We start from the raw sequence: 72,089 nt of genomic DNA on the forward strand, positions 1-72,089 counted from the left end.
CTGGAGGGGTTTCACAGAGTACCCTCTCCAGATTTTTCAATGCATTTATCAACGCCATGCTAAGCAAACTCCAACAGTACATCAGATGGCTCAGTTACTCATCACACCTTCTGTCCCTTCCAGGAGACAGTGCCTACGCAGTGCGCACCTACATGATGACACCCTACCTCAATCCCACAACACCAGCAGAACGGAGATACAATGCAGCACACAGGGCAACCCGCAACGTGGTGGAGCGCACATTTGGACTGCTGAAGAGTCGCTTCCGTTGCCTCCACAAAAGTGGAGGGACACTACAGTACAGTCCAGAGAACACATGTAGAATAGTAGCTACTTGTGCAATCTTGCACAATATAGCTACAACCAGGGGCATACCTATAGAAATCAGTGACACTGAATCAGATGAGAATGACGATCCCAGACCACCTCTACAGCCAGCAGACAGGACCAGTGCAGCAGAGGGAAGGCAAAGGCATGCCGACATCACACACAACCATTTCAGACGTGAGAATGAATGACAAAAATCCACTGACAACTGTACCTGTAGTGATATAAATGTATTACCTTACGTCAGGTAATGAATGATAGAGAAATAAATGAAACAGGTGATGTTACAAACGCAAATTAACTAATGAACAGAGTCACGCACTATTCCCTCATAGTGGCAACAGCAGTGTAATGGCAGCAAGAGTCACTTTCTTCTCCCACGCACACCACTCAGGTGCCCAGTTAAGTCACTGGCACCTTGGTTGGCACCTTCAGTGGCAGTGCTGTGCCTGGCACTGCGCCGTCGGGTGTCTGCTGCTGGTACGGCAACACTACTGAGGCTTGAACTGTCCTCAGTGTCCCCCAAGGCTACCTCACTGGGAGTGGCAGATCTCTGTCCCATTATGTGTTCAATCACATTTGTGATGTGAACTAGTCCCTGGACAACGTCCCTGCTGCTATGTGCGACGGGCGATTAGTGCAGTGGAATTAGCCATCCTGTTAGAGGACCTGCAGTAGCCGCCAAACATTGTCTGGAATCTGTGTTCCTGTCTGCGCCGGCTAACTCTTTCCTGGCGCAGCTCCTGGCAGAGGTCACGGACAGCACTAGTTAGGTCCCTGGTGTCCTCTGAAGCCTGCACCTGTCCCTCACGCAGCTGGAAAATGTTTCCATTTAGTGTGTCCAGTTGGCAATGAAGACCCATCATGTGTCGGTTGTGCACTTGCAGGTTCTGGTCTAAACTAAGGATCCGCTTGTTTTGCAGGCGCTGCTACTGTAACATAGCAGCCTCAAGGCCCCCGATTAAGGACGGACCCTCACCTGCCTCATGATGTTGCTGCTGGGACTCTGTTGCAATGCTGCGTGGTGCTGGCTGACCCCTGCCCTCCAGAGTCTGGCTGCAGGCGGTGTGCTTGGCCCTTCCAAGTGCTCATCCGAGTCGCCGCTGAACTCTGCCAGTGGTAGTGCCCTGGGCCTGCGGCGGACAGTGGACATGTGGAGGGACCCACTGGTGTTGGTGTCCGAGGGCTGATGGGTGTCCGTCTCTCCTACACATGTACTGTGTGTGGCTGCTGGGCATGGCCCACCTGCAACAACAATATGCAGCATGTCAATTCTGTATGTTACATTATCTGTCAGAAAATGGCAATAAAGGTACAGGTACTGCTCTACACGGTGTTGTGTGTGTTGTGTTACCTTGGGTGTCACTATACTTCATTACATTGTTATGCTACTCTCTATACTAGTTTGTGGACTTCCAGTCCCATAATGCATTGTTGTGCTGCTTCTAAGATGTGGACTGGACTACTTCACACACTGCTTCACATTACATGCTAATTCCTAAGGTGCTTTTGTGCATACACATATCGGGTTCCCAAACATCATTGCACTTACCTTGGCTGGTACTCGGTGTGCCGAAGGTGTCGAAGTCTGTGACCCCAGTCACAGCTTCAGGGAGGAGTGTGGATTCCACCAGGTCCTCCAATGGTGAGGATGGTGCTTCTGTTGATGGTCCGCCACCTGTACCCCTGGCCTCCGCAAGTCTCCTTGCCACCCTCTCCTTTGCACAGGAGTGCAGGTCGTACCACCTTTTTTTAATTTCCTCTATGGAGCGCTGTGCCACTCCAATGGCGCAGATTTTTGACTGAATGTCCAGCCATAATCTTCTCTTTTCACTCTCAGGAACCTGGAGTGAAGATTTCCCGAACAGGCGGTCATGGCTCCTCACCACCTCCTCAGTCAGGACCTCAAGCTCCTGTTCACTAAATTTAAGCTTGAGCTTCCTTTCTGCCTTCTCCTGTGCTGGTCCTGGGGTCTCCATCCTGGCTCAGGTGTTTCTGCTCCTGCTGAGTGCTGCTCTGTGTGCCTGGGCTGCTCTCTCTCAGGATGCTGGTTTGGGTGTGGCACCTGAAACTGCCTGGGATGACTCATTTCCTGCTGGTGATGTCATCAGGCACCTCCAGGTGTGCATTCTCAAACTTTCTCACAATTTGCGATTTTTTACTGAATCGCAAAAAAATCGCAAATTGCGAGAATGCGAATTACGATTTGGTAAATGGGCCTCGCAAACCCCAAATAGCGATTTTTAAGAAATCAATAATTCCGAATCGCAATTTTGTTACATGGCCAATTGCGAGTCGGAAATAGCGATTTCTTAAAAATCGCTATTTGCGATTCGCAAGCTCATGTTTTCATACATATGGCCCATAGTTCTTCAATATGTTAACCTATCCCCAAGGTGTGTGTGCTCTAATTAAGCCTCAGTGGTACTTGACTCTCCCTCAGAGTCATGATTCAAGGGTCCATGCATCATATAAGATTTATTTTGTATACCCGAGGAGTGCTACAACAAGCTTACATACACCACTGAGATGCTGTGTAGACTTAATGAAGTGTGCATCCAGTTGCGGGATTGGGATGTTGTGTGTGCCAAAGCTTGTTTAAGTATAACACCTAATAATTTTCCCAACAAGTCTGAAGCTGGAGATACTTGTTATTTTTCTGTATAATTGCCTGATCCTCAATGTTAGAAATGTTACACAATAATGGACTACATGAGCTGCATGCAAGCTCCATTCCATGTATTAACTTTCAGACACTGAGTAAGGGTAGGCAGCAATGTGTGCATGCTTATGATACTCCATATGGGGTCTGCAAGGCCAAGCCAGAGTGCCTGGAATGTCTCTCCTTATCCACTTTCACTTATGTGGCTGATTAATGATAAGCACATTTGCATGATGCAACTCTAAATCCCATATGTTGTGATGCAGGCCCATGTGAACACATGTAAATATGGACTCCTACACGACTGTGAGCCATTGTCCTGTATGATGTGGTATTTATGTAATTGTGACTAATATTATATTTCATGCACCCACACAAATGGTGTCTGACTAAGTTTTACTGGTTCATGTAGTGTACGTCTACGTAGGGACAATAAATTGGCCATAAATCCATATCTATTGCTGCAATTGGTTTGCTCAGGGATGTCTGATTGTGTCACAATGTAAGACTGTTTCTCACACACATCACGTACATGCGCAGAATGTGCTAACTATTGTTTTCACCCTAGACAGCATGACAACTGATGAAGCAAGTATTTTCAAGATGGGGCATGGATATTTTCACCATGTGTGCCTTTTAGAAAGATGGGTGCATCAGTTTTATGAATCTTTTAAGGCTGCAGGGTCCTGGGATGTTGTGAGACCAATACCTACATCAATGCTCAAATCTGCCAGTGGCCAGTCAAGACCATGGCCAAGTCAACTATCCACACCATTGGCACCAATTCCACTAGCTACCCCTGCTTCCACACAGCAGGGACAAACATGGGCCAGGGTGCCTCACAAGAGGGACTCAGTGTTCCATTACACTATGATACGCAAACTCGTAAGACTGAACCTCAAAGTGGACGGTATGTGGGAGGAGACGGTCAGCCAGCAAACGAGAACGGTTAACCTTGAGGATGGAATGGAGCAGATCACCCAATTTAGTTGAACTTTTTAATATATCACGTTTTATATGGTTTGTGCACTATTTTAGTTGTTAAGATGTTAGTTAGTTGATACTGTAGGTTTAGTTAAGGTAGTATTTAGAATTTCAAAATATTTTATAGGTTTTAATATTTAGATAGATGGATGTTTGTAAGGTTTCAATGGGTGGTGGGATAATGTTTAGGCTTTGATTAAATAAAAAAAGAAAAAAGAAAAATATACCAAGAAAATATATATTTGTTTAGATTTGATTGTATAGCTAGTTTATGATTAGGTGTAGTTTCTGTTTACATAGTGTTTAGGGTATAGGAGGTTGATGTTTTACATGTCATTTGTGTTTATTGTTTAAGTTGGTGTAAGATATATTAAGATAGATTTTGGTAGTGTTTAGGATAGTAAGTGTAAGAAATGGGGTCTCTAGTTGGCAGAGGTATATGCCCTTGTCCAAATACGGACCACAAATCTAGTCAAGGTAAGTCACAAAACAATCCAAATTATCCTGTGCCCACCCTCCGGTAGCTTGGCACTGAACAGTCAGGCTTAAATTAGAAAGCAATCTGTAAAGTATTTGTGCAATAACACAGTGAGAACACCACAAATATACACCACACAGGTTTAGAAAAATAGAGAATATTTAACTGAATAAAATCCTGTTGAAACAATGAAATTCCAATGTGCACAAGCAAAGCTATGAATTTTTTAAAGATTAAGGCCCTCATTACAACCCTGGCGGTCAAAGACCGCCAGGGCTGTTTTGGAGTTTGTACCGCCAAGAGGCTGGCGGTACAAACTAGGGGATTACGACCGCGGTGGAAGCACCACGGTCGCACCGCCAGTACCGCCGATTTCCCACCACATTGGTTCCGGCGGTCGTAATCCTCCAGGGCAGCGCTGCTTGCAGTGCTGCCCAGTGGATTACGAGTCCCCCTCCCGCCAGCCGAACCGCCATGAAAAGGCTGGCGGAAAGGGGAGTTGCGGGGTCCCTGTGGGCCCCATGGAGCTATTTACTGTCTGCATAGCTTGCCGCCCGCCAAAGTTGAAATGAGGGCCTAAATTCCACTAATGCGCTTAGAAGCACAATAGCTCCAACTGGGGCCATTAGGCGTCATTCAACGAGTCGTTCCCAATATTCTGACGCCACAGGTGCCAGTCACGGAGTCGCACAGACCTCCAGGTACAGTACCTTTTGAAAACAAAAAACCAAGAAGTTGCTCAGAGTTTGGAAGATAAGGCATTGCTGTGGCCAGTCCCTTAGGCATCCGGGTAGATGAGGCGTTGGTTCCGTATTGCAGGGCAGGTGGAGACGAGGCAATGGTTCTGTCAGGTAACAGGGGGAGCTGGTGCATCATCAGTGGTGATGCGTCGATTTCTTGTGACCTGGTGGGGTCGATGGATCCAGTCAGTCAAGACGTGATGTGTCAACTTCGCAGTATCGCGATGACCCTGGGTGACATCAGCACTGTCCTTAAATGCCAGATTAGCGTTGCAGGCAACAATCGTTGCATGCAGCAATGTCCTTGGAGCAGGCAGTGGCATCAGTGCTGGCATCTCTGAAGTCGTTCCTGGCATTGCTGAAGCTGGAAAATTAGCTGAAAAGCCAGTAGATGAAGTCTTTACTGTCCCTGAGACTTCAGAATAGGAGGCAAGCTCAATCCAAGCCCTTGGAGATAACTTTTGGGGAAGGCAGAGTCCTTGTAGCACAGTCAGAGACCAGCAGGGTAACAAGCAGTGCAGCATTCCTTCTCAGCAAAGCAGTCCTGATGAGTCCTTTTCGGCAGCCAGGCAGTTCCTGTGACAGAGTTCAGGTGCAGACCCAGAAGTGTCTGATGTGGTGGAGTCAGAGACCCAGTTTATATACCCAAAAATGTATTTGAAGTGGGGGAAACTTCAAAGAGTGGTTTTGAAGTGCACAAGTTCCCCTTTCACCCCAGTCCTGTCTGCCAGGATCCCTGTAGAGGGGTTATCAGTTATTTGTGTGAGGGCAGGCCACTAGCCTTTGAAATGTAAGAAAGTCCCCCTCCACCCTTCCTGCCCAGGGAGATCCATTCAGTATGCAGATGTATGCAGGTGTGACTGACTGTTCTGTGTTTATTGCTGTCTGGGTGGAATGCACAAGGGGAGCTGTCATCCAGCACAGACCAGACATAGATTGGAGACAGGCTGTAAGGCACAGATAGCAATAAGTGCAGAGAACTGCCCACGTTCTAAAGGAAGCATTTCTAAAATAGTGATATTATATCCAATTTCACCAATATGCAGGATTTTTTATTACCATTCTGGCCATACTAAACATGACATGCCTATTCCTTCCAGATCCGAGTCTACCACTTAAAAGTATATGAGGGCAGTTCTAATGCCATTCTAGGAGAGGAGCAGGCCTCACAGTAGTAGAAAATGACTTTGTGTGTTTTTCACTACCAGGACATGTAAAACACATAGGTACATGCCCTGCCTCTTACTTACGTAGCACTCTGCCCTACAGGTTACATAGGGCCTACATTAGGAGTGACTAAAGTTAAATGTAGAAAAAGGGGAGTTTAAATCTTGGCAAGTAGCATTAAATGCCAAGTTGAAGCAGAAGTGAAACTGCACACACAGGCCTTGCAATGGCAGGCCTTAGACATGGTTAAGGAGCTACTTATATGGGTGGCACAACCAGTGCTGCAGGCCCACTAGTAGCATTTAATTTACAGGCCCTGGGCACTTGTAATGCACTTTACTAGGGACTTACAAGTAAATTAAATATGCCAGTTGGGTAGTAACAAATGTTACCATGTTTAGGGGAGAGAGCACATACACTTTAGCACTGGTTAGCAGTGGTAAATAGCGCAGAGTCCTAAAACCAGCAAAAACTGTGTCAGATAGTGGAGTGAGGCAGGCAAAACGTTGGGGGATGACCACCCTAAGGCTGCCAAGTCTAACAGTTAATTTAGGATACATAGGTGTAGTTAGATTAGGATATGTGTAGTTTTATTTAAGTAGTGTTTAGCTTAGGTAATGTTGTTTAGGTAAGTTTAGCACCTTGTGTGAAAGAGATACACAAAGTATGTCATGACGCTTTTTGACAATATATTACAGGATACATGTTATGTTGGGACATTCACTGGTGCATGCCACTGACACACACACACTCATGCACAAATTAGCACATAGGTACTGGTAGTTAGTTGATTACAACTCATGTCAGAGGCCCCCATCTACCTGGAGAACATCAATAATCCTTGGCACTGTGTACTTGGTAAGTGTGGCACTACATGGAAGTGACTTGGTGCACCCAGATGTGGGTCCCGTGCTCACTGCGCCACTGGATTCAAGCTGGCCTAACTGATGAAGTATGATACCCTTGAATTGCACAACATCAGCAGGTTACACCGTCCCCTCTAGACACTACTCAGCCCACATCTCCTGGGAAAGTGTTGTAGGTTTGTTCTTGTATTTGATTTGAACCTGTAGTCTGCCTTACACACTGTACATGTGATGTTGTCTTTCATCCAAATTGTTCATTTATGTGGCCAAGGGCTCATATTTGACAAAAATCCACACAACACCATCCAGCTAGCAACCAAGCTACAGTGCAGTAACGTGTAAGGACACATACTTATAATGGATTTACTTATTTTTGTAAACTCATGTAAATTCTTTACACACTCTGTTGTCTCCAAAGTTCAGAAGAGTAGGCACTGTGTCACAACTCTGAGGGGACATGCCTAGTCAATCAAGGGACGCGCTGGACTGCTGCCTGGGGCGGATGAGCCCTTTAAATCTTTCATTGCGGGCGGAGGAGCCCTTTAAATCTTTTCATCACGTTCCCACCTCACGGGACGCGCTGCACGGCTGCCTGGGGCGGAGGAGCCCTTTAAATCACTCATCACGCTCCCGCCTCATGGGATGTGCTGGACTGCTGCCTGGGGCAGAGGAGCCCTTTAAATCTTTCATCATGGGTGGAGGAGCCCTTTAAATCTTTTCATCGCGTTCCTGCCTCGCGGGACGCGCTGGACTGCTGTCTGGGGCGGAGGAGCCCTTTAAATCTCTCATTGTGCTCCTGCCTCACGGGACGTGCTGGACTGCTGCCTGGGGCGGAGGAGCATTTTAAATCTCTCATCGCGCTCCCGCCTCGCGGGATGCGCTGGACTGCTGCCTGGCGCGAAGGAGCCCTTTAAATCTTTCATCGCGGGCGGAGGAACCCTTTAAATCTTTTCATTGCGTTCTCGCCTTGCGGGACGCGCTGGACTGCTGCCTGGGGCGGAGGAGCCCTTTAAATCTCTCATCGCGCTCCCGCCTCGTGGGACGCGCTGGACTGCTGCCTGGGACGGAGGAGCCCTTTAAATCTCTCATTGCGCTGCCACCTCACGGGAGGCACGCAGGCGGCACCCGGGCAAAGCCCAGGCCAAGGGCGGGCCCGTCCTTCAGCCGTCATCAACAGGAAGAGGCTGGGCTGGGCCCACCCCTTTAATTTTGTTTCTGGGGCCCGGCGAATGAGATAGAATTGCAAAAAAGCGCCGACTGAAGGAGCAGAAGGAGAAGGAGGAGTCTCTGTCATTCTGGGTATTTGAGAGGCTTTTTAGACACTTTGGTCCTCATTGTTGCCGCCTGCCAAGGTTGAACCGCCGGGCGGCCGCCAATGCAGCCCCACTCCCGCGGGGTCTATTATGAGATCCCCGCTGGGCCAGCGGGCGGAAACCTGGTTTCTACCAGGCGGCCCAGCGGGGATCTGGGCCGCAACACGGGAGCCGGCTCCAAATGGAGCCGGAGGTGTTGCGGCTGTGCGACGGGTGCAGTTGCACCCGGCCCTCTTTTCACTGTCTGCATCGAAGACAGTGAAAAGCTCCATGGGGCCCCCAGGGGCCCTACGACTCCACTTTCTGCCAGCCTTTTCATGGCAGTTCTTACCACCATGAAAAGGCTGGCGGGAGGGGGACTCGTAATCCCCTGGGCAGCGCTAAACCACCGGGACCAATGTGGCGGGAAACCGCTGGTCCCAGCAGTGCAACCGCAGCGTTCCATCGCGGTCGTAATTCCCCTGGAAGCACCGCCAGCCTGTTGGCGGTGCTTCTTCCAAAACAGCAGGGTTGTAATGACCCCCTTTGTGTCTTGTTGATCTGTACGCGCACCAGGTGACGGTGTGGACTATAGGATTATAGGATCACAACTCTCGGGCTTCTGTGGCAGGAAGCTGTGACTAGCCCTCTCCCCCTCATGTTAGGAGTTGTATAAAACTCAGCCCTACCCCAGGTTAGCATTGGGCACTGAACTCTGCAAGGAATGGAAAAACATAAGGCGTTCAGTTTTTTCTTTTCTCTTTCTAATCAAGGACTAGCTAGCCCTGATGGGGAAACGAAAAGGAGATTTTTAAACACTCTCATTATGGGAATGCTCTTAACAGTGTGATAGCAGCTAACTTTCTGCTTTTTCCTATATCTGTCTTAGAAGGGGTACCGACATTTATAAGAGGAGATGCTCATACCATTATTGGCTTCATTATTTATTCCAGAGAACTTACCCCCTTTGTCGGACAGTTTAGGGTGACGCCAACTTGTATTAGTGATCACAACCCTCTAACTATTGAAATAAGCTTGGGTTTGAAGAGTGACCTGAGAATAGAGAAACGACACCCAGACATGAAGTTCTCAGGCCGGAAAGGCCTCACAATTAAATGGGGAAAAATAGATAGTAATAGTTTTTTTGAAGGTCTAATGCAGAACAAATGCACAGATGTTATGACAACTTTGAGTGAAGATATGCACTCCCATGAAATTGTTTATGCATTCTCCTCTTTAACAAAGTACATGGCTGAAAAACTACAGTGCCTGGGCACTAACAAAGAACGTGGCCCTCAATGGTTCAATCATGCATGTACTCTATCCCTAACAAACTTCAAGAAAATAACCAATGCATCTCCTCAAGATCGACAAGCAATTAAAATTGAAAGAAAGGGGTATGAGGAAGCACTTGCTAAGAGGAAGGCGGCTAAAAGTAAGTGAGTCTGTCTGGGAGGAACTGATCGAAGCAAATAAAGATAAAGATACAACTGCATTCTGGCGAGTGGTTAATTCTCTATTGTTGAATGATAAGCACAAGATGATTATGGATACTGTCATTCCAGCTCAAACCTGGGTGAATTATTTTTTAAAAACTTTCGCAATGGAGAACAATGTCCAACAAGATGATACGAATTGCCTTATGATAATAGGAAATGCTTCGATCAGTGCGGCTTTCAGTAATACTATAAGTGTAGCCGATGTAAAACAGGCTATTCAAGATTGTCCTTCTGAGAAAGCCCCTGGCCCAGACAAAATTCCTGCTGATTTATATAAAGCGTTTCCATATTTTTGGGGGCCATTGCTCACTAATGTTCTGAGATCTGTCATGACAGGTCCATTAGTAGACACGTGGAGAGAGGCGATTATCGTCCCGATTTTTAAGAAGGGGAATAGGGCAGATTCTTTATGCTATCGACCAATTTCTCTATTGGACAGCTCAGTTAAAATCTTAGGTCGAGTGATTTTAAATAAGTTGGAAAACTGGGCAACTGAATCTCACTGTCTTTCAGAAGCCCAATTTGGCTGTCGGCCTGGGCTGGGCACAGTAAATCAATCAATCAATAGTTTATTCGGTCCAAATTTGGACCATTTGAAAAGTAAAAAGTAATATATATAAAAAGGACATTGACAATTAATACAGGAAAAAAGTTCATAAAATTACATAAAAGGTTTCAAAAATAGTTAAGACAAGACTCACAAAATAGTCTCTGGATCCTACCCTATGCAAGACGCTAAATGCTAAAATGATACTGATCAGTTGTTAAAAGCATAAAAAGCATTTTAAAACGGGTTTATACAATAAAAATAAGACCTAACAACTACATACAATAGCTCCTGTTAGCAAAAGTTAAAAAATCAACCAGTGGAAAATGATGCCCTAAGTTAATCAGTTCTATTGAATGAGTTGATCAAGTAGATTGCATCTTACCATTTGTAAACAGGGTGCTAGTTCGCTAACTTCTAGACTGTACTTCAACCAGTGGATTAAGATCTGTAGTGATCCTACTGCGGATTTTCCATGCTGCTGCCAAATATTTAGAAACAGAACTCACTATCAGCATGGAAGTATCATATTTACATATTCTATATGCACTGTTACGATTTTGTATTGACAGTGTTTTACACAGAGGGGTAATCCACTTCCCTCGGGGGCATTTGTACAAAGGACAGAAAAATAGGACATGCTCAGAAGTTTCCTTGCATAGATGGCAGTTTGTGCATTTGTCAGATAAGGAACTATTGGTTGACCAGCAGGCCGTGAAGCTGTTGACTGCCAATGTTCCATATCTGAACTGAAGTAATAGAGAACGAGCACGGGCTGGTATAGGGAGATCCAGGAAGCTTTCAGGCAGAGGTTCGTGCTTAACCAGCAGGAGCTCTGCTGTCAGCCGACCCAACCCATTTGAGCCGAGAGATTCCTCATGGATCTTTTCCCAATAACGGTCTTTGATCAAGCGTTTAGCGTTACCAGGAATCATCCGGGATTCTCCCAATAATGGGATAGATTCAGTTTAACCCAAGCTGCTTTCATCTCCCTTAGCCATCGTACTTTTTCCCATTCATAGCAAGGTGGCAATAATTCTTTAACTGCTAACCTGAAAGGTTCGAGTTCATCCGTTTTCCATAGTCTGACCCAGTACAGAAGTTGTCTTAAGTATGCTGTGTCTTTAATACTATTTAGACCCAGGTCCAGTCTTAGGGGGAGCATCGGCGTACCCTTCCCTAGTCTAGATATGTGTATAAGGAATTTTTTTTCTTTAACTTAAAGAGTATCCATTTGTCTGTGAGATCCCCAAAAATCCGCTCCATATAGGGCCGCGGCGTGGATTTGGACTTTGTATATTTCAGAGATGAGGGTCAGAGGGGGACTTGTTGCAGTGCTAGCTTTGCGTCCTATCACTCCACATCTTTGGCTGATTGTTAGTGCCCCTTTCCTTATAGCTGCATCCCAGCTGCCCTTATCGGATAGTCTGATGCCCAAATAATCGTATTCAATTACCCTCTCCAGAGGAATTGAATTTATCTTTATATTTGCTCTGAGCTTCTTGTTCGGGGGAGTATATATCATGAGTTTAGTTTTCTTGAGATTTATGTCTAACCCGTAATCTCTGCAGAATACACCGAACTGATTAACCAGATTCTGGATTCCCATGGATGATTTGGACAGGAGGATAGTGTCATCTGCATAAAGTAAGCATGGGACTTTGGTCCCGGCCAGCTTTGGGGAATCATTAGTGCAATTTGCTAAATACTTAATACAATTATTAATATATAGAAGGAAGAGAGTTGGGGCCAAAACGCACCCCTGTCTGACTCCCCTCTCAATAGCGACTGGTTCTGTTAGGTCACCATTCTTGCCGCTCCTAATTTGAGCATAAGTATTCTCATGTAGTCGGGTGATGAGTTTCAAAAGGCCATGTGGGACACCCATATTGGCTAGTGTCAGCCATAGCTGGTTTCTTGGGACCAAGTCAAACGCAGCTCTAAGATCAATAAAAACTACAAAAAGATTGCCACCTCCTACTTCCACAGTCTTCCATTTTATTGTTAGGAATCTTAGCACCTGATCTATGGTACTAACTGCTGGCCTAAACCCTGCTTGCAAATCAGAAATAGCATTGGTTTCCAGAATCCATTCTTCTAGACGGGACAAAATTTGCTTTGCAAAAAGTTTTTGGAAGTTGTCGATTAAGGAGATTGGGCGGTAGTTAACAGGGTTAGAGGGGTTACCTTTCTTAAAGATGGGAACTATCTCTGCTCCCATCTAGGAGCTCGGGACAGGTGCTCCTGCATTTACCGCATTGGAAATAAGGTTCAGATATAGGGCCCATATATCTGGGTTTGTCTTGTATAAGTCACCAGGTATTTTATCAAGGCCGGGGGCCTTCCCCATTTCAATGAAGCAATCGCAGCTTTAGTTTCTGCCAACGTAAATTCTATTTTGGGGGTCTCAGTAATCATGATATGGGTCAATTCCCTAGGAGTAACACCAGTGATCCCAGAATATAATCGGGAAAAATGATCTGTCCACTCTGCAGGGAGTATTGAGGTACCAGGCGAACGATTAGGTTCTTTGTTGGCATCAGCCACCAATTTCCAAAATTTCGAGGTGTCATTTGTTTTAGCAGACTCCAGGAGGGAAACCCATCTAGATTCATCCCATGTCCTGCGGGCTCTGCCTTGTTCCTGTTTATAATCTTTCCTGGCTTCCCTTATATGATCTGACTGGCCTCCTCTTAAAGCTCTCAGCAGTTTGTGCTGTGCTTCCCTGCATGCGGCGTTAAACCACCTTGCATTGCACTTCTCTTTAACTTCTTTTACAGACTCTTTGGTAAAAAGGTTTTTTAGAGAATTAAAGAAACGTGTGTGGGCTGCTATAAGCCCACCACTATCTTCTAGAGGCTGAGATATACAATCCATGTGATCAGCCAGCTGCCTGTACGCAGATGCCAAGGTGGCTGTATCGGTGTTCAGGGATTCCCATCTAACATTTCGTCTATTATTGGTCAGTGCGAGCTGCTGTTCGTGGGTCTTGGAACAGGAAACTTCAAGTAGGGGTAATAGGTTCCTAAGAGATAAAATCAATGGTTCATGGTCACTTTCCTCATGTTCTACAATATTCATGTCAGCCATACAGCCCCACAGGCGGACATCAAGCAAAATATAGTCTATCTGGCTCTTCTGTGCCCCGCGTCTAAATGTGTGGTGAAGATTAGGGTCCGAGCGGGAGCGACCATTGCAAGCCCGCAGTCCATGTGCCAATGTAATGTCCACAACCTGGTGTGTTAATCTATTTATTTTTGGTCTTTTGCTTGATACCAATTGAGGTATACCCCAGTAAGCATCTTCATCTTTGTATAATTCCTGGGCCAGCAAGTAGGGTTCAAAAGTGGTATTGAAATCTCCAGCAATAAGAATAAAGTGGGAAGGTGATTTACAAGAAAGAAAGCTGTCCAAAATAGTCAGTGTGTCGGACTCATATTTGCTACCCAGGCTCCTATTATAAATATTGATTATTAAGAGTGGTTTCTCGCTAAGGGATGGTATTGATAAGCCCATTAAATCAGGGCAGCCCAAGTCAATTGTTTCAATCCGACATTTAAAAGAGCAGCTGAGCCATATAAGCAGGCCACCTGAGGGTCTCCCTGAATTCACCTTAGTTGCTGGGACCTAATAACTTGTGTTCGTCTATGAATTTGCCCCATTCAGGGTTGTTCATTTTATTCTCCAACCCTGCAATATTCCAACTAAGGATGGTATCTAGGCCATCTATTTTGTCATGGGGAGCTTCGGCCACAGGGTTCTCTCTTGCCAATGGGGTACCTTGGAGAAGTTTTATACCCTATTCAATCGTAACTATGCCAGTCAGGTTTGGGTTTCCCACTACTGTATTGCCCAATGTATTTCTTGCCCCGTCTAGATCGGGGGGTGGCGTGAGCAGTTCGAGTGTCTGAAATGTTGGTGGATATCCAAGTTTGCTGAGATCTGATAAATCTGTGGCTAAATTGGTCTCAATCACCTTGCACTTCTTATTTGCACCCCCAATACAGTTTTCAAAACACTTAGAAAGAGCTGGCTGAGCAGGTACGAAAATTGGCGTAGGGTGTCTGCCGTCTACAGTAGGGGTTTCTTGGATCTCAGGGTTGCCTTGCCCTATTTCGTGAGTTTCATTATTTCCGACTATAGGGTGCTTTTTATCCCAAGTGTTTGAACCTTGAGGCTGAAGTGAGCTGTACTCAGTAGAACAATCTGACTCTTATAGTCCAAAAATACCCGAAAGTCAAAAAGGGGTGTATACATTTAGCATTTATGGATTTGTCCTGTGCTTTTGACACAGTCAATAGAGAGAAACTGTGGACGGTCATGTTAAATATGGGAGTGGACAAAGACATAATTGTTCTACTTAGCAGACTTCATGCTTGTACATCGGCTCGAGTTTGCTACTCAGGAGGGTGGTTTAACAGAGAAGTTCCCTTCACTAAAGGGGGTTAGACAGGGTTGTGTGCTGGCCCCTATTCTTTTTCTTCTTTATATAAATGGGATAGATAAATTTCTCTGTGAATTGGGGAAGGACCTGCCTATTATTAATAACTCCCCAATTCCAGTATTATTGTATGCGGATGATGCCGTACTCATCTCAATGACAACAAATGGTCTTAAGATTTTATTGAATTCTTTTAATACATTCATGGGAAATCTTGGTCTCGATATCAATAGATCTAAGTCATTTGTGATGAAGACTGGGCCAAAGTTAGCAAAAACTAAAAAATTTGTCTTGGACGGGGCAGAAATACTTAAGGTCCCATATTTTAAGAACCTGGGGGTTCCCATTGATGTAGATTTTGATTGGAAATTTTTAGTAAACATACGTTCAATACAATTCCAGAAAGCCATAGAAGCAGTTTTTAGATTTGCGAAAAGGTTGCAACACAAACCTGTAAAAGAGATGATGACTGTTTTTTTCAGTAAATGTCTCTCTATTGTGACATTTGGAGCTGGGGTTTGGGGAAATGCAGAATGCTCGAGCCTCCAGATTGTAGAAAATAAGTTTTTAAGAAGGCTATTAGCAGTCCCACAATCAACGTCAGTAATGTTTTGTCATGAAGAAGTAGGCCTGAGATGCATATCCAGCTATATAAAGCTCCAACCCATATTACTATGGATAAAAATTTGGTCCAAACCAGAAGCTTTTTTATGCAGAAGGGTGATACAGGATTGTCTTTTATTATCACGATCATTGGATATACCTTGGCTCAGATATGTCACCTCCTCTCTTGTCTTATTAGGACTAGTGGAGTTATTTTCTAAGCCGAACCTTCTGACAGAACGGGATATCAAAAAGGTAAAGGAAATATACTGGCAGAAAATGTATGACCTGGAGCTGCTTTTGGCCACAAATAGAGTCTAGGCGAGGAACCAGATACAGCAACTGCACCCGATGTTATATTTGACTACTATTAGCCTAGAGCGACATAGGTTCTTACTTACTAGGTTACCTGGTATCATTTCCTACATGTGGAACTTGGTTTAAGAATCTTCCCTCATGTTGTTGCGATAGACTTTTCACTTTATACTCTTCTGTACTTTTTATGATGCCCCAAGAAAAAGGTTTTTACGTCTGTTATTTTTATCTAAAAGTATTAGAACTACCCAGCCTGCTTATTTTTATTTACACAGTTTGGGAAATGTAGATATAATACAGGCTGTGTTAAATTCTATATATGCTGCTTTCGGAATTCGAAATACATATCAATAATGTTTTTAATAATTTAATTATCATGAAATTTTTATGCTTGTATTTATTGGATGTCTTTTATGGTCTATTTTTGTACCGAATAAAGTTAATTGATCATGATGATGAAGGAAAATTTCAAACATTGACACTCACTGCATTTTGTCATTGCAAGAATTGGTTATCTGCACAATATCACACTTCTCTTAACTCAGCCCTGCTCACTTGAACCTGTACTCATGTACAGGTTCAAGTGAGCGTCTGTCAATCCTCATTTAGACGCAGGGACTCAACTTACTGTCACACACTGATACCATCCTGATCATACATTAACTCTCATGTGACCATAACACTAACAATAAATGTTACCACATGCAACAAACCAACATGGCTGCCTGTATTTGAGGACTATGGGTCACTCTGTACCCAACATGTTAGTAGTAATGACATTCTCTGACATGTACATACCCGGGTTGGCCACACAACTAGGCCCATAAAGTTCACCCTCCAAACATCCCTAAAATCGACCATTGTCATGGGGACCTCTCTCTCCTCTTGTCCCTTCATTATTCCCTGTTTTACTGTCTCCTGCTTTGATATATGTATCATAGTCAGACAGTTCAGTGTCCAGCTCCAGATGTGATACATCTTCATCCAGGACCACATTCCATGTAGGAGGTAGGCCACCAATGCCTCTTCTATGACATCCCTTCCCTGCTGCAACACAAGTGTGACACTATCAGACACAGCAGTACGTATCGCTCAGGCTACCTTGCAGTACACACATCACAACTCACCTCCCTGCTGAGCAATGTCTCCCCATTCAGGCACAGTGCGAGCTCAATGTGCTCAGCCACACCTACATTGCACTAGACTACCAGGGGTGCACCAGGCTCACACACCATCTATTCTTCCATCAAACACTCATGGTCCTCTGGTATGCCTCACTTGCATTTACCACCACCCCAAGTATAAATTTGTAGATCACAGGAGGTAGTATGGCATCTACCATAGCAGATAGCACATCTGTGCTCTCACCCAATACATCATGACAGCTGCATGCAATGTAGTTTACTGCTAGTGACTGTACACATAGCTATTCACATGTTCCTACATGGTGAAACTTCTCATACACCACACCTGAAGCCATTCTCTGGTGAGGAGTTAATCCTCAAGCAACCCATTCCAATCCATTGCTATACAGTCTAGATTTAACAGCATGGTGCCAAAAAAGATACACTAGCCTCATGGTGTAAAGGGTTCCAGATTGCCACAGTCAGGTTGGGCAGGGTTCAGTGTCCCTGAATGATGTGCTGCTCCAGGCCAGGTATTTTTCCGTTGCACTGTGGGACTTATAGTCCTGGTCACTCCTGTTATAAGGTCCACTACAACTCCCAGTATACATAGGTGTAACTGGACTGGTATCGCACATCACACAAGGAATGGACAACGTTGACGGAGCCGGACTGCGCTGTACAACATGTAGCTAAGCAGTATGACTAACACTTATGTGATGTATGACTGAACATGTAAGTGATTCCTGCCCTTTCCCTTGCAAACAGAGCAGGACAGCGCATGAACATAGCTTGCTGTACTGCACAGCATGACATTTTTATGCTTCTTGTCCCTTGTTGCTACATACCCGGTAGGTCTTGTTGGTCCTCAAAGCCAGCACACTGGCTTGTCCTTCTACTCCTGCCAGTTTTTATGTAGCACAAATTCGATCCGAAGGTACTGGAGTGCATTACATGAGCACCAGTTATGTTACACAAGGACACAATAATTTTTTTGTAGGCACGGTGAGATTAAGGCCCTCATTATGACATTGGCTGTCCAAATACCACTGCGGGGACTGTTGCCAGCATACCGCCATGGAGGCCAACATCCGTCCTGCCAGATTATGACACATACACACAAAACAGAAAAAAGCCACAACCATAAATCCGCCAGACAAAATGAACGTGATAAACTGTCGGAACTACCACCTATACTGTTATGCCACCAATACTATGCCCTCCAAATAATGACCCACGAATCACCACAGTGGACATTCAACGACGGTAAACCATTGGCGGTGCACACCCCCAAGGCGGATTGAGCCACCCGAATACAAAACAAGACAACATTGGCCGGAACAAAAAACCCACACCTGACACAAATAAACACACCCACCAACAGGACTATAAAACACGCACCCACATCACCCACAATCCTTTGATAACATGACAAGATGGCTACACTTTGCAACAACAATCCAAAAGAGAACTGCACATACATATCGCAACTACCAAATCATCTGACACGCACCACACACCACATACCGCACCACATCACACATCACCCTCTGGCAATGTACACACACCACACAACACCCATGTCCCCGCAAAGGCACTCCTGTTTCACCGATGAGGAGTTGTGAGTCATGGTTGAGGAAATAGCCAGGGTAGAGCCACAGCTGTTTGGAGCAAAGGTACAGCAGATATCCATTGCCAGGAAGATGGAGCTATGGCAGAGGATCGTGGACAGGTTGAATGCAGTGGGACTACATCCATGCACAAGGGATGACATAAGGAAGAGGGGGAATGACTGACAGGGGAAGGTGCGTTCCACTGCAGCAAGGCACCAGCTCGCCATCAGGAGGACTGGTGGTGGACCCCTGTCTCCTCCCCCACAGCTGACAGCTTGGGAGGAGCAAGTCTTGGCAATCCTACATCCTGAGGTACTCACTGGAGTAGCCGGAGGACTGGACACTGGTGAGTCAACACTTACTACCTATCACCCCCATTCCTGCGTACCATCTCAACACCTCACCCTGACTCCCATCACCCTACTCCATCCCACACAGTGCACCACCCCAATTAACAAACCTAAATGCCAAGCCCTGCATGCCATACCCACTGCATGCACTGCATGCCCTGCATATACACCCACCACCAATGCATGCACAGCATAGAGAACTATCAGTCCCACAATCCATCACCATGCACAAACAAAGCTGGCAGAGCAACAGCAATAATATAGGGGAAGCTAGTGATGCAGAATACGTCACAGACATGTAGCATAATACACCTTTTACATCCCTACAGGTGCCCCAGCCAATCTCAGCAGTGAGGAGGTGCCACGGCTACCCAGTCCCTCACCAGAGGATGCCCTCAGTGATGACAGCAACTCTGGAGCTCTGGATGAACTCCCTGGCCCATCAGGGACCAGTGGTCAGTTGGCTACCCCAGCCCACACCCATTCCACTACAGAACCTCCCCCCTCAGAATCCAACACCACAGCAGCCACACAACATCCCCAGACCTCTGTCACCAGGACACATCAATCAGCAGTGTGCCCACCTATACAGGGACCCCAGTACACACCTCACAATGGGCACACCATTCAGGTGACACAGGCAGAGGGGGCCAGGGACAGTTGGAGGACAGCTGTGCGCCAGGGGGAGGACAGGCCAGGGAACCGACTGGCCAGGAGGCACTCACTAAAGTCATGGGGGCTTACAACAATCCCAGGACAAGATGGATCAGGTATTAAACATCATGCAGGAGAACCAGAGGCTGCAGGGGGAACACCACCAGGAGATCAAGCAAGAATTGCAGGCCCTGAACACCACCATGATCTCCTTAGCAGAGGTGCTGGGTGACATGGCCCACATCATGAGGGACTACACAGCACACCAGCAGGCCCCTTCCACCAGCCAGTGTACTGACCAGCCCTCCACATCTGCTGCAGCTAGTGGACAGAAGGCCCTGCCACAGGACCCACAGGCTACCAGCACCCCCCCCCCACTGCCTGCAGAAGGTGAACTACCCCGCAAACGGTCCCCGTGACCCAGACAGACACCAGAGACAGTTGCCAAGACCAAGACCACTGCCAGGAAATGAGCCCCTCCTAATTGTCCCCCTTGTGTTACACTGTTGCCAGGAAATGAGCCCCTCCTAATTGTCCCCCCTTGTGTTACACTGTGTCACCTTGTCCACTTTGAAAAGCCATTGCTCCCCTTCCTATGGCCGCTTGGACACTGGCCCTGTGCTCCAAACAGTCTGGACCACTACACCAGACCATTCCTAACCATCACCCGACTCTATTTCACTTTGCATTGTGTACAAATTTATAATAAACACCCTTGGACACAACTTGAGAAGTAGTGCTTTATCTGAAGTTAATGTGCATTGTATTGAACTGTAATGAACTGCATGCTCCTGTGTAAAGGTCCAGTAATGTGTTGATCCATCTTACAAATGTTTCTCAGCAGTCTAAACACATCACAGCAGTACACTGTTGTAAACCTAGCAACATCTGCAATAAGGGAAGGCACAGGTGACAGTCATGTGGGATGCAAAGGTAATGACTAGCATTATGATACAGCCACACAGCACAACACTGAAATTGAGAAATATTTAGTTCAACAGTCTTACCTGAGTGTCATTGGAAGTACTGCTGGATCATATGTGTCCTGTTGTACACATAGGGGCTCATTCCGAGTCCGGCGGGCGGCGGGCACCGCCCGCCGGGCGGAAACCGCCCAAAGACAGCACCGCGGTCAAATGACCGCGGGGGTCATTTTGACTTTCCCGCTGGGCCGGCGGGTGATCTCCAGAAGATCGCCCGCCGGCCCAGCGGGAAAGCCTCTGCAACGAGGAAGCCGGCTCCGAATGGAGCCGGCGGAGTTGCAGGGGTGCGACGGGTGCAGTAGCACCCGTCGCGATTTTCACTCTCTGCATAGCAGACAGTGAAAATCATGGTGGGGCCCTGTTAGGGGGCCCCTGCACTGCCCATGCCAGTGGCATGGGCAGTGCAGGGGCCCCCAGGGGCCCCACGACACCCGTTCCCGCCATCCTGTTCCTGGCGGGTTTTACCGCCAGGAACAGGCTGGCGGGAAGGGGGTCGGAATCCCCATGGCGGCGCTGCAAGCAGCGCCGCCATGGAGGATTCCCTGGGCCAGGGGAAAACCAGCGGGAAACCGATGGTTCCCCTTTTCTGACCGCGGCTTTACCGCTGTGGTCAGAATAGCCCTGGAAGCACCGCCAGCCTGTTGGCGGTGCTTCCGTTGCCCTCCACCCTGGCGGTTTCAAACCGCCAGGGTCGGAATGAGGGCCATAGTCTTCCTCTTCCTCCTCACTGTCCTCAGTGTCCACTGCTGCCACAACTGCATTGTCATCCCCTCCTCCTGCAGATAGGGCACATGCTGTGTGAGGGCCAAATTGTGCAACATGCAACATGCAGCACACAACAACAATCCTGCATACCTTCTCAGGGGAGTAGCATAGGGATCCACCTGTCAGATGGAGGCGCCTGAACCTAGCCTTCAGGAGACCGAAAGTCCTTTCAACAATCCTCATGGTATGCATATGTGCATCATTGTACCTATTCACAGCCCCTGTTCTCGGATTCCTAGCAGGGGTCAGGAGCCAGGACAGGTTTGGGTAGCCAAAATCACTGCAAGAAGTAAGGCACAAACATTAGCCCTCCACAATGGCATGGGGCATGACTCCTGAAGGGATACACTGACATACATTGGGTGGGGACTCAGGCTCATCTATAGGGTCTCTGTGCCTCTGCAGCCATCAGCTGTGGGCCACTGCTATTCCTCAGGACAAAGGCATCATGCACCAACCCAGGATACTTGGCAGTGACATGTGAGATGTACTGGTCAGCAAGGCACACCATCTGGACATTGAGTGAGTGGAAACTCTTCCCATTCCTGTACACTTGTTCATTGGCACTGGGGGGTAATGCAATATGGGTCCTGCCAATGGCCCCAATAACATGTGGTATATGTCTCACTGCATAGAATCCAGCCTTGACAGTAGGTAAATCATCTACCTGGGGGAATGCAATGTAGCTGCACATGTGTTTGAGCAAAGCTGCCAAAACCCTTGCAAGCACAATAGAGAACATTGGCTCTGACATTCCTGCAGCCAAGCCCACTGTCACCTGGAAAGAGCCAGTTGCCAGGAAATAGAGCACTGAGAGTACCTGCATAAGAGGGGGTATTACTGTGTTGCAACGGATAGCAGGTATCAGGTCAGGGTCCACTTGTGCACACAGCTCTGTGATTGTGGCCCTGTCCAGATAATAGGTGAGTATGATGTGCCTGTCCTCCAATGTAGCCAAGTCCACAAGGGGTCTGTATACATGTGCTTGCCTCCTCCTCCTATTCCTCCGCAGTGGTTGGTACCTAAGGGACCCAAAAGTAAGAAGGAAGTGACAACAGGAACCATGAACACACTACAACAGTGTACACAGAGCATGCTTGTATGTTGGACACTAGAATTGTCTAGGTGAGTGCATTCGACTACAATGACACACTTATCAATCTGTACATGTGTACCAGCATTAGAAAATGGCAACTGCCTGTCGTGTACACAGGGACAGGTGGAAGTGATCTCACTCGCATTCGCGTCATGGCGGGAGGTTGTCTGCACCGCTGTGCAATTCCTCATTGGCTTACATGGGCTTCTATGGAGCATTGGAACCAATGATGATCAACGCCGGCGGTGATGGTGTTCACCGCCACGGATGTGACCGCCATCTTATTTCTACCACTTCACTTGATTCCTGACTTTCCACAGTACGACATCTCCACTGCGTGTGCTGCTGTGACCTGGGTCTGGAACTTGCCATGCATGTGCAACAGAGGAAAGGGCCCCAGCCTTCACATCGGAGGAGTTGGAGAGGCTTGTGGATGGGGTCCTACCCCTGTATGGGCAATTGTATGGGCCTCCAGACCAACAGGTGAGTATACCATGGGTATGTTGAATGTGACATGGATGCATGGAGATGTCTGTGCGTGCTGGCAGTGTGTCATTTGGGAGGAGTATGGCTGGTGGCAGTGTGAATGCAGGGGTATGGGTCATGTGTGTACCTACTGAGGGGCTAATGCAGTTTGTAGACCATATGTGTGACAGGCTGGATTGTCTGGTTCATGATGTCCCACTGTTTGTGTTTCCTCTGCATGTCAGCGCCCATCAGAAGAAGGGGTTGTGGCATGCCATCGCCAAGGACGTGTGGACCCTGGGGGTCTATAGCAGACAGAGAACTCACTGCAGGAAACAGTGGGAGGACCAGACACGCTGGGCCCGGAAGACCGCGGAGGCCCAGCTGGGGAAGGCCTCCCAACGATGGAGGGGTGCCCATCAGAACCTGACCCCCCTGATGGCCCGCATACTGGCGGTGGCCTACCCAGAGCTGGATGGGTGCTTGAGGGCATCACAGCAGCCACAAGAGGGTGAGTACATAGTGTTTGGCAACCATCTCTGTTGCCTGGCATGGGATTTGGGTGCATGGTACTAATCAGTGGATGCCCCAGTATGCCAGTTTAGACATTGTTGCATGGTCCAGCTTAGGTTTCTATGGTGAAATGCATGTTTATGATGGCTAGGTAGCTGGCTTTTCATGTCAGACAGGGCTCAGTTGGTCCCAGTTGGTGTGGATCTGGCAGTGTTTGGTACTTAGCCAATGGAATGCCAGTGTGGTACATACTGCCCATTCTCATTCTCAATCTCAGTGTGTGACAGTGATGTGTATGCCATCTGTGTTGTTAGTGCTGTGATTGATCCTGTTATCCCTTTCTTTCTCCCCCCTCTCCTTTTGACATCCTATCCATGTGTGCGTTAACATAATCTGGCGAGGGTAGGAGCTGCAGCCTACAGGACCCAGGAGGCAGAGTCCACCGACGCTGAGGGGACAAGTCGGATTGAGGGTGATGGGAGCACCACGGCAGGGACAGGACCTGATACCGCTGACTCAGATTCCTCCTCCGATGGGAAATCTCTGGTGGTGGCGGACCCCTCTGGGACCACCCCAACTACAGGTCCTACTGCCACCCTGTACCAGCACTGCCCTCCAAATAGCCAACCACCGAGTTGCCCATGCCCGCTCACCCAGGAGGATGGGCATCTCCTTCACTCCAGGCACCCCAGGCCCTGCCCCAGTCGGCCCTGCTGCCCTCATTGAGGAGGCTATTGACCTCCTGAGAGCCATCTCTGTAGGGCAGTCAACCATAGTGGATGCCACTCAGGTGCAGGCATCCCAGATGCAGCAATGCAATGCCTTCCTGGAGGGCATTCACAGTGGATTTGCAGCCCGACAAAGACCGTTTCAGTATCTGACCTCCTCTCTGACGGCAGACAGTGTCCCTGTTTCTTCTGTCCCCGCCAACTACCACTTCACAGTACCAGTGTTCTCACCCCCAACCCATCCCCAGCACACATTCAGACAAGCATGCATGCAAAACATTACACAATACTCGCACAGACAAACACAGGCAGCACACTTTAGTCCACAAGCACTCACACAGTCAACACCCAGATGCACATACAACATCATCCACTGCCTCCACTGTCTCCTCCTCCTCCCTCACAGTCACATCCACACTCACACCTGCATGCACTGCAGTCCCTGAACCTGCAACCTGCACAGACTTGCCCACAGTCACCACAACAGCAGACATACAGACATGCACCCCACACACCACATGCGCAGTCACCACCATCACCATCACCACATCATGCAGCACTCCCACCTCACTTGCAGACACTACCACAACATCCATCCACACGTCATGTTTATCTCCCCCCAACGACACACAAACGCTCACACTCAGACCCCCAACAGCCATCCACCTCATGCATGCACATTGTCCATGCACCTTCATCCAAGTCCAGCACACCTTCTCTTCCTACAACCACTCCCTCTCCATCCACTCCCATCCCTCCTCTCACATCCCGCCCCATTGGCCCTAAGAAACTTTTCGTTGCCCACCTTGACCTCTTCCCTCTTCCTCCTTCCCCCGTCCTACCAATAAGAGGAAGGTCCCACCCCCCAGCCCAGTACCTCAAGCACCCAGTCTGACACTGTACCACCCCCAAAGTCTCTAGCTGCCACTAAGGGGCACATGGGTGCGATGCCAGCCCCCTTGCCCAAGGACACTCCTCCGCCCCCAAAACAGATGGCTAAAGTGATGCCCCCTCCCAAACAGATAACCAAGATCACTGAGCCACCTCCAAAACCTAGGGCCAAGGAGACCCCTCCCAAGACAAAGACCAAGGATGCCCCTCACAAAACCAAGGCCAAGTAGTTCCCTCCCAAAGCCAAGGCCAAGGAGGTCCTTCACAAAACTGAGCCCAAGGAGCCCCATCCTGAAACAGAGGCCAAGGAGGCCCCTCACATGACTGAGCCCAAGGAACCCCTCCAGAACCAGTGGGCAAGGAGCCCCCTCGGGAACCAGTGGGCAAGTACCCCCCTCAATAACCACTGGGCAAGGAGCCCCCTCAGTAACTAGTGGGCAAGGGGCCCACCTCAGTAACCAGTGGACAAGGAGCCCCCTCCAGAACCAGTGAGCAAGGGGCCCCTTCCAGAACCAGTAGACAAGGAGCTCCCTCCAAATGAGATGCCCCCTCAACGCACCCCTGAGGTTCCTGCCCTTTTCCAACATGATGCCCCTGAAGAGTGGAGTCCCATTGTTGTCTGGAGTCAAGTTGGGGCTTGGACTTTGCCCTGTGGGCATTAGAGACTTTGGACTGGCCTTTGGGCCTGCATGTATAAATGCAGTTGTGTATGTTTTGGGATTTTGAATATTCATCCAACATGATTACAGTGGTTGGAACAGAGGTAAGTGCCCTGGCTTTCTTTGCTCCTAGATATTGTTACCATTGATGTACTCTACAGATGGTTCTGGGTGTGTAGTGTGTGTATGGTGTGTGTTGTACGTGTGTGCATCACTCACCCCTCCCTTCAACCCTCCTTTGTGTGCGAGGCGGATGTACTTACCGTTGTCGTCTTTGTCTGTGTTGGTGCTCCAGGATGGCCATGGCGTGGTGCAGCATCTGGAAGACTTGCAGTTCATGTTCCATGGCGGACGCGGACTCCTCTGTGACCCTGGAGGTGAGTGTCTCCTTTTGTATGATTCATTTCCACCAGGTTTTTGGTGTCATTGCTACTGTCCGGAAATCCTGCTGGTGTGCTATGTCATGATATGGTGGGCAGATCCTTGCCTTGCGCCTGCCTGTAGGTGGCTACCGCCGTGTTCAGTGGTCGTACCGTGCTGGTGGTTGGTATGGTACATTGCTGCCTATGGGAGGGTTCACAGCCATGGTCATTATTTGGCATCATTTCTGCCGGCCTGGTGATGGCACCACCGCCATCGCCGGTGTGGTGGTAACCTGACCGCCAAGGTCATAATGACCACCCAAGTGATTTGCCCAGAAACACAGGATGTTGAGCCGACAATGAAACTCGAACATGGTTCCCCTGCTCCAAACTCGGCAGCTCAGGCCATTATGCCATATCCTCTTCCGGATGATACAACTGATGCAACCTGCTTCTCCAATGGGTCCAGCTCCTCCAAGTCCTCAGGTCCTCCTCTGGTCCACATGGCTGACCTGTTTCTCCTTGGTCCTAGACTAATAATCATGCCAGCACTTCCTGCACTCTGGCACTGTCCTTTTAGTTTGCCCTACACTGTTGATCTATGGCCTGCCAACTGGCTTGTTTGTTCCATAATGGCAATTTGAGGGTGATAAAGAGCTGATGTTCATGCTTTGTCATCTCTATTTTTAGTATTTAATTTTCTTCCTCACTGAAATGATTCTTCCTCTTTCCCTGTGGTTCGGTCTGGACATCTTGGCTGGAGTTGGGACTGTTGGGATTGTTGCCCTGACTCCTGCTGTCCCCTACTGCCTCCTCCAGCTCTGCGTTTTGAAGTGTAGGAAATATTTTTTATAGAATGCATCACTTTTTATGGATACTTGACGTATGACATAAAAGTGATTTGCAACACGTAAGCATTGGATTACGACCCGCAAAACAACTTAGCATCAATTTGGCTACACATGCGTCACTTTTCACTGCAACAGGCTACTTAAAAATATTAGGATTCAGACTATTATTGGGTTCGGCTTCCAAAAATATATGGTGTTTTTTCAATGTGGCAGCTCTGTACATGTTACAATGGGATACTGTGGCATACAAAACTGCTGCTGAAGCCCCGCTCCTTGTGCAATGTGCTGTGACTCTCCGTTTCAGAGGCAGAAAAAGGAATTGGAAAAAACATGGCAATTGGTTTGTTGAGATCAAAGTCTGATGGGACCTTCGGCATGAATTTTGGACTTGTGCAAATATTGCTTGCCCTTATGAAAACCCTTGAAGAGTCCACTGACTATGAATATCTGCATCTCTCCTGCCCATTTGAAAGACTCCAGAGCTAAACTATGACATCAGCTCTGTAACAGAGGCTTCATCGTATGCAACAGCACAGTGTTCAGTTCCCATGGACTTTTAGGCTATCTTGCATAAGGGAACATTGCAAGTAGCCCTGTCACTATGAACTGTGAAAATATTGATGATGAACCCGATGTATGATCAAACCTCACTGAGGGGTAGACCCCTTTGAAAATGTACTTGAGTCCAGATGCATAAAGTAGCTACTAAGGCTGAATGGATGGTGAGTTAACACCTTGCCGTGTATAACCAATGTAGAAACAATTCTATTCAACTTGATATATTTTTAATGAAGCAAGCACTTTGTTTACATTTAGAAGGTATGTCTCAGTGGGCCAGACTGTCAAACTAATAAATGTCAAAATGTGATATAAGTCTCTCGCCTTTGATTGATGAGCAGGCCTGTATAGTTGGGTAGGAGATAGGAGAGGTGCCACAGAATCACATCACAATGTCACATTTTGGGACATGCACATCTCCTTCTTAACCTTGCTGATCACTTTTGGGATTAGGTGAAATCATGGAAAGGGAAAGGCCAATATTCTGCACTGATGTGTATAAAGTACTGATTGACTCATGATTGTCAGTGCTTGCTGGCAAATAACCTGCATCCTTGACTGTTACTTGTGGCAAAGGTGAGGTCTGCAAGACCCTAAAGCCAGAAAATAAATTATTTGAAGCTCTAAAGAGCCTAGCTCCCATTTGTGATCTTTCCTTGAACTGATTGGGTAATATTATTTGTTACCTACCATTGGCAGGAGATTAGCTGATAGTGTGATTGTGTAAATGATTGCCCAGTTCGACAGTGTCAAGACTAGGTTTAAACCTAATGACTAAAGCTTTTGCTGAAGACTAAAGCCCCATCGAGTTAGGCTTCCAGTTAGCAAGGGACCCAATTAAATGGATTAAAGGGACTAGGAGGGAGAGAGAAAAAGATACTGGACCACTATATCATCTCATGATTCTCAGAGTCCATCTGAGTTCTTTTATGTAGTGAAAAGCAATGCAGTATGATTTGTCCCTGTGAGAAAGCTATCCTTTTGGTCCTGTTCACCCCCATTTTTTTGACTGATACTGGTGGTAACTGACTCTGACTGTGTCCTGGGCTCTGCTAACCAGGCCCTCGGCCAGTGCTCTGATTAAAAAGGTATATGGCAATTAGGTATAATTACACTTGGCAATGACATACCCCTGTAAGTCCCTCGTATATAATAATGCAAGGGGGATTCAAACTACCTATAAGTCCCTAGTATATAAGAGGGCAGAGGGATTTCGAGGCCAAGTAGATTTCCTGCGCTGGAATGTGTACTGCTGTGCTGTCTGCTGTCATTCTTTGCAGACTGTCTTGGAAAGTAAAATACATGCATATTAGACTTTGAAATCAAAGGTACTGCCAAAGTGTAATCTATCTTATTTTTACACATACGTCACCTCTAAGGTTTCCCCTGGGTTCTCCAGGGGTGTGCTGTCATGTAACTATAAGTAGGTACATTATGAAAGATGTCTTATATGCCCTGGTGAGGGGACAACTGCACCTTTCATGTTTTTCTCATTGTAGGTGCTTAGGGCCAGATGTACGAAGCCTTTTGCTAGGTGCAAACTGCGCAAATCGCAGTTTGCGCCATGCAAACGGCCGAACGCGATGCACATTCACAAATTGCGAGTCGGTACCGACTCGCAATTTGTGAATGCGACTCGCAAATAGGAAGGGGTGTTCCCTTCCTATTTGCGACTCGCAACGCAATTCAGACTTGCTTTGTGACTGCGAATGCGGTCGCAAAGCAACTCGCAGTTACCACCAGTGTCACACTGGTGGTAACTCATTCGCAAAAGGGAAGGGGTCCCCATGGGACCCCTTTCCCCTTTGTGAATGTCGACAAAAATATTTTTTCTGAAAAAACGAAACCAAATGGTTTCGGAAGTTTTTTCATTTTGCAACTCGTTTTCCTTTAAGGAAAACGGGCTGCAAAATGAAAAAAACAAAAAACTGCTTTATTTATAAAGCAGTCACAGACATGGAGGTCTGCTGACTTCAGCAGGCCACCATCCCTGTGAGAGCAGGGACTGGCTATGCGGTCGCAAAATGCGACCCACCTCATTAATATTAATGAGGTGGGTCTTTGCGACCCCATAGCGATCTAGACACCGTCTGAGACACCGTACTGCATCCGGATTTGCGATTCAGAAATTGCGAGTCGCACCGACTCGCAATTTCCGGATCGCAAATCCAGACCTTCCTACATCTGGCCCTTAGCTCCTTAGACTAACATGGGAATATTTTCCATAAGCATAAGTATTGCTGAGAAGGAGCTCAATGTGTCATGAAAGAATTCCAAAGATTAGAAATGATAAATCCAATAACTTGCTATTGATGAATTTATCATAACTAATACAGAAAATAAGTTATAAGACTTTCTTTTCTGTAAGCCACATTCCAGCCTGCTAGAGAATTAGCCAGCCTGCTTTGTTGAGTTGATAAGTGGCGTGCACTGAGCAGAGGTTATCTGATGGAGGGAGGTCTGCACATGCTGAGGCCAGGCCAAGAAGGGGAGTCGATAAATCAAACTTGGCTTCAAAGGAAGTAGGACAGAAAAGAATGCCAGCCAGGCCTGCTCTCTCACCCTGTACCCCACAGATAGATAGCAGGCCCAGGATAGGAATTTGCAGAGGTCCAGAGGGTGAGTGTTAATGGAAATGAGCCACACCAATAGGTTGGTTTAGCCAGGTCTTACTCTCCTTGAATTTTAAAGTGCAGTGCTTTGTGGGACAAATATGTGCCACACTTTAGTGAAAGCTGCCTTAGTACCTCATTGGACAGGGGTGCCCCCCTACTTGTCACCCCAGATCATTGAATAAATATGTGAGAGCTACATAGCAACTCAGATTTGCTCCCATAAACTACAAGAAGAAGAAGAACTGACCTGCTGGAATCCTGGTCTGCACCTCAGAGAATTGCACTCTGAAGGACTGCTCCTGCTGCTCCCTGGGAACTACAGCACTGAGGGCTTTGCCTTGCAACCAAAAGTATTAAGGAGTGGACTCCCTGAAAGCAACAGGTTAACAGACCTTCCTTGAACCATATCCCTCCAGAGCCTGGAGTGTGTCCAGTGATCTTTCAAGGATTTAGCCAGGTGTATTGAGGGAGTTGTAGTTCCAAGCTTCCAATGACCATCTCAGATTGTCCAAGGGACTATCTCCCTTGGATTTGTGTTTTGGAAACTTTGAACCATCAAGGGGAACTTCAGGAAGAAGTTTCAGAAGTTTGGAGCTAATTTTTTAAAAAGCTCCATAAGTGGACCGACCCGACGTCAAGAATCAAATCGACTACCTTAAACTGCGACCCGGCCTGGATTTTGGGTTCATCCCGCTGAAAGCTCTGGAGCTCCAGACTTTCAGGATTTGAACTGGTCCTCGCAGAGAAGCAATCCAATGACGTTGCATTGAAATTAGCCTGCTGGAGGGGGCTGCACTACACTAAGAGAAAATACTTCAGAAAAGTTTCTAAATCTGAAGGTGAACATTTTGACTTGGGCCTCCAGCTTAGTGTATTCAACCAGGGCCCCATCGTGAAAACTCATAAAAGTGTTTCATCTTTAAAAATCCATATCTCCGGTTCCCTATATTGCATTTTTGTCATTTGTATGCCATTTTAAAGATAAAAATATTTCCTATTCTGTTAGTAAGGGATTTTTATTTTTGTTGTAACTTACTTATTTATTGTATTGTTGTTTGTAAATGCTTTACATACGTGGTCTCCTGAGTTAAACCTGCCTGTTTGCAGCCAGCTAACAAGGGTTGAGCCAGGGGCTAATGTATTGAGATCTTGACTGGACCTTATATTGCATTGGTGACCTTTAAATAGAGTGATATCACTAGATGAAAACCTAGGAGAAGATGGCACAAGAATAACTCAGGGAGTAGAAGATATTTGCACAGCTGCCAGATATACAGTGTAATACCTGGCACACCCCCGGAGCTGATATGTTACTTTTTTTCACCTTTCTCCACCTCTCTCAAAGAGTAGAAGATATTTGCACAACTGCCAAACATACAGTGTAATGCCTGCCACATCTCCTGAGCTGATATGTTATTTCATTTCACCTGTCTTCACCTTGAGGTGAACTCTGTGGATTTCATCCCCTGCAAATATCAAACAAATATAGGCTTCAGATATAATCCCACCTTGTAACACAGTTATTCATAACACCAGAGCCTTAAATAAAATGCAAACTTGTATTTCCCTCTGTCTCTTTTTTAGTCTAGGTGCACAGTTGTACTTATTCTCCTACATACAGATACAGCATTCTGTAATTATGCTGGTTTGGTTGTGTTTCATCAGAAGTGAGCATGCACTAGATTAGTGCTAATCTGTATTTTATTCTGTTCTGCCTCTTTTATTGTTTTGGGGCAGGGAAATACATCAGATAAATGAATGGCTGATGTGAGGTGCAGGTGTGAATGCAACATATGTGTATCTGAATGTAGTCTGTAGCTGCAGCTCATGGATAAAGAGAAGACACAGCTACAGGCTTTTCTCTGGACAAAGATCTGAAAGACAAGCAATTTAGAGCCACCTAGCTGCAGCTTATTAAGGAAGCTGCACAGAAGATTGGCACAGCACTAACATGATCCTGATATCTTATGAGTTTTATAGACTTCTGCAAAGGTTCCTAATTCCTCTTTGAGTCCAAAATATTCACACACTCTGCAAATGCTGTTACCTTGAACTTTGCCTTCATTAGTCTAATAAGAGAATACATTTATAATGGGCAAAAGGCACCTTAGCATATATCATGATACAAGCCCCTAAGTCTCTTAAGATAGTTTCTCCATGCTAACAAGTGTAGAAGGAGGGGATTATGTTGTCCATTTCCACTAGCATGTCATCCCCTTGAATTCAAGGGGGAACAGATGGAACCACAATTATATTCTTCTCAGCCCTAGAATTTTGATAATGTAACAATTATTCTCTATCCACGGTCCTCATGAAGAGAAGACCTGTGAGGATGTTCCACCTTTGGCAGTACTTGACATGCAAATGAAGTATGGATCAGTGCCCAACACAAGTATAGAGGTAAAGGAAATCCTTGGCCATGGAGAGCTCTTTTTTATTTACTCAATCCTCAAAAGGCATGCTGGCAGCCTGCTTCTTTTCCAGGAGTGTTTTAAGGAATTGAAAATTAATGCTAAGTTTCAAAGTAGATGCGTTGTGACTGAGCATCAATTCTAACTGTGGAACAATGATCAGCAAACAGGAGTGGTGCTTTCCCAATTTCCCTTTTATCAGCAAAACTTGAGGTAGGACATCACCAATTAGTTGTGGTTGCTGAGATGTAATACACCAGCCTGAGACATCTCAAGTAAAGCTATTTGGGATGTGTGGAATGGATTGGATTATGAAGATATGCATTCTAGAAATTGAGGGCGTCTGACTATTTCCTGCTTCAGGGATTGAATGGCATCCTAAATGTCACAATTCTGGAGTTCTGGTTCCTTAAAAATTGTTCAGCAAAGAGGGTGGACCCTCACCTTTCTTTCTTCTTTTTTATTAGGAAGCACACTTATTTCTCTGAGTCTGCACTAGCTTCTGTTGCTTCCTTCATTGATAGCGAGTCTTTCTGCCTTGGATCTTTATTTCTCTGCACTGGACCACTTGATAACGCCAGTCTTTGAAACCCAAGCAATGTCTAAATATGATTAGGTTTAACATTGAATGTCTGGGGCCATTTTCCCACATGATACATGCTTGACAGATCCCACACTTGATAAATTAGAATCATATATTGGCTGGGTCTTTTGTGTTGAATAACCTTGAAGATTTTGTGGAGGCAGGAGTATGACTGTTGTATTAAAGGCTTCTTTATTAAGGCAACTGCTTTGTTACTCATATCTCAGACAAAGGAATGAGTAATGAGTAACCTTTAGCTTTGGATCCCCAAGAGCTGTACGCACAGTGTCCCTGCAAGGCTGCCCAGGAATGAGGAGTTTTTGTGTGCAATTCGATGCTCTGAAGGGTGTCATCCAGTTGCTTGCCAAACTACACCTCACTGACCAAAAGCGTGCCTGAGACTGAGCTTGGAACTTCTGGTTGTAAGAGGTGTGCACTGAGCCACCCTTGGAGTCAAACGAGGTCAATCTAGGCCCCCACCTCCACAATTACCTGGGACTGGTCCTCTGGCCACTATAAGGCCCTATTTGGTTCGGCCACGCTGCTGTCCGTGTCTCAGTGTATTATTCTCTCTTCTTTCACACCCTTTCATTCCTTTTTATTTCTTTCACTCTTTGTCTTTACTCGTTTCCATTACTTTGCCTCCTTCTCTCACTCATTTCCATTGTGTGTCATCTTTTCCATTACTTTGTCTCATTCTCTCAGCCTCTGCCTCTTAACGCTGCATTTTTATCTCACTCATTTCCATTAATTTGCCTCTTTCTCTCGCATTTCAGCGTTTGCTTCGTGACACTTTTCTTTCTGTCTCTTTTTCTCAATGCCTCTCTTCTTTGTGCCTCTTTCTTTGTGTTGTTTTACATTTTGCCTCTTCACCTTCTGTCTCCATCTTTCCCCCAGCCTCCAATCCCATCCTGTGAATTTCCCCCTCCTGGTTCCACCCCTTCATTTCCTGCTGTCTTGCGTCTTCCTCCTGTGTCTTCTTCCTGCCTCCCCTAAGCCACTCCCGCTGCTCTCTCTGCTCCCTCTGTTTCTCCTCAATCCCAGAACCTACTTAATGGTGGCCAAAGCCAGGCCTGTCTGCACCTATCCATGCCCGCCTCAAAGGCATGTCTGCCTACACTGGAACCATGTCCAGTGCCACGACCCCTGTTCAGATCAACCACCATCACTACCCTGCCATGACCCTCCATGCACTTCTCCTGGATGCCCCTCCACCGACTGCTGCCCCACTGCACCTAGCAGCACGGAGGGATCTTTCTCTTTCTCTCACTGTCACTTCACCCGCAGCAAGTCAGCACCACACCCCCACTCACTCAGACATCCACATCACCAGTTCACTAACCTCAACTCGCCAATCACCACACCTGACCTGCAGCACACCCTCACATGCATGCTCCAAAAAATCTGCTTTCTCATAAAACACACCATTGAAATTAGGGATCTAATCAAGAAAAGCACACTGGACCTCCTCTTCCTAATAGAAACCTGGATGAACCCAGCCTTAGCACCTGACACAGCTATGGCCATTCCAGCACAATACAAAATTACACCCCAGGACCACCTCTATAAACCTAGCTAAGGTCTTGTCATAATCTACAAAGACATCCTCAAGTTCACAACGATCGCTGAACCGGACACAACTTTCATCGAGCAAATGCACTTTAACCCCTTCGCTGCCAGGCCTTTTCCCCCTCCTGTGCCGAGCCTTTTTTTGGCTATTTGGGACAGTTCACACTTAGGCCCTCATAACTTTTTGTTCACACAAGCTACCCACGCCAAATTTGTGTCATTTTTTTCCAACATCCTAGGGATTCTAGAGGCATGCAGACCTTGTGGGTTCCCCAGAAGGAGGCCAAGAAATTAGACAAAATACAGTGAAATTTCTTTTTTTCAAAAAAATGGGAAAAAGGAGCTGCAGAAGAAGGCTTGTGTTTTTTCCCCTGAAAATGGCATCAACAAAGGGTTTGCGGTGCTAAAATCACCAGCTTCCGGAACAGGCAGACTTGATTCAGAAAACCCAATTTTTCAACACAATTTTGGCATTTTACTGGGACATACCCCATTTTTACGGTTTTTTGTGCTTTCAGCCTCCTTCCAGTTAGTGACCAAAATGGGTGAGAAACCAATGCTGGATCCCCAAAAGCTAAACATTTCTGAAAAGTAGACAACATTCTGAATTCAGCAAGGGGTCATTTGTGTACATTCTACAAGTGTTTCCTACAGAAAATAACAGCTGAAATAAAAAAATATTGAAATTGAGGGGAACAAAACAGACATTTTTCTCCACGTTTTACTCTGTAACTTTTTCCTGCGATGTCAGATGTTTGAAAGCAATATACCCTTACGTCAGCTGGACTCTTCTGGTTGCAGGGATATGTAGGGCTTGTAGGTTCATCAAGAACTCTAGGTACCCAGACCCAATAAATGAGCTGCACCTTGCAATGGGTTTTTATTCAATACCGGGTATACAGCAATTCATTTGCTGAAATAAAAAAAGTGAATAATAGGTATCAAGAAAACATTTGTATTTCCAAAATGGCCACAAGATAAGGTGTTGATAAGCAGTTGTTATTTGCACATCTCTGAATTCCGGGGTGCCCATACTAGCATGTGAATTACAGGGCATTTCTCAAATAGATGGCTTTTTTACACACTGCCTTACATTTGCAAGGAAAAAATGTAGATAAAGACAAGGGTCAATAACACTTGTTTTGCTATCCTGTGTTCCCCCAAGTCTCCCGATAAAAATGGTACCTCACTTGTGTGGGTAGGCCTAGCGCCCACGAAAGGAAATGGCCCAAAACACAACGTGGACACATCACATTTTTTCAAAGAAAACAGAGGTGTTTTTTACAAAGTGCCTACCTCTAGATTTTGGCCTCTAGGTCAGCCTGCCCCAGGGCGGGGGCAGAAATGGCCTAAAATAAATATGCCCCCCAACCCACCCGGGGAGCAACCCTTGCCTACGGGGTCGCTTCCCCTGGTGCAAAAAAAAAGATCTCTGGTGCCTAGTGGTTTCTGCCCCCCTTGAATTTATTCAGAGCCCATAGTAGGTCAGGTCATTGACATCAAGAGTAAAAGACCACGACCCTCACGGTTCGGCCCAGTAACTCCTGCTTGCCCCATGACCCTGTGTGAGTACATCTGACAGTTAGTTAAAATGGAGCTTTCTAATGATCATACCCACTAGATAAAGTGAATAAAGTTGGATTATTTAATTTTATTGAGTTTGTTCACACGACAAATAACTTTTTCCTTTTGTCACTATCTAGTTAGAGTGATCTAATAAGATATGTATTTGTGATTGTCAACATGGCAATTTATTAGCTTTATGGGATGTAATCCTTTCAAAATTTACCTCATTGTTTTTGGAGTTCATGTACCATCTATTTTGAGCAACTCCCTTGAAAGCCATAGTTTCCGTTCAAGTAGTTGCAGTATTTGAGCAAATACTTAAATGCATTTGGTATGTTTTTCTTCTTATTTGCTATAACTTTTTACCTTTGAAACCAGTGATTTTAGAGGATTCACTACATTTTCTGAAGCTGTTCTGTGAAGTATTCTTTGTGCTGTTAAGCCTTGCCAGCAGGTACATTCTTATACTCAGTGTTGTTTTCAGAATATGTCAGTATCGATCCTCTAACAAATTAGAGCTAGGATTACATATTATTTTCATTTTAAGATTACCATTAACAGTGCTGAATTAGAAAAGATGTGCATACTACAGTACACCTGAAGCGGTGATTTGAGTTTGCACATTACATAATAATAAGTCTAATTAAGAATTTGCAATAAAAATATTAAATACAAGGGTTATCCAGTAGATACATAGCTTGTGTTTCAAAACCACCAGTAGTCAAATATGTAGTTAGTTGGGATTAATAGGTGGTGGGATGTTAAGCGGGCAAGCAGGAATTCTTATATGTTCTCTTTTCTTTTTGCTCTTGGATTTCATCTTCCATTGTTGTGTTTGCCAATGGGGCAATAGAGTAATTATCCATATTGACTGCAAATCTGGGAGTCTAATTCCATTCTCAGTAATCTGAAGATTAGTTATCTTTTTTAGGAGGCCCAACAATTCTGGAGTTACCATTATCTTGTAACCTATTAGCACAATGAATCTTGCACATGCATTTTACCAATATGTATCAGTGAGTAAATATGTATCCTCTTCATATTAGGAAAATGTATACAACAAGCAATGCAGATGTAAGGAATTGGTGTATTAGTTGAGAGGGGTTGAAGCCTCACTTAAAATAATATACATGATCCTTCTCAGGATGAACCACAACAAGTTACTAAATTAACCTGTGCTTAACACTCTGGTAGCTTGACTCAAAGCAGTTATGCTTAACTTAAAGGCAATGTGTAAAATATTTATGCACACAAACAGTAATAATGTGAAAACACAAGAAAAACCCCAAACTAATTTATAATAATAAAGTAAATTTTAATAAATAAAATGACACCAACACAACTGAAATCCAATCAGTAGAACCGCATATATGAGTTTTAAAAAGTTTTAATGAAAATAGCACCAAAAAACACTAAGGGGGTCATTCTGACCCTGGCGGTCCAAGACCGCCAGGGCCACGAATGACGGAAGCACCGCCAACAGGCTGGCGGTGCTTCCAAGCCCATTCTGACCGCGGCGGTAAAGCCGCGGTCAGAAAACCGGGCCAGCGTTTTCCCGCCGTGTTTGCCCCGGCTGGGCGAATCCGCCAGGCCAGCGCTGCAAGCAGCGCTGCCCTGGGGATTCTGACCCCCTTACCGCCAGCCTGTTTCTGGCGGTTTTCACCGCCAGGAAGAGGCTGGCAGTAAGGGGTGTCCTGGGGCCCCTGGGGGCCCCTGCACTGCCCATGCCACTGGCATGGGCAGTGCAGGGGCCCCCTAACAGGGCCCCATGAAGCTTTTCACTGTCTGCCTAGCAGACAGTGAAAAGCGCGACGGGTGCAACTGCACCCGTCGCACCGCCGGGTGCAACTGCACCCGTCGCACCGCCGGCTCCATTCGGAGCCTGCTCCTGTGTTGCGGCCCCCATTCCCGCTGGGCCGGCCGGCGCTAACTTGGCTAGCGCCCGCCGGCCTAGCGGGAATGTCGGAATGCGGGAAGCGGTATTTTGGCCGCATGGCGGGCAAATGCCGGTTCCCGCCTGCCGGGCGGCTAACGCCGCCCGCCAGAGTCGAAATGAGGGCCTAAGTGCCACTTGCAGTTATCTGGTCGTGCTTGACCGGAGGAAAGTAACAAGTAATGGCTGCATTGGAGCGTGGGTCAGATACTTGGACTAGGGTAGTCCAGCTGAAGAGTTACCTTCTCAAGTCTGTGTGAAGAGTGCTGTTTGCTTTGGTGGAGGACATGGGGAGGAGGTTATTAGAGAGACCCCAAAGGCCTTCTCAGCTTCCACATCAGTACGCTGTGTGTCCTACATTACATTACAATTTCATGTTTTGCAGTGCTCATGTTTTTGCTGCTGAAAGACAGACCCCAGCAATCAATCAATCAATCAGTCGCATTTATAAAGCGCGCTACTCACCCGTAAGGGTCTCAAGGCGCTGTGGGGGGGGGGGTCAATGCTCGAAGAGCCAGGTCTTGAGCTGCCGTCTGAAGTGAAGGTGGTCTTGTATGGCGCGAAGGTGGCTGGGAAGGGAGTTCCAGGTCTTCGCTGCTAGGTAAGAGAAGGACCTGCCTCCGGCAGTGGCTTTGCGAATGCGTGGTACGGCTGCCAGGGCTTGTCCGGTCGAGCGTAGGGTGCGAGGAGGAGTGTAGAAGGAGATGCGGTGGTTGATGAGTTCTGGTCCGCGGTTGTGCAGGGCTTTGTGTGCATGGGTGAGGAGTCTGAAGGTTATCCTCTTGTTGACTGGGAGCCAGTGGAGTTTCCTCAGGTGTCCGGAGATGTGGTTGTGGCGGGGTATGTTCAGGATAAGTCGTGCAGCAGCGTTCTGGATTCGTTGTAGTTTCCTCTGTAGCTTGATGGTGATGCCGGCGTACAGAGCGTTCCCATAGTCCAAGCGACTGGTGACGAGGGCGTGGGTGACGGTCTTCCTGGTGTCGGTGGGGATCCAGCGGAAGATCTTGCGGAGCATGCGGAGGGTGTTGAAGCATGCTGAGGTCACCGAGTTGACCTGTCTGGTCATGGAGAGGGAAGAGTCCAGGATGAAACCGAGGTTGCGTGCGTGGTCGGTGGGTTGGGGAGTGCTGCCTAGGGCAGGAGGCCACCAGGAGTCGTCCCAGGCGGTAGGTGTAGGGCCGAGGATGAGGACCTCCGTTTTCTCTGTATTCAGTTTAAGCCGGCTGTCTGTCATCCAGTTCGCTACTTCCTTCATGCCTTCGTGTAGTCTGGTTCTTGCTGAGGTGGGGTCGTTGGTGAGGGATAGGATGAGCTGGGTGTCTTCTGCGTAGGATATGAGGTTGAGTCCGTGTTTGCGTGCGATGTTCGCCAGGGGGGTCATGTAGATGTTGAAGAGGGTGGGGCTGAGGGAGGATCCCTGGGGGACGCCGCAGATGATCTCCGTAGCCGTGGATCTGAAGGGGGGGAGGCGGACTCTCTGAGTTCTTCCGGAGAGGAAGGAGGTGATCCATTCCAGGGCCTTGCCTCTGATGCCGGCGTTGCTTAGGCGACGTATCAGGGTGCGGTGGCAGACCGTGTCGAATGCTGCAGAGAGGTCCAGGAGTATGAGGGCCACGGTTTCTCCTTTGTCGGTCAGGGATCTGATGTCATCCGTGGCTGCGATGAGGGCGGTCTCGGTGCTGTGGTTAGCTCTGAAGCCGAACTGTGAGGGGTCGAGTGAGTCGTTGGTTTCCAGGGCGGTGGTGAGTTGAGCGTTGACGATTTTCTCGATCACTTTGGCGGGGAACGGTAGGAGCGAGATGGGCCGGAAGTTTTTGAGTTTGGTGGGGTCTGCTGTTGGTTTCTTTAGGAGGGCGTTCAGTTCAGCGTGCTTCCAGTTCTCCGGGAAGGTGGCGGTGGAAAAAGATGTGTTGATGACGTCTCGGAGGTGGGGTGCGATGATGTTGTCGGCTTTGTTGAAGATGTGGTGCGGACAGGGGTCGGATGGTGATCCTGAGTGGATGGAGTTCATGACGCGGGTGGTTTCCTCAGTGGAGGTTGAGTTCCAGGTGTGGATGGTGATGTTGTCGGTGGCGGGTTCCGGTGGAGGGTTCGAGTTGGTTGTGGTGAAGCTGTTGTAGATGTCGGTGATCTTGTGGTGGAAGAAAGCTGCGAGGGAGTCGCAGAGGTCCTGTGAGGGAGGGATGGAGTTGTTTTCGGCGTCGGGGTTGGAGAGCTCTTTGACGATGCCAAATAGTTCCTTGCTGTTGTGGGCGTTGCTGTCTAGTCTGTTCTGGAAGGCTGATTTTCGTGCTGCGCGGAGGAGTTGGTGGTGTTTGCGGGTGGCGTTTTTGAGAGCAGACATGTTTTCGTCGGTCTGGTTGAGGCGCCAAGTCTTCTCGAGGGTGCGGCATTCTTTTTTGGAGTCCTTGAGGTCGGGGGTAAACCAGGAATTTTTCTTGTGGCTGTTTCTGTTTGCTTGGGTCTTCAGGGGGGCCAGGAGGTTGGCGCAGTCTGAGATCCAGCTCGTGAGGTTGTTGGCGGCTTCGTTGGGGTCTGTAGTGCTGGTGGGTGGGTTCTGAGAGAGGGTCGATATGAGTTGTTCCGAGGAGATTCGGTTCCACTGTCTTCTTGGTGGTTGTTGGGCGTGGTGGTGTACGTTGGTTTTCTTGAAGCTGAAGTGGACACAGCTGTGGTCTGTCCAGGAGAGTACAGTGGTGTGGCTGAAAGAGATGTTTTTGCTGGAGGAGAAGATGGGGTCCAGCGTGTGTCCGGCGTAGTGGGTGGGGGTGTTGACTAGTTGTTTCAGTCCCAGGTTGGCGAGGTTGTCCAATAAGGCGGTGGTGTTGTTGTCGGTGCGATTCTCCAGGTGGAAGTTGAGGTCCCCTAGGAGGATGTAGTTGGTGGACGGGAGTGTGTGTGGGCTGATGAAGTCTGCGATGTCTTCGCTGAACTTTGTGCGTGGTCCTGGTGGTCTGTATATCAGGGTGCCTCTGAGGGTGGTCTTGGGGTCGCTGTTGATTGAGAAGTGGAGGTGCTCGGCGTCGGGCAGTGAGTTGTCGGTGTAGGTTGAGATGCGGATGGAGCTCTTGTGGGCGATGGCGATGCCTCCTCCGGTGCGGTTGGTGCGGTCTTTCCTGATGATTTTGTAGCCGTCGGGGATGGCTATGGCGATGTCGGGTGCCGAGGAGGGGTTCATCCAGGTCTCGGTGAGGAAGGCGATGTCCGGGTTTGTAGAGTCGATGAGGTTCCACAGTTCGATGGCGTGCCTGTGGACTGATCTGGTGTTGACCAGGATGCAGTTGAGGTTGTTTCTGGGCGAGTCGTTCCTGTTGGGTGTGGTGTGAGTTTGTGGGCAGGTGAAATGGCAGTTGCGGCAGGTGAAGGGTCCGTGGGTCCGCTTCGGGGTGGCGCGGCAGCAGGCCGGCGTGCGGCCGGGGTTGAGAGCAGTGAGGAAGGCGGAGTTGTGGGTCAGGCGGGGGAGGTGGGGGTCGCGGGGGCCAGGGGTTGTGGCGCTAGGCGCGGTCCAGGCGCGGACGGGCGCAGACGGGCTTGCCTTAGGCGCGCCTTCGGCGCGCCAGCGGCACGCCCGCTGCGCGCGTCCGCTGCGCGGCCTCGCAGCGGCCGCCATTTAAGGGTAGCCGGGGAGGAGGGGTCAGCTGGGAGGCGGGAGGCGGGCGGGCGGGGGAATCTGGAGGCGGGAAAAAGAAAAAGCAGCGAAAAAGGCGGCAAAAAGAACGGCGGCAAAAAACGGCGAGAGGCCAGGTAAAACTCTAAAGGGAGGGGCTGAAAATGAGGGAGAACGGCAGGAGGGGGCACACGGCACTCAGGGGGACACGCACGGGATACACGGGAAGAAAGGAGGATTCCGGTCAGTCAGTCAGCACAAGCACTCGGGGTACACGGGTAAAGAGGGGGCACACTCGCACACACTCACAGGATGAGAACGGTGAGGAGGGCAGTCAGGGACTGGTGGCGCTGCGTGAGCAGGGGAGCGACCTACCCGAGGGTCAGTGGTCGCTACCTCTGCCTCGCAGCGGCCGCCATTTAAGGGTAGCCGGGGAGGAGGGGTCAGCTGGGAGGCGGGAGGCGGGCGGGCGGGGGAATCTGGAGGCGGGAAAAAGAAAAAGCAGCGAAAAAGGCGGCAAAAAGAACGGCGGCAAAAAACGGCGAGAGGCCAGGTAAAACTCTAAAGGGAGGGGCTGAAAATGAGGGAGAACGGCAGGAGGGGGCACACGGCACTCAGGGGGACACGCACGGGATACACGGGAAGAAAGGAGGATTCCGGTCAGTCAGTCAGCACAAGCACTCGGGGTACACGGGTAAAGAGGGGGCACACTCGCACACACTCACAGGATGAGAACGGTGAGGAGGGCAGTCAGGGACTGGTGGCGCTGCGTGAGCAGGGGAGCGACCTACCCGAGGGTCAGTGGTCGCTACCTCTGCCTCGCAGCGGCCGCCATTTAAGGGTAGCCGGGGAGGAGGGGTCAGCTGGGAGGCGGTAGGCGGGCGGGCGGGGGAATCTGGAGGCGGGAAAAAGAAAAAGCAGCGAAAAAGGCGGCAAAAAGAACGGCGGCAAAAAACGGCGAGAGGCCAGGTAAAACTCTAAAGGGAGGGGCTGAAAATGAAGGAGAACGGCAGGAGGGGGCACACGGCACTCAGGGGGACACGCACGGGATACACGGGAAGAAAGGAGGATTCCGGTCAGTCAGTCAGCACAAGCACTCGGGGTACACGGGTAAAGAGGGGGCACACTCGCACACACTCACAGGATGAGAACGGTGAGGAGGGCAGTCAGGGACTGGTGGCGCTGCGTGAGCAGGGGAGCGACCTACCCGAGGGTCAGTGGTCGCTAGAAGAAATCATAATGGTACGTTGTAGAGCAAAAGCAATAGGGAATGAGTGGAGCACTTTCAATGATTATTTATAAGTGTATTCTGCAGCATAAGGGCACATTGTAAACATTATAGACAATAGGGTCCAATTATAAGGATTGCCAATGGAGCAAACTAAAAGTTGTCATCAGCGTATCATCTTCACACTATCATTTAAAATATTATTTACAAGGGTCATCCAGTAGCTACATAGTTTGTTTTTCAAAAGCACCAGTTGTCAAATATGTAAGCCTATATTTATGGATGGTTAGCATCACTTTAGTGCCATTTATTCTGCCACTAAAATGGGGCTAACCTAACTTCATATTTATATTTTGATGCTAGACCCATAAAGCGTCAAAATATTGAAGTAAGCGCCATATTTAGGATGCGCGAACCCACCTTGCGGCAATGAGAAGCAAGGTAGTCGTTCATGTCCTAAACACGACGCTAACACCCTAGTCTGTCAACCACTGAAGGTGTGGGGTGGTAAAGGTTGAGGGTGGAACTTGATCAGTATGCCCAATTGTTGATACCGGCTAGGTAGGGGTTCGTGCTGTGGGTAATGTGTGATGAGTGTCTCTATCAGGGTGGTTGTATTCAGCAAAGGGGAGTTCCTTTTACGGACTAGGTGGTCTCACACATAATATTGTCATGCTTCATCATTTGACCACCTAGCCCCACCCAGGTAAGATTGTACTACCTGGGTGGACTCAACCTCTTTGTTAAAAGAACAAGAGGGAGTGCTGAAATGAATCTTACTGGATAAATCTCAGGGATCCAGATAGGGTTAGAATAAAATTGCCATGCGTGTCACCTATTTCAATCGATTAAATTTAATAAAGGTGCATGCAGATAAGGACAAAAAAGGGGGAGAGACTCAATAGAGTATTATGGGGGTCATTACAACATTGGCGGTAAAAGCCGCTTACCGCCGCGCAGAAGACCGGCAATACACCGCGGCGGTGGCGGGAGACCGCCACAGCTATTATGACACACATCACGGAATCCGCCGAAATTCAGACACCCACACAAGTCCGCCACACCAAAGGTCAGCGATAAATATGTGGAAACAAATCCTCCACCTCCACGCCAATAGAAACACGCCCATGCTATTACGACACACGAATCCACGTGGCGGTCTTTCAACCGCGGTATTCCATTGGCGGTACACACCGCCACGCTCAAAATACACACACAGCTCCAAAACACCGCCACATTGGACAATTCAAAATACACACACCTGCTACACATACACATACCACTCCCACACACCCAACACAATATAAAACACACACCCACATCACCCACAAACCCTACGACCACAAATTAGAGACGAAGGCCAGAGAGAGACAGCACAGAATAGATAACACCATCACACAGAGGCACACTACACCATCACCCACACAACATCCACGCACAAAACACCACATACCACTACACTCACCACACTCATCAACACATAAACCACCCCACACACCACCCCATGTCACGCCAAAGACACCCCCGCTTCTCCGAGGAGGAGCTCAGGGTCATGGTCGAGGAAATCATCAGGGTAGAGCCACAGCTATTTGGCTCACAGGTACAGTACACATCCATAGCCAGGAAGATGGAGCTATGGCAAAGAATAGTCGACAGGGTCAACGCTGTGGGACAGCACCCAAGAAATAGGGAGGACATCAGGAAGAGGTGGAACGACCTATGGGGGAAGGTGCGTTCCACGGTCTCCAGGCACCACATCGCGGTACAGCGGACTGGCGGCGGACCCCCCACCTCCTCCCCCACAACTAACAACATGGGAGGAGCAAGTCTTGTCCATCTTGCATCCTGAGGGCCTCGGAGGAGTCGCTGGAGGAACGGACACTGGTAAGTCTAATCTTCACTATCATATCCCCCACCCTACCTGCATGCTATCACACACCCCCACCCTCACACCCTCCCCTATCACCCTAACTCCTCACTAATCTACCCATAACACCAACCACCCATCCCAACCCCAAGACCTGCATGACACAACTAAGCATGGACACCCATCACTAAAGCATGCCCACTGCACAGACCCACAACACCCCCCAACCATCACCACACAAGCCCCCACACAGGAATGCCTGCACTGGGGTTCACGCACACCTAACCATTGCACATCATGAAACACACACATGCAATAATCATGTACTTATACCCCCGCAGGAACCCAAAGGAACGTCACCACACCAGAGGGTCCACACAACACCACTCCACCCCCAGAAGAGGCCCACAGTGATGACAGCAGCTCTGCCCTACTGGATCTTGATGACCAGCCCGGACCATCGTGGGCCTCAGGACAGTCGGTTCCCCTTTCCCAGCCACAGCCCAACACCGAGCTTCCACCCTCTGGTAACACCAGCACAGCACCCACCCAGCGGGCCCATACCTCCCTACCCAGGACAGGTCAATCAGCGGTGTGTCCACCACTACAGGGCACCCAGGCTAACCCACCACCCCAACAACAACAGGGTCCTGGGGGCAGTGGTAGTGGGCACACGGTCCAGGGGACGGAGGCACAGGAACACAGGGGAACTGGGAGGGCTGCTGTGCGACAGAGGGAGGACAGGCCAAGGGAACCAACTCTCCACAAGGCCCTATCCTCCATCATGGGAGCATACCACCACTCCCAGGAGACGATGGCAACGGTCCTGGACAAGTTGCAGGAGACCCTGCGTCTGCAGGAGGAGCAGTATTTGGGGTTCAGGGAGGAGCTCAGGACCATCGTCTCCGCCCTGGGCACCATCGTAGGGGTGCTGACGGACATTCAAAAGACCTTGAGGGACACCGTGGCAATCCAAGGGGCCCCTGACACTAGCCAGGACGATGAAATGCCTACCACCTCTGCCGGCGCTAGTGGACAGGACGCCCCGCCACAGGGCCACCACACCAGCACACCACCCCCTGCAGACGGACAACCACCACGAAAGCGGGCCCTGAGATCCAGGAACAGGACAGAGCAAGATGGCAAGACCCCCGCCAGGAAATAAGACTACCCTGATTGTCCCCCCACTGTCCCACTTTGTTACCCTGTCCAGATTGGAACTGCCCCAGCTCCACTTCCAATGGCCAGATGTGCAATGTACCTGTGAGACTAATAGACTGGACTCTGCCATGGACATTCTTCCACCATGACCTCTCCCCATTTCACAACCCCCCTACATTTTTATGCACTTCAATAAACACCCTTGAAACCTTAATAATATTGGAGTCAGTCAATGATTGTGAACTTTGTATTGTCAATTACAGTGTTAAAAAATGTTACCCATTGGAAGGTCAACATACCAATGTCACACATCACAAGCCTTTCAAGGGTGCAAGCTGTTGACACGTAGGTTACCACATTAGTGAAACTGTAATGGAAGGGGACAACTCAGTTACCAAATAGGGAGTGAAATGTAGGTACAGGATAGAGGTAGACGTGTGAAATGTAATATAATGTGAAACATGAAATTGTACTCACCTGTGTATCATTGAAAATATTGCTGTATGACAGACTCCCTGTTGTCGTTTTCATCTTCCTCAGCTTCCTCCTCATCACTGTCCACAGGCTCCACAGGCTCACCCGCTGCAACAACACCGTCATCTGGATCATCCTCCTGCAGAAAAGGCACCGGCGTCGCAATGCCAAGTTATGGAGCAAAGAGCAGGCGATGATGATGTCGCACACCTTCTTCGGTGAGTAGAATAGGGATCCACCTGTCATATGGAGCCACCTGAACCTGGCCTTCAGGAGGCCGAAGGTCCGCTCGATCACCCTCCTAGTCCGCCCATGGGCCTCATTGTAGCGTTCCTCTGCCCTGGTCCTGGGATTCCTCACTGGGGTCAGTAGCCAGGACAGGTTGGGGTAACCAGAGTCCCCCAATAGCCATACACAGTGCCTCTGGAGTTCACCCATCATATCAGGGGTGCTACTATTCCGCAGGATATAGGCGTCATGCACTGAGCCAGGGAACATTGCATTTACCTGCGAGATGTACTGGTCTGCCAAACAGACCATCTGGACATTCATGGAATGATAACTCTTCCTGTTCCTGTACACCTGTTCATTCCTGCGGGGGGGACCAGAGCTACATGGGTCCCATCAATGGCACCTATGACGTTGGGGATATGTCCAAGGGCATAGAAGTCACCTTTCACTGTAGGCAAATCCTCCACCTCAGGGAAAATGATGTATCTCCTTACGTGTTTCAACAGGGCAGACAACACTCTGAACAAGACGTTGGAAAACATAGGCTGGGACATCCCTGATGCCATGGCCACTGTTGTCTGAAAAGACCCACTTGCAAAGAAATGGAGCACTGACAGCACCTGCACGTCAGGGGGTATTCCAGTCGGATGGTGGATTGGTGACATCAGGTCTGGCTCCAACTGGGTACATAGTTCCCAGATTGTGGCACGGTCAAACCGGTAGGTCACGATGACATGTCGCTCTTCCATTGTCAACAGGTCCACCAGCGGTCGGTACACCGGCGGATTCCGCCATCTTCCAATATGTCCCAACTGACGGTGCCTAAGAAGGACAACAGCGAAAAAATTGTCAGCATTCCTCCAGGTATGCACCCACAGTCACACACAAGACTACACCAGACAACCCATTCAGGAAAGGTTTTGAGTGTAGGCCTCGGTATGTGTGACGCAGTAGTAATTGAAGCCATGTGGGCCCCTGAAATGGCGGCTGCCTGACCTCTGAACTGGGACAATGGAATTGTGGGGTAACTGCGCTGGCGTTGGACACCGTCGCGGTAGGCTGTCGTAGAGCGCGGCGCAATGCTGCATTGGTTAACATTGGACCCTATGGGTCCTAGGAGCCAATGAACAGGTGCGCTGGTGGTGATGATGCGCACCGCCGCGGACGTCACCACCATTTTCTATCTCTTCAATCACTAGATACCTGACCTTCGACAGGAGAGGACCTACACTGCTAGTGCTGCTGTGACCTTGGTCTGGAAGCGACGATGGCTGCTGCGTCTGGGGAAAGAAACTTGTGGATGGGGTCCTCCCCCAGTATACGCTACTCTACGGTCCTCCAGACCAACAGGTTAGTACACAGGGAGCACGTTGGATGGGCTAGGCCTGAGTGGAGAGGGCTGGGTGGATGAGGGAAGGGGGCAGAGTACATAGAACAGTCATGCATGGGGATGAATGGGCCACAGGGATAGAGTTGGGAGGGGGCCAATTACAACGACGGTCCAGTAGGTAATGACTGTTCCTCTTTCCTTGTGCATGTCATGTAGGTCAGCGCCTACCAGAAGAGGGACATTTGGCGTGCCATCGCCAAGGAAGTCCGGACCCTGGCGGCCCACCATAGACGGGCACCCACTGCTGGAAGAGATGGGAGGACATTCGCCGCTGCAGCAAGAAGACGGCGGAGGCTCAGCTGGGGATGGCCTCCCAACGTGGGAGGGGTGCCCGTCGCACCATGACCCCCCTGATGTTCCGGATCCTGGCGGTGGCCTACCCGGAGTTGGATGGGCGCTTAAGGACATCACAGCAGACACAAGGGGGTGAGTACAACCTCATCCTATGGACTTTGCGTGCTGTGGAACTGTCTGGGTGGGGGTGGTGGGCTGTGGGTGTCCCTAGGCCAGGGCGAGTTAGGCAGGCAAGGCCTCTCCGTTATGTAGGCCATGTGGCACTCTACCCAAGCAAAAAAAAAAGGCAAATTGATGTATAGTTGCCCCTTTGCCATCCATATGGGCAGATTTCTACCATTGCCATGTAGGCCATATCCCAGAAATTGCATGTGCAGAGGGCAGGAGCACGGAGTAATGCAGGGGGCTGCTGCGTTTGTCTTGTCCGCCAACGGTAGCGGTATGCCATGCACTAAAACTCTCTTTCTTCTGTCTCCACCCTTTTTCTGCTCTCCCTGTCCTTCTGTACATCAGCATCAACAGGCGGAGGTACAGTGGCACCGGAGCACGAGGGAGCTGCATCCCACATGGCCATGGAGGGCCACACCACAGACTCGGAATTCACCAGTGGGACGGAGGGCGAGGGGAGCTTCACGTCGGCCACAGGATCACCAAACAGCGACACAGACTCGTCCGCCGATGGGAGCTCCCCTGTGGTGGCGGCACCATCTGTGCACCCCACTTCTACAGGTACAGCTGCCACGTCCCCTACCAGCACCGCCCTCCCAGCAGCCCCTCAGCGTTCGCCCCGTGCCCGCTCACCCAGGAGGGTGGGCATCACCTTCACCCCAGGCACCTCAGGCCCTGCCCCAGTCACCCCTGCTGCCCTCAGTGAGGAGGCCATTGATCTCCTCAGGTCACTCACTGTTGGGCAGTCTACCATTGTGAATGCCATCCAGGGTGTAGAACGAGAGTTGAAACACGGTAATGCATTCCTGGAAGGCATTCATTCTGGTCAGGCTGTCCTTCAGCGAACCCTGCAATCTCTGGCCTCAGCACTGATGGCAGCCATTGTCCCTGTGTCCAGCCTCCCCCCTCCAACTTCCTCCACCCAGACCCAATCCCCTGTACCCCAGCCCATCCCAAGCACACCTACAGACCAGCATGCACACAAGTCAACACACACAAGTAGCTCAAGCAAACATAGGCACCACACACACCACAGGCACTCACACAAGCATCAGACCCATACAGACACAGCAACATCCACTGTCTCCACTGTGTCCCCCTCCTCCTCTTCTCCCTCCTCCCTCCCAGTCTCGTCTACACACACACCTGCATGCACCACATCTACAGGCACTAGGACTCGCACCAGGACACCCAGCACCACAAGCCGCTCACCTGCACTCACCACTTCCACTGCCATATACACATCCCCTGTGTCCTCTCCCAGTGTGTCTGTGACGCCCCCTCCCAAAGTACACAAACGCCGGCAATCACTCACCCAACATCCATCCACCTCACAACAGCCTCCAGTACCTGCACCTGCACCCAAAACAGCTAAAGAGACACCTCCTACAACCACCTCCTCTTCCTCCACTCCCAGAGCCCCTCCAGCTACCCATCCCAGTGTACGTCAGAAACTGTCCCTATGTCAAATTGTTATTTTTGCCCCCACCCCCCCTCCAATTCATCAGTCCCGTCGTAGCGCCTCAGCCAAAAAGCCTCCAGTACCAGTGGTGCGAGTACCAGGTTTTTGGAGTGCCCCGTCCACCAGGGCAGGCAGTAGGATCCGGAGCCAAGGCACTGTCAGCCCACCCCCTGTAAAGGCTCCGAAATTGGAGAGTGGACTACGGGACCGTGTCAAGACTCCTGGTGGGACAAACAGTGAAATGGGATCCAAGGCGATTGGTGAGTCATCTGTAACTCAAAAGAAGGTGGGGAAGGTCCCGAACAAGTCTCCCCAACCTGTTGTGTGTGTCACGGCGGAGAAGTGCGCCATCATTTCCGGCGGTCCAGACACAACCGCCAGCACCGTCGTTACTGGTCAGGAGACCACCGCCAGAGTCACAGCCCAGGAGGGGCCAAGTATCGTCACTGGTCCAGAGACCACCACCAGAGTCATAGCCCAGGAGGGCCCAAGTATCGTCACTGGTCCAGAGACCACCGCCACCGCCAGAGTCATAGCCCAGGAGGGCTCAAGTATCGTCAATGGTCCAGAGACCACCGCCACCGCCAGAGTCATAGCCCAGGAGGGCCCAAGTATCGTCACTGGTCCAGAGACCACCGCCACGCCAGAGTCATAGCCCAGGAGGGCTCAAGTATCGTCACTGGTCCAGAGACCACCGCCACCGCCAGAGTCATAGCCCAGGAGGGCTCAAGTATCGTCACTGGTCCAGAGACCACCGCCAGAATCATAGCCCAGGAGGGCCAAAGTATCGTCACTGGTCCAGAGACCACCGCCAGAGTCATAACCCAGGAGGGCTCAAGTATCGTCACTGGTCCAGAGACCACTGCCACCGCCAGAGTCATAGCCCAGGAGGGCCCAAGTATCGTCAAGGATCGTCACTGGTCCAGAGACCACCGCCACCGCCACCGCCAGAGTCATAGCCCAGGAAGGCTCAAGTATTGTCACTGGTCCAGAGACCACCGCCACCGCCAGAGTCACAGCCCAGGAGGGCTCAAGTATCGTTACTGGTCAGGAGGCCACCGCCACCGCCGGAGTCACAGCCCAGGAGGGTCCAGAATCCCACAGCCCCGCTGGGCAATGGTGGAACGTCAAGCCACACACCAACGTCCAGTGTGGAGTTCGTCATGCCACACACCAATGTCCAGTGTGGAGTTCGTCATGCCACACACCAACGTCCAGTGTGGAGTTCGTCATGCCACACACCAATGTCCATTGTGGAGATCGTCATGCCACACACCAATGTCCAGTGTGGAGATCGTCATGCCACACACCAATGTCCAGTGTGGAGTTCGTCATGCCACACACCAACGTCCAGTGTGGAGTTCGTCATGCCACACACCAATGTCCATTGTGGAGATCGTCATGCCACACACCAATGTCCAGTGTGGAGATCGTCATGCCACACACCAATATCTGTACCAGAACCGCCATGGCAAAGCACCGCTGAACAAGGCCAAGACCGCCATGGTGAAGACCGCTGAACAGGGCAAAGACCGCCATGGCAAAGCACCGCTGAACAGGCCAAAGACTGCCATGGTGAAGACCGCTGAACAGGGCAAAGACGGCCATGGCAAAGCACCGCTGAACAGGCCAAAGACCGCCGTGGTGAAGACCGCTGAACAGGGCAAAGACAGTGTGGGTATGAATAGTCCGGCACATCAGGCATCGTTCTCCCATGTGCAGCTGGGACTGTGACACGACATGTACTTTCACGGGGAGACTCATCCAGTCTGGGCACCAGTCCCACCCAGTACCAGTAGAGAACTGCATCTACTTGCGAAGATGTGTCTTTGCACTCCCCAGAATGGCACAGTGGGCAACCCACTGACTGTAGAAACTTGAGAGACTGTGGCTTTGCACTCCCCAGGATGGCACAGTGGGCAACCCACCCACTGAAGTGACTTGAGAGACTGTGGCTTTGCACTCCCCAGGATGGCACAGTGGGCAACCCACCCACTGAAGTGACTTGTGAGACTGTGGCTTTGCACTCCCCAGGATGTAACAGTGGGCAAGCCACCCACTGTAGAGACTTGAGAGACTGTGGCTTTGCACTCCCCAGGATTGTTCAGTGGGCAAGCCACCCACTGTAGAGACTTGAGAGACTGTGGCTTTGCACTCCCCCGGATGGCACAGTGGGCAACCGACCCACTGAAGTGACTTGAGAGACTGTGGCTTTGCACTCCCCAGGATACATCAATGGGCATGGAGCCCCGTCGTGGATCTGGCTTCGCATTCATGTGGCTGAGGTGCCCCCCCTTCCCTTCCCCCTGAGGTGCCTGTATTGTTTCTATCTGATGCCCTGGCAGTGTTCTCTCAGATTTTGGTCAGGTATCTATTGTGGGCGTCGCCCATGCATTTTTGGACTGTTGGTGCACGGACATTGTTGTGTACATATCTGCACTACTTCTTGTATTGTACATTTATTTTTGACAGATTTTGTGATATATATCTGTATATTTTTTAATGAGTACAATATTGGCACAATACAAAGTTTGACCGCTATTCGCTTTGTCTTTGCATTCTTCCGGGGGGATTGTGGGTTGTTCATGTGATTTTTGTGAATGCATTGGTGTGTATGTTGTAATATGCGAGGGTTGGGGTGGGGGTGTTTGGTGGGTGTCCCCGTAACTTTTGCCTCCCCCGTGTCGTAGGTGCAGTACTCACCGGTATGTTCTGCGCCTACGTCGCTGTTGGTCGTAGATGAGCAGGAATGCAAGGGCAGGTAAGATTTGTAGTTCCGGCTCCATGGTGTCCTCGTTCCTCGTGGGATGTGTTGAGGTGAGTGTTTTCCCATAGCAAAAGCTGTTTCCGCCGTGTTTTTATCCACAGTGAATCTGCCCCGGAAAAGGTGGCGGATTGGTGTGTTGATTGGATAGTGTGGCCGGTACATTGTCTTCCGACTGTCTGTTGGCGGTGACCGCTGCGCTGTTTGTCTGTACCGCAGTGGCGGGCGGTGTGTTAAAGTGGCTGTCTTAGTTGGCGGTTTCCGCCAGGGTCGTAATTCCCTTTTTTTGTCCGCCGGCCAGTTTGTGGTATTACCGCAGCTTTAACACTGTCCGCCAGGGTTGTAATGACCACCTATGTCTCTTAGAGTCTAAAAAATAATCATGACCAACATGTTTCTGCCCTCTCTATGTGCTGGAAGGTCAGGGCCATTCGTCAGGGTCTAGGATCCCTAGAGCACAGCTGCTAATGGGTGTGCTCGCAAAGTGAAATAAAGGAGGTGTGAAGGCCTACCTGAACAGTTGGTTCAATATTTGGGTAGGTCCTAGAAATAGGGGCGATTAGCCTCAGGTCTGGGTCATTCCGGTGGGGGGGTTCCCTTGTAGTCACACTCACTCCAAAGGGAATACCGAGTGGGAGTACCTACATGCCGGTGCCCAACCGCTCTGCACCCTAGTGCCATATTTATCTCCAGGCACAGAAATGATGCACAAGGAGGAGGCGGGCCTTCGTAATGGTGCTAAGCCCACTTAGCGCCATCATATAACACCTGAGTCAGACCAAGCATTAGGGTGAAGGTAGGCCCATTTCCATGGTTAAACAACATGGAGTGGGCTCAAAGATGCTCACCCCAGCCCCCAACAACACCACCACCCACACCACTGGGAAACTACAGGAGGAGGGGGCCCATCACAGGTAAGTTGCAGGTAAGTGTTTGTGTATGTCTGTTGTGCCATTGGGGGCTCCTTACATGGGCCCCCCCTGCCTGGCACTGGGTATTTTGGTCTTGCCCAGGGAACACTGGTCCTCTGTGATGGCCATTGGGGTGTTGGGCATGACTCCTGTCTAAACTTAGATGGGAGTAATTTTTTGGTTGCTTGTGCGTCAAAAAATGATGCTAGGCTGATTAGCAGCAGAATTCTTGCTGCTAACCAGCCTAATGTCATTTGTCACCCTCTAGCACCATTCCCCCTAAAACCATCGCCCCCCGGCTAGCGTCTTCTTTTTTTACGCTAGCCATTCCTTGGCGCCATCATGCATCATTACTTAAAGATGGCCCACGGCTGGCACTATGGAAAGGTGTTAGCTTGCGCTAAGTAAAATGACACACAACTGTGTTAGCGCAGTTGTGTGCAATTTTCTATAAATATGGGCCTTAGCTGGTAGAAATGACTACATGACAGGATGGTTAGAGGGGAAGCAGAAATTCGTACAGGTTCAAAGCTATGTGTTATTGCAAAAGGATCCTTAGAAATAAGGGCCCCAGTTACTTGCACCCTTTTTAAGCCCTATGTTCCTACTAGGAACCTTATATCTGCTGGATCTCATTTAACATTGGTTCCCATGATTAAAAAAGCTTGGTTTGGAGGTTGTTCCTTCAGCTTTCAGGCAGCTAAACAAAGGGACTCCCTGCCTTTCTCAATCAGACCTATCCTCAGAACTATTGTTCCAGAACAAGTTAAAAACCTGGTTGTTTGGGTCAGACCTTTAGGGCTTTTGCTCTTTCCTCCTTCAGCTGATGTGTCAGGTTTAGGGGTCATTTACTCCTAGTGCTGGGGCCCTTCGATTGAAGTAGACATGCGCTCTATGAATGATTTTATTATTATTAATAAAATACCTACAGAGTTTTGAACTGGAGTCACCCAAGCATAGCCAAAGCCTCAATAAGTTGCTTACATGGAAACAGAGTTTCAAAGAGGGCACCTTGAATATGCTCTCATCGTCTAAGAAGTACCCCAGTGTCTGGGTCAAGTCTTTCTGAACATGATGTGAGAGATCTGCTGCAAATTGCAGGTACTTCAGATTCTTAAATTTAGGCATGTTCTCAGCATGATCACAGAAACACAAAGGAAGCATTGTCTAATTCCTTTTGTTTCCTTTTCAGCTGTTTTAGTCATGCCTGGAGATATTCATTGGCATCCACAAGACTAGTTAAATTTGATAAACATGAACCAGATCCATCAAGAACAAAAATGCATCCTATATATCAAGTTCAGAAAGGGGACTTTTACTACAAGAGACTATCTCGTAAGATGTGCATGGCTTACGAAGGGACTTGAAAATGGTGATTGTATGTTTGCCGGGAAAGATAACACAAGGCACCTATTGCTATTTTGCAAGTTCATAAGAGCCTGCAAATGCTGGCTTCTGCCCGGGTTAAGGTCTTATGGGATAAGTTTAACCATCAGAGCATCAGTTTTCTGCCATAGCCCAGATAAAGTGATTTTTAATTCTGTAGCTTCTTTTTTATGAGCAATGTGGCCATTAGTTAGGCACATACCGGTCACATATAGTAATTATCAAAACGCTGAAGTGGTAAACTGACTGGCCACATCTCCACTCATATCGCCATGGTGGTATGAACCACCAGGCCAGAGACGTTAATATCCGACCCGGAGGTCTTCTGTCCACAGAAGACCGCCTGTGGCATTATGTGCCGGCCTACTGCCATGGTTTCTGCAACAGTAACACCGCCACGAAAACTGTGGTGGTAGGGCTACTGGTGACAGGGAATTCCTCCCCACCCCACCAGCAAGCACCTGACCCCTCCTACAGACATAGGCAGTAAATCCCACTTACCACCACACTGACTGCTTCCAACTTACTGCCGCCACGGCGGATATCTTTTCACTATATTATGACACACACACACACCAATCTGTCACTATTCAGCCACATACACAAATCCACCACACCAAAGGTCAGTTATAAACTGCCGGTATCCAAACCCACACTGTTATGCCAACAGAACAACGCCCACCATATTATGACCCACGAATCACCACGGCAGACATTCAATGGCGGTAAACCATTAGCAGTACATACCGCCGTGCTCAAAATCGACACCCACAAACACATTGGACAAATTAAATAACACACATACACCCATACACACACCACACCCACACACCCACACCACTATAAAACACACACCCACATTACCCACAACCCTTTACCATTACAAACAATTGCCACCAGAGAGACACCAAGACCACAGGCAATACCTGAGCCACACACTACCTACACCTATACACCACCCACGCAGCCCACATCACACACCCCAACACATTACCCTACACACCCTCACCTACACACCTCACACAACACCCATGGCACCACAAAGACATGCCCGATTCACAGAGGAGGAGCTAAGGGTCATGGTGGGGGAACTCATCAGGTTAGAGCCACAGCTATTTGGAGCACAGGTGCAGCAGATATCGATAGCTAGAAAGATGGAGCTATGATGGAGAATCGTGGACAGGGTCAACGCCGTGGGACAGCACCCAAGAACAAGGGATGACATCAGGAAGAGGTGGAACGACCTATGGGGAAAGGTATGTTCCATTGCAGCAAGACACCAGCTTGTTGTACAGAGGACGGGTGGTGGACGCCCACCTCCTCCCCACAACTTACAGCATGGGAGGGGCAAGTCTTCGCAATCATGCATCCTGAGGGCCTGGCTGGAGTAGGAGGAGGACTGGACTATGGTAAGTCAACTCTTTACTACTATCACTCCCCTACCTGCATGCCACCACATACCCCCACACTCACCCTCACTCCCATCACTCCACCACATCCCACACACCCCCACCATCAAATCTCACTCATCCCAATGCCAAGCCCTGCATGCCATACCAATGCATTGACACCACTCACAGCCCTGCATGGACACCTATCACTACAGCATGCACACTAAAGAGAATCAGCTATCCCACCATACCAACTTACACAAGTGAAAGCTGCCATAGAAAATACAACCAAAGAGTGCAAGCCACGGATGCACAATATGTCAGACACTGAAACAATAACACATAATTTACATCCTCACAGGTACCCCAGCCAAGGTCAGCAGAGAGGAGGTGCCAGCAATATCCAGTCCCCCAACTGAAGAGGCCCACAGTGATGACAGCAACTCTGGTCTTCAGGAACTGGATGACCAACCTGGCCCATCAGGGACCTCTGGACAGTCGGTTACCCAGGCCCAGTCACACACCACCACAGAGCCTCCACCATCAGGAAACAGCACGCACCAAGCGTATCCAAACCTCTGTCCCCAGGACACGTCAATCAGCTGTGTGTCCACCTCTACAGGGATCCCAGGCCACAACTCATACCCAGTACAATCAGGGACCTGGGGTCAGTGGGCACACAGTTCAGGGGACAGAGGCACAGGCCAACAGGGAAACTGAGAGGAGTGCTGTACACCAGAGGGAGGACAGGCCCAGGGAACCGACTCTCAAGGAGGCACTTGCAGAGATCTTGGGAGCATATAAACATTCCCAGGACACGATAGGCCAGATCCTGGACAATCTGAACTGCCTTTCACCTCCGCTGCCACTAGTGGACAGGAGGCCCCGCCACAGGACCAACAGGCCACCAGCACCCCTCCCCCTACAGAAGGTGAACCACCCCTCAAACATTCCCTGCGATCCAGACTGTAGCCAGAGACACTTGCCTCTCCTGATTGTCACCTTTGTGTCCCACCCTGTCACCCTGTCCACCTTGAACTGCCATTGCTCCCCTTCCTATGTCCTCTTGGACAATGCACCTGTGCTACAGACTGAAACAATACCCTGGACTTTCCTCCATCATCACCTCATCCCATTGCACATGCCCCTCAATATTTTAACACTTCAATAAACACCCTTGGAAAAACAGATGTATGGAGTATGTCAAATTTTTCAAGTATGTATTCATTTAACCATGTACAAACATTGCAATTCAACTGTACAGAAAATGAACATATGTTAATGATCTGTAGCTGGCTGTAGTGATCATACCAACATCACACCAACATCTGTAATATGACTTGCCAAAGGGTACAGTAAGGGGGCATAGAAGTGTGTATTTCCTCTGCAGGTCATGTGGGAAAGTACCATCTTCCTTGGCATGTTACCCCCATTTTTATCTGTATGTCAGTATGTTTTTGCCTGTCTCACTGGGATCCTGCTGGGTAAGGACCCCATTGCTCATAGTTTATGGCCTAATGTGTGTGTCTGTATGGTGCTTAACTGTGTCACTGAGGCTCTGCTAACCAGAACCTCAGTGCTTATGCTCTCTCTGCTTTTAAATTTGTCACTGTGGACTAGTGACTTCATTTACCAATTTCAATTGCCAAACTGAACACTCCTCTTAAGTCCCTAGTGTATGGTATCTAGGTACCCAGGGCATTAGGATTCCAGGAGATCCATATGGGCTACAGCATTTCTTTTGCCACCCAAAGGGAACTCAAACCCTTGCACAGGCCTGCCATTGCAGCCTGAGTGAAATAACACACATGTTAATTCACAGTCATTTTCACTGCATTTAAGTAACTTATAAGTCACCTATATGTCTAACCTTCACTTACTGAAGGTTAGGTGCAAAGTTACTAAGTGTGAGGGCACCCTTGCACTAGCAAAGGTGCTCCCACATAGTTCAGGGCCATTTCCCGTGACTTTGTGAGTGCGGGGACGCCATTACACACATGCACTACATATAGGTCAATACCTATATGTAGCTTCACAATGGTAATTCTGAATATGGCCATGTAACATGTCTAAGATCATGGAATTGTCCCCCCATTCAAAATTCCATACATTCTGGGGGCTCCACCATGGACACCCAGTACTGCCAAACCAGCTCTCTGAGGCTTGCCCTGCAGCTATAGCTGCTGCCTCCTTACCGACAGGGTTCTTCCTGGGACTGGGCAGCTCAGTCCCAGGAAGGCAGAACAAAGCATTTCCTCTGAGAGCAGGGTGTTACACCCTCTCCCTTTGGAAATAGGTGTTACAGACTGGGGAGGGAAAGCCTCCCCCAGCCTCTGGAAATGTTTTGAAGGGCACAGATGGTGCCCTCCTTGCATAAGCCAGTCTATACCGGTTCAGGGACCCCTTGTCCCCTGCTCTGGCACAAAACTGGACAAAGGAAAGGGGAGTGACCACTCCCTTGTCCATCACCACCCCAGGGGTGGTCCCCAGAGCTCCTCCAGTGTGTCCCAGACTTCAGCCATCTTGCTTTGCAAGGTGTGGGGGAATTCTGGAGGCCTCTGAGTGGCCAGTACCTGCAGGTGACGTCAGAGACCCCTCCTGATAGGTTCATACCTAATAAGGTAGCCAATCCCCCTCTCAGGGCTATTTAGGGTCTCTCCTGTGGGTTCTCTTCAGATTCTGCTTGCAAGTTTCCTTCAGGAATCCTATGCAACTACTTCAGCATCCTCTGACCTCAGATCAACCGCAGCCTGCTCCAAGAAATGCTGTAACTGCAACAAAGTATCCACAAGAGATACGTCTCTTCTGCAACCTCAGCTCCAAGTCAGCAACTGCAACAGTTTCCACTGTGTGCACGCTCTGAGTACTCCCTGTCTTCATCCTGCACCAGAAGGGCCAAAGAAATCTCCCGTGGGGTGAGAGAGTCACTCCCCTGCTCCAGCAGGCACCTTCCAAGATGACGACCAGTACCCTTGGACTCCTCTCATAGTGACGAGCATGCTCCTAAGGACACAGAGGGTGAAAATCATTGACATAGACTGTCCTGAGGTCCTTCTGATGTAATTTGGAGGAGGTAAGACCTTGCCTTCCCAGAGAGTGATAGTACCCCTGTGTACTGCGTCTTCTTCATCTCCTGAGGTCTCTGTGCACCATTTGCAAAATTCCTTCATGCACAGCCTGGCCCAGGTCCCCAGCACTCCATTCTGTGATGCTCAACTCACTGAGTTGTTCTCCAGCGACGTGGGACCTTCCTTTGTTGTGCTGCATCAATTGCGTTTTGCACCTCCTTTGTCCCCATGTCCTGGGACTCCCGGGGGTGCTAGCTGGCATCCTGAGGGCTCTCTAAAGTGATGAGAGCCCCCTCCTCCTCCTCACATAGAGTTGAGGCCCCCAGGTCACTCCTGGATCGATCCAGTGCCATTTTGATGCAAAACACACTTTTGTCGTAACCAAGGCTTGTTGGTGACCTCCAACACAAAATCATATCTGCAACAATCTTCACATCGTGGGACATCCTTTGTATCATGGAGAAACTCGCTGGCATCTTCCTAGGGTGCATTCCTGTAGTCTTCGACTAACCAGAGACTCTTCTTTTGCGCCCTCTTCTAGGTTGGCAGGGGCTCCTGTCCTTCCTGGAACTTCTTTCGACTTCTGGACTTGGTCTTCTTCCTTTGCAGGTCTTCAAGTCCAGGAATCCAGCAGTTGTTCTTTGCAGCCTTGGTTGATTTGCTGCAAGATCCCAATCATGAGGTGTGGTGTGTCCTAGGAAACTTGCAGTACTTTACTCCTGCTTTTCTGGGCTCTAGGGTGGGGTAATTTACTTACCTTTTGCTGTATTCTTACTCTCCCAGCGATTCTGCTCACACTACACTTGTCTAGGGGGGAATTCGTGATTCGCATTCCACTTTCTTAGTATATGGTTTGTGTTGCCCCTAGACCTATTGTCTCCCATTGCATTCTATAGCATTTCCTATTGTTTGCATTGTTCTATGACTATTTACTTGTCTAATTTTGGTGTCTAGTGTATATATTGTGTACAATACTTACCTCCAGAAGGAGTATTGTCTCGAAGATATTTTTGGTACTGTGTCACCCAAAGAAATACCTTTTTTTTTATAACACTGAGTATTGTCTTTACTTGTGTATAAGTACTGTGTAACTATAAGTGGTATTTCATGATCTGCTCTACTATAGCTATCTCTATAACCCTAAGCTGCTAGAACACTACTACATTTCACTAATAAGGGATAACTGGACCTGGTATAAGGTGGAAGTACCCAAGGTACCCACTACAAACCAAGCCAGCCTCCTACAGGTCAGCGCCCATCAAAAGAAATGTATATGGCGTGCCATCGCCAAGAACGTGCGGATCCTGTAGGTCTTTGGCAGGCGGAGCACCCACTGTCGGAAATGGTGGGAGGACCTGAGACGCTGGCCACAGAAGACGGAGGAGACCCAGCTGGGGATGGCCTCCCAATGAGGAAGGGGTGCCCGTCGAACCCTGACCCCCCTGATGGCCCGCATACTGGCGGTGGTCTATCCATGTGTGTTGGCGGGTGCCCCTAGGCCAGGCCTGACAGTGCAGCGTAGGTCCTCTGGTGGCTAGGGTTAAAAAAGGGTTATCCTGCTACCTAGCTCGTAGGCATCCACTACTGGTAAGGGCTGTGTGGGTCCCAGGTGTGCTGGATTTGCCAGTGTGTAACCCTCCAATGCCTCGGTTCCTAGCAATATCACTGGTGGTGCAATGCATAGTGTGTAGGCCTGTTCCCTGTGTTTGACAGTGTTGTGTACGCCAACGCTGGTGTTGGTGCAGCCATTGACCAAGTGTATCCTTGATCTCTCCCCCACCCCTTATTGTTTTGTCACCCTTTCCTTATGTGCATTAGCATCATCTGGCGGAGGAGCAGAGGCACCAGCAACGGAGGGAGCTGCATCCCACATGAGGCAGAGTCCACCGACACCGAGGGCACCAGTGTGACGGAGGACGAGGGAAGCACCACAGCGGAGACTAGAGGGGAAAGTTCTGACACAGACACCTCCTCCGATGAAAGCTACTTGGTGGTGGCGGACACCTCTGTGACCACCCCAGCTACAGGTACATCCACCACCCCCGTACCAGCACCGCCCTCCCAGCAGCCCCTCATCAAGTTGCCCTTGCCCGCTCACCCAGGAGGGTGGGCATCTCCTTCGCCCCAGGCACTTCAGGCCTTGCCCCAGTGAGCCCTGCTGCCCTGAGTGAGGTTATTGACCTCCTGAGATCCATCTCTGTCAGGCAGTCAACCATTGTGAATGCCATCCAGGGGCTGGCAGCCCAGATGCAACAGACTAATGCTTTCCTGGAGGGCATCCCCACTGGAATGGTGGCCAATTAGAGATCGACCCAGGCTCTGGCCTCCTCTCAAATGGCAGCCATTGTCCCTGTTTCCATCCTCCCCTCCAACTTCCTCTTCCCAATCACATTCTCCTCAACCCCAACCTATCCCAAGCACACAGGAAGACGAGCATGCACACAAGACAACACACAAGAGTGGCACAGGCAAACACAAGCACCACACTTCATCCCACAGGCATTCACACAAACACCATCCAGATGCAGACATACCAACATCCACTATTTCCACTGTGTCCCCCTCCTCCTCCACCTCCCTCCCAGTTCCATCTACACTCACACCTGCATGCACTACATCATCATCCACTACCTGCATCACCACCACACCAAGCAGAACACACACCTCACTGCAGACACCTCCACAACAGCCATTCACACGTCCCCTGTGTCCTCTCCCACTGTGTCTGTCCCCCCCTCCCAAGGTACACAAATGCAAGCACTGAGACACCCAACAGCCATCCACCTCACAACAGCATCCAGTCCATGCACCTGCACCTAAAATCAGCAGACACCTCCTAAAACTACTACCTCTTCTTCCACTCCCAAACCTTCTCTCTCTTCCCTCCCCAATGTCCCTAAAAAATGTTTCCTATCCACCATTGACTTCTTCCCTGCCCCTCCCCCCCATCCTGCACATCTGGCCAGGGTGGGAAGATCCCAGCCAAGCACCTCAGCCACCCCGTCCACGGGCCCATTTGTCACCACACCCACTCGTGGTGGAAAAGGATCCAGGGCACATGTCCTGAGGGTGAAGGAGCCTGCACCAGGCAGCCTCAAGGGAGAGGAGGCTACCACAGCTTCCAGAAAGAGCAAGGAGCCTGCCCCAGCTGCTGCTTAGAAGTTAAAGGAGCCTGCCCCAGCTGCTGCCAGGAAGGCTAAGGAGCCTGCCAAAGCTGCTGCGAGGAAGACTAAGGAGCCTGACCCAGCTGCCAGGAAGACCAAGGAACCACCACCAGCAAGCAGTAAGAGCAAGGCGCCTGGGGGAGGAACAGTGATGGAGCCCCCACCACCAACCATAGTTGTGCAGCCGTCCGAGGTTGTGGGGGATGGGTAGGAGCCTCCCCCTCCCAGCATCAGCAGCACCACCACCACCAGTGAGCAGTCATCTGAGGTTGCAGGGGATGGGCAGGAGCCCCCCCCCAGCAGCAGCACCACCACCACTACCAGTGAGCAGCCATCCAAGGCTGCAGGGGATGGGCAGGAGCCACCTGCCCCGCAGCACCACCATCACCAGTGAGCAGCAGTCCGAGGTTGCAGGGGATGGGCAGGAGCCTCTCTTCCTCCCAGCAGCAGCACCACACCAGTGGGCAGCCATCACCGCCGGCGGACGGTATATAATCCTGCCGCCATGGGCTGCTGTGCGGCCTGCCCCCAGCAAATCCAGTGGGTATGACACTCACCTGAAAGACTGTGACTCCAGAATCCCCAGGATCAAGAACACAGGGCACAATGCCCCCTTCAGAACCAGTGGGTAAGACACCCACCTACGCTAGACTCCCCAGGATTAAGAACACAGGGCACAATGCCCCCTCCAGAACCAGTGGATGACACACCCACTCGAGAAACTGTGGCCTGTCCCTACCCAGGACCAAGCACAGGGCATGTTGCCCCCTCCAGAGCATGTGGGCAAGTCACCCACTCGAGAGACTGTGGCATTGCACTCCCCAGGACCAAGCAAAGGGCATGTTGCCCCCTCAGAGCATGTGGGCAAGTCACCCACTCGAGAGACTGTGGCCTTGAACTCCCCAGGACCAAGCACAGGGCATGTTGCCCCCTCCAGAAACAGTGGTGCTGTTCCATCTGCCGGCTGAGGTGCCCTTCACCCCGCCTCCCCCTGAGGTGCCTGCCTAATTCCCTACTGATGACCCTGCAGTGTTCTCTTCGTGTTGAGGCAGGTGCCATGTGTGGCCTTGAAATTTGGCCTGTGGCCATATGGACAACGTACATTGTGGACTGGGCTGTGTCCCTTTTTATTTACATATGTATAGATCTATTATCTTGCCTCACTTATTTATCTTGATGTGTTGCTCTCATTACATTCACTTTTTTTAAATCGTTTTGTCTGAGCATTATTCATCTGAGGTACGGGGTAAATATATTTTAGTACTGCAGCTGATTGTCTGTATGGTGTTAGGGGTGGGGGGGGGTGTGGTGAGTGTGTGCGTCACTCTTTTTTTTCCTTCCACCCTCCCTTGTGGCTGTACTCACCATCATCATCTTCGCCGTCATTGGTGTTCATGGGGGAGCAGCACGTAGAAGATCATGGGGAAGACATGCAGCTCAGGCTCCATGGTGGGTTGGTTCTTCCCTGTGTCTCCAATGGTGAGTTTTTTCCCTTCTGAGCTCTGTTTCCTCCAGGCTTTTGATGTTGTTGGTACCACCCTGGAAAAGGTGGCAGTTTCCTAGGTCATAATATGGTGGGCGGAACATTGACTTCTGCCTGGCTGTAGGCGGCTACTGCAGTGGTGGCTGTTGTTTCCGCCCTGGCGGTCGGTGTGGTACATTGGGTGTCTATCGGAGATCTATCCGCCATGGTCATAATTTGGCAGTAATTACCACCGGCCTGTTGGCGGTATTACCGCCTCTTTAATACCAACCGCCAGGGTTGTAATGAGGGCCATAGTGCCCCCTTACCCCCCTATTTGCATAGCTCCCCCAACCCGCTGTCCCTGCATACATGCACTCACACACCCACACGCACCACACATACACCCATTCACCTCTACGTCCAAACATGCATCCACTCACACTCATCATACACGCATTCACTCACACTCATCCATACACACATCCACTCACACTCATCCCTACACGCATTCACTCACACAGTCTGACACACATTTAGGCACGCATCCCCGCAAACACACTCACACGCATACAGACTGACATTCAGACACGCACTCACTGCAACATTCATACACGCATTCACTCACGCGCATACAACCACGCATACACCCCAACACTCACAGACGCATTCACACACGCACACACACATTCATACACACATGCAGATACCACCCACTCAGACATGCACACACAACACACCCCACCCTCTTACCCCCCTCCCCTTTCTGATGCCTGACTTACCTTGTCCGGCGAGGAGGTTGTCCGGCAGGGAAAGGGAAGGGGCGCTGCTACCGCCTGCAGTGCCCTACCAGCAGGATACCGCCAGGCCATATTAAGGGTCTTAATATGGCTGACGGCGTCCTTCTGGCGGGGCGGTGCAGGTGGTAGCTCCGACCAGGCATGGATACTGTCGGATTTCCACCCACAATGTGCCGGAAATCCGGCAGTACCCATAATATGGCAGGCGCAAGACCGCCAGCTCTAGCGGTCTTCTGGTGCCCATGGCTTCGTCGGTCTTCAGAAAAGACAGCTAAAGGCATAATGAGGGCCTCTACCTCTCTGAATAGTAGCTGTAATTTGTAAAGGAAAATCACCTAAACTAGCATGTCATTTTATGACTTTTAATTTACATAGGTATTTGCACTTTACTGAGCTGTTTGCACAGTGTGTTTTTTTTGGTAAGTATCTCCCACGTTTGGTTTAGATTCGATTAGGAATATACTATCAGGCATAGCGAGAAAAGCACCAGTTTATTCACAAGCAAAGTTGTTATATTCTAACAGAAACGGTTTCGGTACATTGAAAAACTACGGGCTTTGACATTTTACACAAACTTTAGCATTTTATTGGGCTTTTCGTATGGGTCTCGTCTTGGTATGGAAAGGTTCTAATATGTAGTTTGAGCTGAATATTACAAATGTATTGCTTGGGTTTTAAATTCTAAGGCAAACTGCTAAAACAATGCTGATTATAATGATGACAAACAAGGATTCGATCTTTGACAGTATAATGAGGACAGCTGACTCCGTATGAAGGCCCTATGCAGATCCCAAATTCCGGCATAAGCAGACACAATCTTGAAACATTGTCTCTTTGGCCTTTTAGCGAAAGGTTTGCTTGCTGGCTGGCTCAAGAGGAAAGTGTAGCCCGATATGCCAGCCAGTAACTCATTACTTCTAAACAAGAGACAATAGACAAATAGACTACCATTTCAGCACAGCATTGAGTCTGTACTATAAGTCATAGATGATATATGCTCCATCCTTAGGCAGTATCAGATCTGAACTCCGTGCCACAATTCTGGGTGTAATACAAAAGGAGATACTGCAAGTAATAAGGTGAACCCTGTAGTAATCTCAAACCAAATTAGGAAATAATACAGTTTGGGGTCATTCATTTTATGTGTGATAAATTCTGCTCATAGGAGCATGGAGTATACTTTCAAAGGTGGGGGGTTTGAGGATATAGATCGAACCCTGGCCTCTCCTTGGCCAAATGCCTGTTTTCTACACTGAGCAGCTCACTTGCACTGACCACTTCCACATGGAAGATGGAATTCATTGTGACTGAATTGCCCTAGGAAGATATTGCCACTCTTTCCTATAGATTTGCAAATGGCAGGGAAGTTAAACACCTGGTTGTGCAACAACTGTCCTTTGTATTGTGACTTCCTTACAGAGCACATACATAACACTTAGCACATGGATTCCCTGCCCCAAGGTTACTCTACGCTTTACAAGTAACTCACTTTAATGCAATTTCATTGACTTAAATTTTTATTTTTGAAATTAGCCCCTCTCCCTTTAGGGGAGAGGTCTTATTTTAAAAAACTTTAGAAAACATAATGCCAAGATTCTGAAAATGCAAATGCAGGAGCTGAGGTATGCTGTCCTCCGAAGGCCTCCATCCATACAATTGTAGCCATTCTCAATGGGGTCTTTAAATGGTCCTTGCCTCATTCACAGTAGAGAAAGAGTGCTTATGCTGTACTATGAATGAGGGCTTTGAGTTGCCACTTACCAGTAAATCAGCCACTGCCACAAATGTCAAAGATGTCAAAGGACGGAAAAGAGGGGGGTAAAAAAAAAAAAAAAAACTTAGGGGCATATTTATACCCTGTTTGCGCTGAATTTGTGTCATTTTTTTTACACAAATTTGGCGCAAACTTAACTCCATATTTATATTTTGAACGTCAAAATATTGGAGTCAATGAAATGCAAGGTAGGCGTTCCCATCCAAAAAATGACTCTATCCCCATAACGTCATATTTATCCCCCGTGCTAAAATGACGCGCGGGGGTGGCAGACCCAAATAATGGCGTTAAGCTTGCTTAGCACCATTATTTAATGCCTAGGTCAGACCAGGCATTAGGGGACCTGTGGACTCATTTCCATGGCTAAAGGCCATGGAATGGGCCCCACAGGTGCCCCCCCAAGCCCCAGGAAAACCCACACCCACACCAGACGGACACCAGAGGAAGGGGGACCCCATCTCAGGTAAGTAGGATAAGTATAGGTAAGTTATTCTAAAAATATTTTCCAAGTGTCTTTAAGGGCCCTGACATGGGGCCCCTGAGTGGCATTGGGTGCAATGGCCTTGCCCAAGGGACACTGGTCCCCTGTGCTGGTCATTGGGCTGGTGGGCATGGCTCTTTTATTAGGCTTTTATTAGGCAGGAGTCATGTGCAATGGATGGTTGTGCATCAGGAAATGACGGTAGGCTGGTTAGTGGCATTTTGTTGCCTCAACCAGCCTAGTGTCAAACACTCAACCTCCATCTTCTCAACCACCACCCCCACCTGGCTAACGTCTTTTTTTTATGCCAGCCCATGCTTAGCGCCGGCTTGCGCCATTCCTTAAACATGGCGCCCAGCTGGAGCTTTGGAATGACACAAGCCGGCGCTAATGTTTTTGCTCTAAAACAGTGTTTGCGCAGTGTTGAGTCAAAAAGTATAAATAGGGACCTTCCTGTTTTTGCTGCTGCCTTGCTCCTCTTCTGGTGTCCCAGCATTCACTGGGACACCAGCTCAGGCTCCCCAGCAATCCTGACACAACTCTCATGCTAAATCAAGCATGTGAGCAGCATCAGGATTGTTCTAAGCAGCTTGGACTGCCGCTCAGACACAGCCCTGCGGTCTGTGCAGTTTCTCCAGCCCGGCTGTTCAACACAGCCAGGTTAGAGAAACCTAAGTGTGCATGCATGTTTGGCCGACCTGGGACGGCCTGCCAAACACACCTGCGTACACTCTTTCCTTTTCCTCCTCCCCTCTGCCCCCTCCCGCGGCCCAGCTTCGCCCTCCCTGCACTGCTGGCTGAGCCAGCAGATGAAAACTAAAACAATAGTAAACAGATTTTATTGAACGTTTTAAGAGAGCCGACCATAACATAGTACAGTGCCAAGCAGTGATCTTTAATTCTTGAGAATAAAAAAAGGACAGTCACATTTGTCAATGAATAGCAACGTTTAGAGCTCAACCCACTCCAGCAGTCAAGTGCATGGACCGTGGCATTACCTTTCCAGCCCCTCCCCCTCCCCAAGCCTCCCCTCCTGAGTCAGTGGAGAAACAGAAAAATAGTCAGCAGAGTTAATGGGTGTATCAGCTAATGCTGATGGGGCTCCTACTGTACACCGCGTTTATGACTCCAGTAAGCTACAGGACCATAACCCCCCCAACTTGTGAGTCTGGGTCCTTCATGCGGGCAGTGAGCAGCTCCCAAGACTGTGCTATCTCCATTTGGCCTATCCCCCTCAAGACTTTCTTCGCAATACAGCCCCCTCACATTCTGCCCACCTCCCCAGCCTCCAGGAGAGTAAGCCAGACCCCCTGGGTTCCTTCTATTTTCTTGTTGTGTCTCTCTTAGCAAGTATTAAATCTAGGTCTTGAAACTTACTAGTCACCTTGTTTTGGGAGTATGAGGAAGCCAATGTGGTAGGCAATGGGCTGGTGCGGTGGGGACCGGTTTCTCCGTGACCACCACCACAATTCCATTGACCTCAGCCCAGTATGGGGTCAGAACTGGGCATGTCCATAACTTATGTAAAAAGCAGGCTCTCACTGTCCTAAATCTGGGACAGGCCACCTCTGTTATGTTAAAGTCTCTACTGATATTTCTGGAGATAAATATTCCCTGTGTAATATAGAGAAGTTCAAAATGTGTATTTCTGGAAACTTTGGGGATTCTTTCTACTATGATCACCCATTCCCTTTCAGGAATCGGGATGCCTAAGTTTGCTTCTCATTTGGTCCACAGCGGGTCATGGGGATGAAGCATCCCAATTTGCAGATAGCGATAAAAGCAGGTGATCTCCTTGAATGTCCCCGTCGCCTGGAGGACATAAGAGCAGCATAAATGGGTTTGGGGTTCAGCTTCCCCCATTCTCCAGTGCCGGTGGATGGTCATCATGGTGCAGAAAATGACCTCCCGGCAACCCAAACTCCTCCCTAACTGTCTGGAAGGGGGCCCAAATGCTGTCCCTGAACAATACCTGCTGCGAATGGTAAGGGGTAATCCCAGGGAATAGGGCATTCTAAAACCTGACTCTGTCATAGATTTTGCCCAGCATTTCTGTATACTTCTGTGGGCATGCAAAGGCAATCTAGCAGAATTATTTGCCTGCAATACCAGTCTTAATAACATGTTTTGAGTGGGGGTGAACCCTTCTATAGGCCTGGACTGCTAAACCACCTTGAAACACTGGACGTCGAAGTGTGGAAAGCGCCACCCGTCGACACCCAGTATCCCGTACTGATTGTGTCAAATTCTGCGAATAAGAGCTGAGGCACGCATAGTGAGAGGCTTCTGAAGTTATACAGCAAACAGGGCAGGGCCACCATCTTCAGGAGGTCAACCTGTCCCGCCACTGATAAAGAGAGTGCTTGCCAAAAGGCAATGGTCAACTTCAAGTTCCGGAGAGCTGTCCTATAGTTCCCATCGAACATGTCATTGGTAGAGTGATACATTTTTACACCCAAGTATGGTAGACAATGAAGTTCTAGTTCCAAGTCCCGAGGGGGGTCCCGTGGGGCCAGGTCTTCACCACTGGGGGAAAGTTTAGTCTTGGATCAATTTACCTGTAGACCGGTCATCTCTGCAAAACTTTCCAGTAAGGATCTGGCTCCCTGCAGGTCCTCCTCTGTAGCCTGCAGGAACATAAGAAGGTCATTAGCATACAGAGCTATACGCTGCATAGTATCCTCCACCCAAATGCCCTCGTAATGGATCCCTAATCGAGCTAACGCTGCCAGAGGTTCCACAGTGATGGCAAATACTAAGGGGTACAGCGGGCTCTCCTGCAGCGTGCCACGATCCACTGCAAAACTCTCCGAGATGTATAGGCCCATCCTCACTCACGCCATGGGGCTAGTATAGAGGATACGCATCCAGGCTATAAAATCTGGGCCTATTCCCATGAGATCCATGACATCATATAAATAGTCCCATTCAAGGCTGTCAAACGCCTTCTTAATATCAACTGCCATGACAGCAGCTTTACTTCTATCATACGAGTCATCTTCTAGGATGGCCATGAAACACCTTATATTAAAGGCAGTGTTGAATTTGGGAATGAAGACCGTCGGGTCGCAATGGATCAGCTCTGTCATAAAGGGGGAGAGCCGGGAGGCCAAAATCCTGCTCAAAATTTTATAAACAGCATTGAGCATGGATAGTTCCTTCTTAGTTTTCAATTCAAGGTTTTGGATCGTACTGGTCATTAGGATTTGCAAGTTCTTCAACATGCCGGATGCACCTTTAGCTGTTAAGCTTTCTGGGCATTTTTATTTAAGTGATGTGATTTTTCAGTCACATAATTACCTGTAAAGCTAAATACTATTGCTTATAGCATTTCTATAAAATATCCCAAATGCCAAACGTGAGGAATTTGTGACCAAACAAAGAATTGTTTCTTCTTCAGCAACACTGACCACTCCTTTCTGAGAGCAAGTATATTCTACAATTAAAGATATCAATGAATACCAATCTCACAAGTACCAGTCTTTTATAAGTTATAACAAAAAGCTAATCTATCACAAGAAGAGGTTGTTTATGCCTTTTAGGAATTTTAGAGAATTGGTACAACAAATATGTCATCATGATTCACCAATCTCTGCCCAAAGGGGAATGAACCCCACAGAGGAGTAATGAAAGAGATAAGTCTGGTAGCCTAGTCTCTGATACTGTGTATGAGCATTTAAGTTCATGTGAAATTTGAAAGTGGAGTAAAACAGAGCCTCCAGAGAAGGTAAGAGTCTCCTTGCAAACTACGAGTTGTGAACAAGGACTTTAGAGATAATATCTATGGATTTTATTATGGACTTGCCAAGTTCAAAAGGTTGTATCACTATAATGGTCATAGCTGATTCATTTAACAAAATGACACACTTTTCAGCTTTGGCAACATTTTCCACTGTGTTGGAAGTGGCTAAAACTTTTTATTCTGATATTTTGTTCTTCATAGTCTTGTTCATCAGATCATTGCTGATAGCGGATCTCATACATTTCAAAATTTTGCATGTGACTCTGTAAAAGACCTGGGGACAGATTTATGGAAAGTGTTGCTGCACCGAGTGCAGCGCCACTTTCCCTGTTCCCCTTAGCTGTCCCCTACCGCCACCATGTTTGTGCCGTATTTAAAATATGGTGCACAATAGCGCAGGGTAGGGGGCAATAGCGTCATTTTTCATGACACTATTGATGTACTATGCAGGGTACATAGGGGCCCATTGTAAACAATGTGTGTGCCCGCTTTTAACCCTTGTTCTCAGCAGGCATTAAAAGTGCAGAAAAAAACAACGCAAGGAAATCTGTTAGATTTCCTTGCACCATTTGTTCAGCCCCCCCTAACAGGGGAACGCCCCCTTTGCATACAGTAGGCAAACTGGAGCAGGCATAACGTAGCGTAAAGGTTTAAAAAGTGACACAATGTAAGCATTGTGCCACTCTGTACATGTGGTGCAGAGTGGGCCACATTAGCATTAAAAAAAGCCCAGTTAGGCCCACTGTACAAGAGTACCTTAAATCTTTGTTGGGGACAGTTGTGACGCCGCTCTTGTCAAGGAAGCATCACGCAGCTGAGGTGATATGAGGTCCGGATCAGAGATGCATCATGCAGTATCAGTTTCGGAGAGCTGTGAGGCTGCAATGCAATATCCTGCATCATAATCATCAAGGAGGCCGTGGACGAGGTAAGCTTGTGATGTGAAGCCTAGCATCGAGGATGCGTTGTGCACCTGTTGGCTCTGAGCAGACTATGGGGCTTGCAATGCAAAATCCTGCTGTCGACGAGAGGCTGGTGATGCAAGGTCCTGTGA

This window comes from Pleurodeles waltl, chromosome 1_2 (genome assembly GCF_031143425.1).
Source record: "Pleurodeles waltl isolate 20211129_DDA chromosome 1_2, aPleWal1.hap1.20221129, whole genome shotgun sequence".
In the NCBI taxonomy this organism is placed as follows: domain Eukaryota; kingdom Metazoa; phylum Chordata; class Amphibia; order Caudata; family Salamandridae; genus Pleurodeles; species Pleurodeles waltl.